The sequence below is a fragment of the Eleutherodactylus coqui genome, chromosome 2, assembly GCF_035609145.1.
Source record: "Eleutherodactylus coqui strain aEleCoq1 chromosome 2, aEleCoq1.hap1, whole genome shotgun sequence".
In the NCBI taxonomy this organism is placed as follows: domain Eukaryota; kingdom Metazoa; phylum Chordata; class Amphibia; order Anura; family Eleutherodactylidae; genus Eleutherodactylus; species Eleutherodactylus coqui.
This window is the reverse complement of record NC_089838.1, coordinates 23,366,540-23,438,628: the sequence shown is the minus strand read 5'-3', so window position 1 is coordinate 23,438,628 and position 72,089 is coordinate 23,366,540. Positions and strand designations below refer to the sequence as shown.

The 72,089-nt window shown below is 44.9% G+C and overlaps 1 protein-coding gene across 2 annotated transcripts; it reads right to left on the bottom strand.

The window, feature by feature from the left end:
• Positions 1 to 26,982: 26,982 nt before the first annotated feature.
• Positions 26,983 to 43,453, bottom strand: IL12B (interleukin 12B). Of its 2 annotated transcripts, none has more exons than XM_066589528.1 (8): positions 43,383 to 43,453; positions 43,081 to 43,165; positions 41,519 to 41,788; positions 37,803 to 37,917; positions 36,050 to 36,243; positions 34,474 to 34,628; positions 29,838 to 29,963; positions 26,983 to 28,211 (listed from the first exon to the last, which is right to left on the bottom strand). In XM_066589528.1, exons 2-7 carry the CDS (start codon positions 43,163 to 43,165, stop codon positions 29,838 to 29,840), a joined length of 945 nt encoding a protein of 314 aa, XP_066445625.1. In that variant the 5' UTR covers positions 43,383 to 43,453; the 3' UTR covers positions 26,983 to 28,211. The 2 variants fall into 2 exon arrangements, with proteins under 2 accessions (XP_066445625.1, XP_066445624.1); XM_066589527.1 differs by having other exon boundaries at positions 29,842 to 29,963.
• Between the last annotated feature and the right edge of the window lie 28,636 nt (positions 43,454 to 72,089).

Sequence of the window (72,089 nt, the reverse complement as noted above, 5' to 3'; positions counted from 1 at the left end):
CCGGGAACTTTCGAATGGTTGGGCATCAGTGACTATAAACTCCTCTGGTGGGAGAGGAACCGCTGCTGCCCAATCTAAGCAGGGGCCCGAGAACAGTTCCTGGGAGTGTTCCCGCTCCTGAGCAGGTGTCATTGTAGTGGAGTGAGGAGGCTGGGAGGAAGGAGGAGCAACAGACAGAGGATTCGGATTTGCAGCAGTGGACGGCGCAGAACTGCGTGTTGACGATAGGTTGCTCGAAGCACTTTCTGCCATCCAGGACAGGACCTGCTCACACTGCTCATTTTCTAATAACCGTCTCCCGCGTGGACCCATTAATTGGGCGATGAATGTGGGGACGCCAGAAACGTGCCTCTCTCCTAATCGCGCAGCAGTCGGCTGCGACACACCGGGATCAGGAGCTCGGCCTGTGCCCACACCCTGACTTGGCCCTCCGCGTCCTCGGCCGCGTCCACGTCCTCTAGGCCTACCCCTACCCCTCAGCATGCTGTATTACCAGTGATTTGATTTCACAGGCAGGAAATAAATTGGCGCAAGACTGCAGGCCAAATATAATTTTTTCCCTTTTTGGAAAACGAAAGGCCCCACTGCCTCTAGTGAATGAATAATCTAAGTTTAATAACTGTGCTGTGTCCCTGCTAATGTGTCACAGAACGTGAGGGTAGCAGAGTTATTATAACTCTGGCAGAGCAGGTATTTTTTTCCCAATTAAGGAAAGCAAATGGCGAAGCCAGGAGTAAAACGTAGCTGGGTGCGTCTGATTTTTCAACGTTGTTCACGCAGCTCACACGTGTCCACAGCCCTTAGGACGGACAGAGGCTGGACAAATAGATTTGTTTTCAGTTTTTTTCCACCAAAAGGCAGCACTGCGTATATTCAATGAACATGAGAAGTTTAATAACTGTGCTGTGTCCCTGCTAATGTGTCACAGAACGTGAGGGTAGCAGAGTTATTATAACTCTGGCAGAGCAGGTATTTTTTTCCCAATTAAGGAAAGCAAATGGCGAAGCCAGCAGTAAAGCGTAGCTGGGTGCGTCTGATTTTTTAACGTTGTTCACGCAGCTCACACGTGTCCACAGCCCTTAGGACGGACAGAGGCTGGACAAATAGATTTGTTTTCAGTTTTTTTCCACCAAAAGGCAGCACTGCGTATATTCAATGAATAATAACTGTGTTGTGGCCCTGCCTATACAATTCTTTCCCTGCAGTATCAATGGAGGGTGCAATGCTCTGCAGAGGCGATTTTGAGAAGAAAAAAAATATGCAGCACAGCTAACAGCAGCCAGCACAGTACTGCACACGGTTAAATATGGCCCTAGAAAGGACCGTTGAGGTTCTTGAAGGCTACACTCACTCCTAACACTCTCCCTGCCTATGCAACACTTCTGTCCCTAATGCCGGGTGCAACGCTCTGCAGAGGCGATTTTGAGAAAAAAAAATAATTGCCACTGCTAACAGCAGCCAACACACAGCTATCAGTGGCCCTAATAAGGACCTTTGGGGGTCTTGAAGCCTACACTAACTACCAATTCTTTCCCTACAGCAGCTCCGGTACAAACAGCACTGTCCCTCATCTAACTCACCCGGCATCTGAGGCGAGCCGCGGGAGGGGCCGACTTTTATATTAGGCGAACACCTGATCTTCCCAGCCACTCACAGCAGGGGGGTGGTATAGGGCTTGAACGTCACAGGGGGAAGTTGTAATGCCTTCCCTGTCTTTCAATTGGCCAGAAAAGCGCGCAAACGTCTCAGGGAAGGAAGTGAAAGTAACCAGAACACCGCATGGTGTTCGTTACGAATAACGAACATCCCGAACACCCTAATATTCGCACGAATATCAAGCTCGGACGAACGCGTTCGCTCATCTCTATTCTTCTTCTTTACAAGTCACTGGTCAGACCACACATGGAATATTGTGGACAGTTTTGGGCACCAGTACTCAAGAAGGACATACCTTGTTTCCCTGAAAATAAGACACTGTCTTAAATTAATTCTTGCCCCAAAAGAGGCACAGTGTCTTATTTTCGGCGGGAAGGGGCCCTTATACTCACCAGGTCCGCAGCATCCCGATGCCTCGCAATGCTCTCCGGCGACGCTGCGGCAAACTGCAGTGTCCTCCCCGTCTGCCATCTTAGCTTCTTCTGGTGACGGGGCTTTGAATACCCTGCCTCTAGCAAATATATCAGGGAGAGGCGGAGCTTGCAGATGTCCGGATAGGAAGCACGGCGGCTGAGCTCCTGCAGCTCCTATCAGGAAACCCCTGCATAAAGCACCACAAACGGCTCCAAATGATCCCCTGAGCAGCTATGGTGAAGCGAAGAGGAACAGGCAAAGCGCAGGAGACAGCGGAGGATGAATCGCTGAATATCCAGTGGTACCACGTGCGCCGGGCTCCCACTATAAAGCGGCAGCGGAGAGGTGCGGCGGGCAGCGGAGGACTCTGGAACCCCTGTCAGTGAGGAACCAGATAAGTGCAACAGCATATGCACCCACAGTGAGCACACACAGCAGAGTAGAAGTGGTGGTCCTTCTCCCCAGGCTGCCTCTGACCACGCTGCAGCCCTGTCCACAACCCAGGAAGCACACTTAAGTGCACCAGCCAGCCCCTATGACCTAAAAAGCACCACACAGACACAGGCGTCTGGAGGTGATGTGGCAGGGAGCCAGGCTCCTCTAGCTTTGAGACTATCAAAAAGCTGGACAGCCACACAGGAGGAGAGGAATAGTAGTCCCCCACAAAGACACCAGAGGAGGGAGGAGGCAGCAGCAGCTACCACATCAGCCTGTTCTCCATCTTCATATGACCCTTCTTCTGATGAGGAATGGGATTGGAAGGAACATTTGAGAGCTCTCCTGACAAAAAGGTATTTTCAGTGGCTGGAAGCCTCTCATATATAACAAGAACTTAAGCATGTAGGGAACCGCTTGAATGTGGTGGAAGAGTCCCAGGATAAGGTTCTTACTACACTTGATGGTCCACAACCAAGTTATTAACGCGCAAGCCTTAGAATTGTCGGACATTTTATTGCACCTCAATGACCTTGAAAATCGCCATAGGCGCAACAACCTGCGATTACACGGGTTATCTAAAGAAGTGACACCCCCTCAGCTGAAGGACTGGGCTCGCAATTTTTTCAGCTCCTTGCTGTGGCAAGGTCCGGAGCAACCAATCAAAATAAATCGCATTCATAGAACCCTAGGGCCCAAGCCAGATGACCCAGGTAGGCCACGAGATGTACTATGCCATATCCATTTTTTCAAGGATAAAGAGGCAGATATAGTTTTTTTTAAGTTGGAGCTAGGACGTCATATAATTACAGTGGCTAACATTTATTCTCCCAATACTGGTCAGGCCTCGTTTGGACACCGCATATTAGGAGAACTGGCACAGTTCGCTTCCGGCACCAACGTCATCCTTGAAGAGGATTTCAATCTCTGTCTACAGCCAAGCCTGGACTTGTCCTTGGGTAAGTCCAGCTCTTCCCCAGTGGCCCTACATAGGTTGCGGTTGACCTCTGGAGGACTTTACATCAAGGGTCAAGGATTACAGCCATCATTCCCTCTCACATAGTAGTTATGGGAGGCTGGATTACATCTTTATAAAGAACAATTGTAGAATGAAAAGTATAAGTGAAGCAATCCTATATGCATGAAGGTCAAGGCCATAGTGAGGCCATACAATTGGGTCAATAGGCTGGTACTATTGTACCTTGTCACCACCGGAAGCTAGGGGTTTGACATGCTTACTGGTGGTGGGCATGGAATCATACAAGGACAGAAGGTGTGAGAAAATATCAGCCTTCCAAGTGAGAACATCTAAACAAGAAGTGAAGGATCAAATCTTCTTAATGAAATGGTAAAAGTAATAATCCAGCATAAAACGTGTCTCAAGGCGGAAAGCTCCTTCTTCCTCAGTCATGTTGTGGTAAGGGCTTGCAATTAAAAAGGAATAGGGAAGGGATTACAGAAAGGAAGGATATAAGAAATAAAAACAGAAAATTAAGTTACAGGAAATACACATAGTACAAAAGAAGCTTGTGGGGATATGCAAAAACACGCAGACAATTAAATGAAGAAGTTGGCAATGCAGTGTCAGTGTATTTCGGTGTATTTGCACATGCTGCTTTTGTACTATGAGTATTTCCTGTAACCTAATTTTTCTTGTCTAAGCATTCTCACTTGAATAGTTGCTCTGTTGGCCGGATATTTTCTCACACCTCTTGTCTCCCTATTAAAAATGAATGAGAAGTATTTTTGTATGGGGTTTTGACATTTGCTCTTTGAATTTGGACCTCTGTTCACATAGTTATTAAAGGGCCACTCCAGTGATTTTTTTTTTTCTTATTCACTATATAGCTATTCCCCCAGTATATATAAGCAAGCTACTGTTACCTGGATTAGTTATTCCTTTCTATCTAAAACCCCTGGTCTCTTTCTCCTCAGCTGGTCATGTGATCTCAGTTCTGACCATCTACTTGGGTTTATGCTTTCTGAAACTAGTCAATTTCTCAGTCTGTGTGATGCTGTTACATAAATTCTACCACAGAAACTGCCTGCAGGGGGACACAGGCACTTCTATCACAGTTACAGATGATGATCACTCAGCTCCTGTCACATAGTTATAATAGAGGAGATCATAGCTCAGCCTCCTGACTGTATACTTATGGTCTATAGCTTATTTAGGTGAATATAGAAGGTATTGATAATTAAACTATAACACCCAACAGGGGGAAATGCTACAGCCTCTAGGTAATACTGTGCTGATGCATCATGGGATAGATGTGAAAGTGAAGGTAAAAAAAATCTTACTATCAAGATGGTACCTGATAAGCGTAAGACAGGGGGCTGCACTGCATTGAAGTGACTGCAATACACAGAAGAGGCCTCCAGTGTGTGACAGGCAGGGAAGGCTTTTTAAGGTTTTGTACTGCATTAAATTGGATTGTGTATATTGATTTTATTGTTCTGTTTAATTGGTCTTCATACATGCCTTCCAAAGAGGGGATAACAGCTTGATTCTCATTTACCCCTTAATGCCACAGGGTGCAAGCGCACACCCTGGCTTAACAGTAATGCAACAGGGCGTACACTTACGTCCTGTTGATAGCGCAAGAGTAGGAGAGATCCTGTGCTATGTGGCAATAGCAGCCGGCTGTTACTGACAGCCAGCCTCCCACTGCAACAGCGGGATTGCATCGGGACAGTGACCTCCACTGCTAACCCCTTCACTGCCGCAATCTACATAGATCGCTGCATGTAAAGGGTTCATAGTGGGAGCGAGCTCTCTATGTGACATCATCAGACCCCCGCTATGTAATCACAGAGGGCTGATGGGTTGCCATGGCAACAGGGCGCCAGATACAGGCATCCTGCTTTGCCATTGCCTATAATCACTATTACAAGCACTAAGGCATTGCAGGACTACTGTGCTGCAATTCTTTATCATAACAATCATGGGTGCTAAAAATAGTGTAAAAATAAACCTTTTTTGTGCTTTTTTCCCATATTACTATAAAAAAATAAAAAATCACACATATTTGGTATTGTTGTATCCATAACGACTCTTACAACAATATGAACACACATTTTATTCTGCACGGCAAAAAGCGTAAAAAAAACTCCTAAGAAACTGAGGCAAAATGCTTATTTTTTTCATTTTGCCCCCCCCCCCCCAGAAAACCAATAAAACTGATCAAAATAGCTGTATGTACGCCAAAATAATACCCATAAAAACTACAGCTAATCACGCAAAAAACAAGCCCTCACAGAGTTTCATCCATGGGAAAATAAAAAAAGTTATAGGACTTTGAATGCAGCGATTTAGAAAAACTAAAAATTTCCAAAAAATGTTTTTTTATTGTGGAAAAACCTTAAAAAAAATTAACAATTTTAATATCGTTGCAATCATCCGACTCGGACAAAAAATGTATTATGTCATTTATGCTGCATAATTAACAATGTAAAAAAACCCAAATACAATGGCAGAATTGATGTGTTTTCTGCACCCTTGATGTGAATTTTGACTGGAAATCAGCCGCATATCCACAGATGATTTAATAGTATGCGGTTCCCAGTGGCCTGGTCAGGTGCTTCGCTGCTAGTCAGGTTATGCTGGTCAGGTGAGCCCACTACAGCCCGCTTGGAACCAGAAGCCGGGGGGCACAGACTGCAGGAAGACTTCGGAAGAGGTGAGGGGGAGCGCCGCATAGTATGACAATACCTGGCTGATATGTGGTTGATTTCCAGTAAAATCCACACCAATGGTACGGATTTTAATTGTTTTTTGGATGCAGAAATGCTGCAGAATTTGCCATGGAAATTTCCACTGCTGACATTCTGCAGCATTTCTGCCACGTGTAAACATACCCCAAGTCAGCTTGAGTGTGCAGAATGGCCCCATTAGTAATGGTGACACCCTCAGTGGCCTCAGTAGTAATAGTGTTCCTTATATCTGCCTCAGTAGTAATAGTGCTCCCTATATCGACCCCAGTAGTAACAGTGCCCCCACAGTAGCCTCAGTAGTAACAGTGTCCCCTATATCTGCCCCAGTAGTAATAGTGACACCCTCAGTGGCCTCAGTAGTAATAGTGTCCCATATATCTGCCTCAGTAGTAATAGTGCCCCCTATATCAGCTCAAGTAGTAATAGGGTCCCCTATATCGGCCCCAGTAGTAACAGTGCCCCCACAATAGCCTCAGTAGTAATAGTGTCCCCTATATCTGCCCCAGTAGTAATAGTGACACCCTCAGTGGCCCCAGTAGTAATAGTGTCCCATATATCTGTCTCAGTAGTAATAGTGTCCGTTATATCTGCCTCAGTAGTAATAATGTCCCATTTATCTGCCTCAGTAGTAATAGTGCCCCCTATATCAGCTTGAGTAGTAATAGTGTCCCCTATATCTGCCCCAGTAGTAATAGTGACACCCTCAGTGGCCTCAGTAGTAATAGTGTCCCATATATCTGCCTCAGTAGTAATAGTGCCCCCTATATCAGCTCGAGTAGTAATAGTGTCCCCTATATCGGCCCCAGGAGTAACAGTGCCCCCAAAGTGGCCTCAGTAGTAATAGTGTCACCTATATCTGTCTCAATAGTTATAGTGACCCATATAGTAGCCCAAGTAGTAATAGTGACCCCCACATTGGGCTTAATAGTAATAGTGCCCCCTATATTGGTGCCAGTCGTGATAATGACCCCAACAGTGGCCTCAGTAGTAATAGTGCCCCCTATATCGGCCCCAGTAGTAATATTGACCCTCACAGTAGCCCCAGTAGTAATTTAACCCCCATGAAACTGATATACTTACCTCCTCCTGGTCTTCAGAGCGCTACTACTCCTTTGCCTGACAATGGCTGCGGGTGGACATGTGCATGCCCAGACGCCTCCTCCGATGAAGAGATTTCAGGGGACAAGGATCCCGGGTGCACACATTGCCGTCATTGTGTGCATTCTGCAGCAGTGCCGCAGAGTGATTACTAAGCGGGAAGCCACGGCACCTGAGATGGTAATCACTGCCATGGTGACCCCACTTCCCGAAAGCAGGACAGACTTCCTGAAAGCGGGACAAAAGGCTGTCCCACATAGGGACCCTGGGGAAAGCGGGACACAGGGTCCCAGAGTGGGACTGTCCCACCTAAATGAGGACGTTTGGTCACCTTATCTTAGGGGTGTAGCTATAAGGGATGCAGAGGTAGCAGTTGCGCTTGGCCCTGCTGCCTGAAATGGGAACCTCTGATGCATATGGAGACTTTTATAAATGGCACACGGCGGCAGGAGTCTGTTACAGAATCTGCATTGGGGCTCATGAACTTCAGGTGTGCCTTTGTCAGGAATCTTAGTGACCTTGCATGGGAAAACTATATATTGTATCTCTACAGTTTCTGCTTACTCTTTTCCTCTGCAGGAATACAGTGCAGACACTTCTCACTGTCTTGCAGGTGCAAAAGTGCATCAAGTACAACATTCCTCCTGACATATGGAGAGAATTAAAGGATTATTGTGGCATTTGGATTTATGTAATAGGTTACAGCGCTTCTTACTGTCATATGAATCATAAAAGACGGTTTTGATTCCTTATACATATAGTGAAACGTCTTACTTGTCTTGGAAAAAAGAACAAAAATGCTGAGTTTTCCTTTCAGTGTGTTCTACTGCCAACTCCCCTTCTCGTCCCTGTGCGATGCAGGTTCAAGATGGCGCAGCCGCGGACAGAGGGAGGCCAGTTTGCGTTTCACTCCATAGAGGGGTAACGGTACTTTAAGGCCACCGTCACACCGGGCGGATTCCCGACAGAAATGTCACGGTTTGGTCGCAGCGAAAAACCGCGACATTTCCGCCGGGAGAACCGCCGTGGCGGTTTTGAAGCAGCCCGGCTGCTCACTCTTCCACTGCGGCCGGCACTCCCATAGAGGAGAGCGCGGCCGCAGCGGGAAAAAAAAAATAGACATGCTGCGGTCGGCAAATCCGCGCCGCAGCAGCAGCTTCTGCCAGCTTAGCCGCAGCGGATTTGCCATCCCGTGTGGACGAGATTTCTGAGAAATCTCGTCCACTTGGCTGGCTAATCCCGGGATTAGCGGCCGCATGCGGATTTGCCGCGGTGAAATTGCGCACGGAATTTCCGCGGCAAATCCGCCCTGTGTGAACTCAGCCTAAGCATTACATAAACTTAACCGGACTTTATCATTACAATATGTCTCAAGATATCGGAATGGCAAGGAGCTTCAAACTATCACGGATCTGTCCGTCTTCATCCGTAGTTCTTCATACTTTATTTCTGGAGGTCCACTGCACATAGTAACATCACGACCTAAATGCACCTTAGATGCCAATGTTGGCATATACAGGCTGTAAGTCTAATGTCATTCCAGAACTTTGCGTACTCGCAGACTCATCGCACCAAAGGTGAAGAAGGTACATCAACTAACACCACACTAAATGTGGTACATCACTTAATTTCTCTATGGCACATAACGCCTCCGTGAAGCGCCCTACCAAAACTGTATATCACACACAGGGCATCATTAACGTCATATACCCAGTACACCATATTAACCTCTTATACTCCAAATTACCAGCCAGTTAACCTCCCATGTAACCAAAATACATATCAACTAGCATCGTACAAGATGGCAGTGGTTCACAGTGACTCTACTATCTCCTTTCCCCAAAGACTAAAGTATAGCCCAGCTCAGTCACTAGCAAGGAAGATAAGATTTTAGCAGGCTTGATAACTGCAGTTCAGTCCTGCATTATTGTCGTGACGCCAGTGTCCCTAAATAAGTCATAAGTTACCTGCGATAAGTAAATGAGTTCACAGGCAAAAAATGCTCTTCAAAAATGGGGACACAGTTTTTTTTTTACTCACATTCCAACTTTGATTTTCCAACACAGGCAAATTACTTGTACTTCTGAACATGAAGTTACAGGCTTTGGAACAGATTTCTGAGCTCTACCTTTCTAAACACATTTGACAATAGAAGGCTCTTCTCCCAAAACAAACACATCCTCAGTCGCTATTATCTGAAGGACATTTTCTAGTGCTACATGGTCTCTCAAATCACACTCACTTTAGCTATTAGCTGTAACTTGGCTTTTGCGCTTCCCCTCCAGATGCAGTTCAGCGGGGGCACATGCAACACTTGCATTCCCAAACCAACTCTTAAAGGGGTTGTCTCGCGAAAGCAAGTGGGGTTATACACTTCTGTATGGCCATATTAATGCACTTTGTAATGTACATCGTGCATTAAATATGAGCCTTACAGAAGTTATTCACTTACCTGCTCCGTTGCTAGTGTCCCCGTCGCCATGGATCCGTCTAATTCTGATGTCTTCTTGCTTTTTTAGACGCGCTGTGCGGTCTTCTTCCTGGTGAATGGGGCCGCTCGTGCCGGAGAGCTGGTCCTCGTAGCTCCGCCCCGTCACGTGTGCGGATTCCAGCCAATCAGAGTTGATCAGGGGCTGATAGGACCCTGCAGCTCTGCTGTAACAGGGGGCAACCAGCGGTCATGTGATCGCCGGGTCACACGGTGGAAGTAACACTTCCACTTTCACTCTTTAGTACATAGCGCTCATTGAGTGCTACATAGCCTGGGAAGGAAAAGGAAGAAGCTGTAAAAAACGCTTTTCCTTTCTCCTCTGGTTCCTTGGCTGTGTCTGATAGCCGAAGACCCGACCTGCTTCTGCCTGATTGCAGGAGCAGAAGCTTTAATCCCGTGCCATATTTTTGCTATTGGCTGGGATTAAAAACCAGGACCAAGCGCTGTATATTTACTGCACATGGTCCATAAGGGGTTAAGCCTGCCTATTGATTTACAGTGTCAGTTAATTTGGTACCATACAGAAAAAGCAAGCTAAATAGCTATCAAAAGGTGATATTTTTGCATATTTTTGCCCCATAGAAATATAGGAAAATTAAAAAGGAAATGTTTGTATATTCCCTAGGAGGGAGTGAAGAGATTCGAAGCAGCTGGGACAATATTGTCTTCATGTGTGGTGCTTATGGCATGCAAGCCTGCTGTATCCGGGAGGACCTGTTCGGCTACATGTGTCCCTCTGTTCTCCAGTCCGTGGACACAATACAATTTTAATGACGCAGAGCTGGGGTTTCCAGCTTCTTTAATGTCTATGGAAGTTTAATTGATCATGGTTTTATGCTACAGATACAACAGATAACATAACAATATATGTTATTTGTCTTACTATCACATTGTTCCACATCTGTCATTTAAGGAAGTAAAGGGATATGATTTTAGTATGGAAATATTTCACAATTTTCCACTTCCTGTTTTCGGCTCCAGCTATATTTCATTCATAATTGTGTAATCCGAGCTCCTATGTTCTGTTCCACGTGTGAAACCTATGGGAGAACATTGGCTTATATCCAAGAAAATCACTAAGAACATTCCCATAGACGTCATCTATCTAAACCTCTGCATAAAGGTGGCCATGGACTTGAGAAGTTATCAGAAACAAGGGGTGATGACTACTGTTTCATTATCAGTATGCACAGAATCCTGAAATATTTGATTCTTCACATTGGCCACTAGAGCACAAACAATAGGCTGACATTAACCTGTTTACTGCAGCTCATCTATCATCTTTACTGTGTAGACTGGAACACAGTCCGCAGAGTCATCTTACTAGCGTTAAAGGGTGAGGAATTTAAAAGTGTTTTTAAAACATTATCTTCAACAGCTCAGCATGGCATAAAATAACAAAGGAGGCAATAATCACATATCTTCAGACTCCCCAGGAAACAGCTCGGTGGCTCCCAAGCTCCCAGTATGTACGTCTCGGTGGAAGTCATGTAACCACTACAGCCAACCAGAGTCCACAGAATGATCAACGCCTGGTATCGTGGCACCCAGGACGTGAACACTGATGCCAGGAGGACAGGCAGTGACTCTACTGCCTCTGGTTGGCTGCAGCAGTCACCTGACTTCCACTGGAGTACATACTGGGAACCGAAGCCGCTCAGCTATTTCCTGGAGAAGGGTGGGGGGGTTGAGGAGATAGAAATATTGCCTGTTTTCTTATTTTATGGCATGCCTAGTTGTTAAAAATTAGTTTTTAAAGTGAGTGAGTCCTATATAAGGCAGGATAGTGATATTCTACACATGGGCACAGCCATAAGAGTAACTTGAAGCTCCTAGTCCCCAATGCAAAACCTATAATAGGGCCCCCAACGATAATGCTTTATTCATAGTACTGGGCTCCCTATATGGAGAAGAGAGGCCTTATGGGTCCCCTAAGGCTCCTGGGCCCGGGTGCAACCGCATCCCCTGCACCCTCTATAGTTAAGCCAGTAGGCGCAGCTCCTTATGCAGTTTCCCTGGTACTTTCCAGTCTCTGGGGGTGGGGAGAGCTGTGCCTCATCTTTTCAGCTATCCTATTACCCCTACACTAAATTATTAACCCTACACTATTTGCACTAAATTATTCTGATTGCTGCAAAATTTAACTTCACTTGTATATACATGTGTCTCCTTGTCCTTTCCTTTTGATGTTATTTGTTAGTCTCTTTTCAACTCTTTGATCCTCACTAGATTTTATGATACACACAGGCCTAAAAGTTTGTTTGAATTTCCTGTGTCTACTATTTATAACGGAAGTGCTGATTGCTTAATTAGTTCAATTAGCCCTATATCGAAGCTCCTAGCCTCTATAAATGTAGTTATATTCCTGGAGTGGCACAAGTGTTGTGGGGTGCGGTGTGATGCGGTGGACGGCACAAGTCATTTCTAGCTAAGCGTCCTGCAGATAAACAGCACAAGATACAGGTATGATACATATGCTACTTTAGCAAATTGCATTTCAGCAGCATTCATGTTAACCCTTTCCAATCCACTGTCTGACGTCTAAAGACATTATGATTTAAGGCTGTACAGCTCCAATGTTGGAAGACTTCCGTCGGGGTTCTCTTACGGTATATTGCCAGCCTCTCTGCTGTTGGAGCCTATCCAACGTATCACCTCATGCAGTACTGGTGTTAGCCAGCATATAGCGCCGTTGTATAACAGCAGAAAAGGAGTAAGCCCCCTAGGAAAAACGAGGATACAAATTGGATTGGAAAGGGTTAACTCTCTGCTTCACAACCAATATCTACCTTCAGTGCACTCCATCCACATCAGCCCCTCTCTCCTTCCCTCACCCATGCATAGGTCACACACACTTTTCACTTTCATAAACCAAACAGTCTGACTCCATTGTGAAACATTAAAGCTCTTACCGCAAATCTCTCAACCACCAGCTCACTCTTTCTTTCATCCTACTACTAGCTGGGGGTACATCTCTCCTAACACTAACTTTAACCCTTTCCAATCCAATTTGTATCCTGGTTTTCCTAGGGGGCTTACTCTTTTTCTGCCGTTATACAACGACGCTATCTGCTGGCTAAAGCCAGTACTGCATGAGGTGACACGCTGGATAGGCTCCGACAGCAGAGAGGTTGGCAATATACAGTAAGAGAACCCAGACGGACGTCTTCCAACATCGGAGCTGTACAGCCTTAAATCATAATGTATTCAGAAGTCAGACAGTGGATGGGAAAGGGTTAAGAGGCAGGTGGTGGAGGCAGTTTGTGTGCAGTTTGTCCCCAATTAGCACACTGAAAGACAACGATGAGCGACGGGATAACGAAAACTGCAAGATGCAAGTGCATTTACACATAACGATAAGACGGCTTTTGAGCGAATTTTAAGCGATAATCGTTGTGTCTAAATGGGCCTTTACAGTCTGGTTTTCACTCTCTACATTCTACAGCAGGGGTGTCAAACTCATTTTCACCGAGGGCCACATCAGGCTTAGGGTGCATTCACACGAATGTATATCGGCTCGGTTTTCACGCCGAGCCGATATACGTTGTCCTCATGTGCAGGGGGGGAGGCTGGAAGAGCCCAGGAGCAGGAACTGAGCCCCCCCCCTCTCTGCCCCCTCTCCGCCCCTCTGCACTATTTGCAATGAGAGGAGGCGGAACGGGGGTGGGGCTAAGTTTCGGGAATTAGCCCCGCCCCCGTTCCGCCTCTCCCCATTGCAAATAGTGCAGAGGGGTGGAGAGGAGGCAGGGAGGGGGCGGGAGCTGAGTTTCTGCTCCTGGGCTCTTCCAGCCTCCCCCCCCCCCCCCCTGCAGATGAGGACAACGTATATCGGCTCGGCGTGAAAACCGAGCCGATATACGTTCGTGTGAACGCACCCTTATGGTGACCTTCAAAGGGCCGATTGTAAGGTCGCCTGCAGACAGCTGGGTCGGATCGCAGCTGGACCTGACCTGAGCCCCTGCAGGAACCAGTGTGGCACTCACCTGCTCCCGCGGCTCCGGCTCTGTGATGTGCCCGTTGCCCCGCACAGTAATAGAGCATGCCGGGATTTTTTTTCCGTGCAAGATTTCGCGCAGACAAATCGCAGCCGTCTGCATAGGATTGCATTTTCTAGCGCAATCCAATGGCAGCTTCCACGGGTGGAAATTCTGCGGGAAATCCCGCTGCAGAATTTCCGCCCGTGTGCAGGGGCCTAAGGCAGTACAGTAAGGGCTCGTTCACACAAGCGTATTTGCGTACATAATATGCAGTGAATAGAAGCCATTGATTTCAATGAGTTCATTCACGTGATGTATATTTTCACACAGCAGGACCTATTTTGTTGCGTACTGCGCACCCCGATCGGCCATTGAAGTGAATGGGCTGCGCAAATACGTGGTGAATGTGCAGGAAACCTATGTACTTACTGCATATTTGTGCACCATTTCAGTGGGCCCATCTGCGTTCCTTTTTGCGTACACAAATATACAGGCATAAGCGATTTTCGATTGCGCAAATACGCAGCGTATTTGTGCGACTGAAATACATTACACCCGTATGAACGAGCCCTAATACTGACCCCTATAGTGGCCCCAGTAAAAATAATGACTCCCAAAGTGGCCCAATTAGTAATATTGAGCCCCATAGCAACGTTATAATTATAAGCCCACCCCCCCAGTAATAAGCCCCCCTCAGTAATAATAATAAGCCCCCTCAGTAATAAGCCCCCACCTCAGTAATAATAATAAGCAGCCCCCTCCCCAGTAATAAGCAGCCACCCCCAGTAATAAGCAGCCGCCCCCCAGTAATAAGCAGCCCCCCACGCAATAACACCCCCTCCCCAGTAATAAGCAGCCCCCCCACAGTAATAAGCAGCCGCCCCCAGTGGTAATAAGCCGCCCCCACAGTGATAAGCAGCCCCCTCCAGTAATAAGCAGCCCCCCACCTAATAATACCCCCGCCCCCCAGTAATAAGCAGCCGCCCCCCAGTAATAAGCAGCCCCCCACCCAATAATATCCCCTCCCTAGTAATAAGCAGCCCCCCACAGTAATAAGCAGCCACCCCCCAGTAATAAGAACCCCCCCCACAGTAATAAGCAGCCCCCCACCCAATAATACCCCCTCCCCAGTAATAAACAGCCCCCCCGTAATAAGCAGTCCCCCACCCAATAATACCCCCTCCCTAGTAATAAGTAGCCCCCCCAGTAATAAGCAGACCCCCACCCAATAATACCCCCTCCCCAGTAATAAGCAGCCCCCCCGTAATAAGCAGCCCCCCCACCCAATAATACCCCCCCAGTAATAAGCAGCCCCCCACCCAATAATACCCCCTCCCCAGTAATAAGCAGCCCCCCACCCAATAATACCCCCTCCCTAGTAATAAGCAGCCCCCCCAGTAATAAGCAGCCCCCCTCCCCAGTAATAAGCAGCCCCCTCCCACGTAATAAGCAGCCCCCACCCCCATAATAAGCAGCCACCCCCCCAACCCATATACTTACCTCTTCCTTCCTGTCAGCGCCGCTCCCCCTCTTCTCACGCTGATCCCCGGGTGCACACTGACATCAGTGTGTAGCCCGGCACGCTTCCTCCCCGAGTCCTCTCCTGCGGAACTGAAGAGCAGGGGACTCAGGGGAGGAGCATCCTGGTTGCACACTGACATCAGTGTGCGCCGGGATCAGCGCTAGCAGCATGATTACCAGCGGGGAGCTGCGGCAACCCAGCTGGTAATTGCCTCAGTGGTGAGCGGCGTCGGCACGCCGCGGGCCACATAACACAAGGCAGTGGGCCAGATTCGGCCCGCGGGCCTTGTGTTTGCCACGTGTGTTCTACAGAAACCACCCTTGCTAAAGTATCAAATAATCTTCCGATGGCTAAATCAAATAGTGACCATTCTCTACTGATTCTTCTGGATCTCTCTGCGGCATTCAGCACTGTAGATCCCATGGTTTTCATCCTACCTCCCTCACTGCTCCTTCACCGTATCATTCACCGGCTCTACTTCTTCTCCACTTCTCCTTGCTGTTGGAGTTTCTCAGGATTCAGTCCTTGGTCTTATCCATCTACACAGTCCCTACTGGGCAAACTATCAGTATATTTGGGTTTCAATAACAGCTCTATGCTGATAACACCCAATCAAAATTTCGCAACTACAAAACTCCAGGGATTGCCTGTCCGCTGCCTCTAAAACTATGTCATCTTTCTAAAACTGAATGTCTCTAAAACTAAACTTCTTGTGTTTCCGCCATCTACTAGCTGACCTAAACCTCATATCTCCATCTCAGGGTGCATTCACACGAACGTATATCGGCTCGGTTTTCATGCCGAGCTGATATACATTGTCCTCGTGTGCAGAGGGGGGAGGATGGAAGAGCCAGGGCCAGGAACTGTGCTCCCGCCCCCTCTCTGCCTCCTCTCCGCCCCTCTGCACTATTTGCAATGGGGAGAGGCGGGACGTGGGTGGGGCTAATTCCCAGACCTTAGCCCCGCCCCCGTCCTGCCTCCTCTCATTGCAAATAGTGCAGAGGGGCAAGGATGAGGCAGAGAGGGGGCGGGAGCCTCAGTTCCTGCTTCTGGCTACTCCATCCTCCCCCCCCCCCCCCTGCACACGAGGACAACGTATATCGGCTCGGCGTGAAAACCAAGCCGATATACGTTCATGTGAATGCACCCTCAGTCTATGGTGCTACCACCTCAGCAGCATACCCGCTGTCTTGGGGTCATATTTAATTCCTTTCATTCACTCCTTATTCAGTCACTTGTTCTTTCATGTCCCTTACACCTCAAAAACATCTCCTGAGTACGCCGTTTCCTCACTGTCGGGACATCAAAAACTTTTATTGTCGGACTTATCCAATCTCTGCTTGATTACTCCAACTTGTTACTGATCGGTCCTAACGCTATAATCACTGTATCGGAAACAGCAGAACATACACTTGAACTCAATATACGGTTTAGAACTCTCGACTGATTCTGTTTTCAGGGCTCCTGCACACCGGCGATCGCGATATCGCTGCGGTTTTGTTAACGCAAATGTCAATAGGATTTTCTAGCGTTAAAAACGTATTGCACAAAAATCACAAGTTTGTGCTTTGCGATTTTTGTGTAATGCGTTTTTAATTTTAGAGAGCCCTATTGACATTCGCGTTAAAAAAAAATGCAGCGATATTGCAATCGCCGGTGTGAAGGAGGCCTTACACTCTTTATAACTAACGTTATCCAGTCTTCTTGCAATATACGCTGTCTCTTAAAGAGATTCTGTCATCTGATTATCGATAAGAAGCCATAGTGCTCAGTACATAAGCATATCTTTGGAGAAAGGACAGGATTCATTCTAAGGCCTTAGTCACACAGGCGTTTTTCCCCGCGGATCGCATGACGAATGCGCATCCGCAAATCGCGTGACCGGGGCCGAAAAATCGCCCGAAAAAACTGCTCCTAGCCACGTTTCATTAGAAATGGGCCGGAGCTGTCCAGCGCATTGAATTCAATGGAGCCGGCAATACAGCCGGCTCCATTGAAAGCAATGCGCTGCGGGCGATCTCACGATGAATTTTCGGGAAGGGCTTAAATATATAAGCCCTTCCCTGCAATTCATCCAGAAATGTGTAAAAATAAAAAAATTATATATACTCACCTGGTCCCGGCAGACGGAGTTCAGCTGCGGCCAGCTGGCAGTTCTCCTGAACTGCTCTCTGTAGTATTCAGCAGCCGGGGATTTAAAATCCCCGCCTGCTGAATGAGCTGCCTCTGATTGGTCACAGCCTGACCAATCAGAGGCAGCTCTCACTCACACCCATTCATGAATTCATGAATGGGTGAGTGAGTGCTGCCTCTGATTGGCTCAGCGCAGGGACCAATCAGGGGCATCTCTCAGCTGTCATTCAGCTTGTTTTTACACATTTCTGGATGACTTGCAGGGAAGGGCTTATATTTTTAAGCCCTTCCCGAAAATTCATCCCACGCTCGCCGGCAGCCCATTGCTTTCAATGGAGCCGGCTGTATTGCCGGCTCCATTGAATTCAATGGGCAAACATCGTTCTTCTCTGCCACAGCTGTTACAGCTGTGGCAGAGAAGAATGATTTGTCTTCTATATGTTCTCAATGGGGTCGGCGCTGCTGCCGCCGGCCCCATTGAGCGCATATAGAGAAGAGAACAGGAATCGCAGATCGCAGATAGGTGCGATCTGCGATTTCTGTTCTATAATTTATCGGACGAGCGCATAAAAAGCGCTCGTGTCCGATACCATTGCAAAGCAATGGTTTTATAAAATCGCCGGACGCATGCGCATGCGCAAATCGCACGAAAAAACGCCCGTCTGACTGAGCCCTCAGTGCAAAAACTCACTTTTAAACTTTGTCACTGTGCATGCAAATCGACACACCTCGAGTTGCACTGTCCGGCCCCCTCCTTTGCTCACCTTGTAGCTGACGTCAGCACAAGGAGCTATGAAATCGTGTGCTTGCACTGTGCAGCTCTCTGCTCCAGCCTGAATCGGACATGTGCACTGAAGTCAAGGTAGACACCTATTCAGAGGCGTAACTTGAAGCTCCTGGGCCCCAATGCAAAACCTGGAACGGGGCCCCCAACTATAATGCTTTATTCATAGTACTGGGCTCCCTATATGGAGAAGAGAGGCCTTGTGGGCCCCCCAAGGCTCCTGGGCCCGGGTGCAACCGCATCCCCTGCATCCTCTATAGTTACGCCCCTGCACCTATTCTACCTAGTACTCACTAGTCTTTATAATACTCTTTGGATATGAAGTGACCCAGATTTGTCAGGACATGAAGAAAGTTCATAGTTTATTTAAATATTTAGGTTTACTTTAATACTATATATATTTTATTAATATGTGTATGTCACTTTAATTATGCAGGAGCTAGAATGGATTTGGTGATTGGCGGGCCAACAAGTTCCTATTAGAGGATAGACTAGGCCCCTAGAAGGACCTAGAACCAGTGGCGTAGCAAGGTCAGGTGGTACCCGGTGCAGACATTTTTTTCGTCACCACCCCCCTCCCTCCAATATTGAATTAATTGAAAGAAGGAAGAAATGGAAACCAGCTCATAGACCTTATTGTTTTCGCAAGCAATGGATGCCTAAGCCTGCATGCATATTCACTGTGTGTTTACGGTACGTTCACAAGGCAGTATTCATCATGGCTAGTTCAGTCTCTAAAAAGTGCATCAAAGTCAGCGTTCTGCATGAATTTTGCCTTGGCTTTCAGGGCTTCTACAGACGAGCGTATGCGCATATGCATTCGCAATAGCGTGAAAAAATAGCTCTCACCGCCTATCCGTGTGTATCCGCGCATTCTACTGTACTTATCTGCACTGTCGTGATCGAACCGGTTAAGCAGTAATAATACAGACCGAAATAGGACGCACTGTGATTTTTTTTTTAACCCCTTAGTGACCAGCCCATAGTGTTTTTACGTCCTGCAGCTCCAATGGCTGTTTATTACAGCTGAAACCCAGAGGCAACAGCTCCAATAAGCTGTGCGGCTTATCGGAGCTGTTAACCCTTTGAATGCTGCTGTCAATTCTGACAGCGGCATGTAAATCCTCCCAAACAATGAGATCGCAGGAAGCAGTGCGGGTGTCATGGCAGCCAAGGGCCTTCTGAAAGACCCAAGGCTACCATTGCAGAGTGCCTATCAAGCTGTTCCCGTGGGGTGGCTTGATAGAATGCCTGTCAGATCACAGTATGAAGTAATTGCTGTGCTATTACATAATACTGCAGGGGCGATCGCAAGTTCTTGTCTTCTCTGGGGATTTAAAAAAAAGTAAAAATAAGATCAATAACATTTTAGGAATTATTAATAAAAAAGTAATAAAAGTCTGAAAAAAAAGCCTTTTGCCATATTTATACTAAAAGAATCTAAATAATAAAACCTTTTACATGTTTTATATCACTACTTCCTTAAACGTGCAATCTATCAAAGTAATGCATTATTTACTGTGCACAGTGAATGTCAGAGGAAAAAATAAAGAACTCCAGAAATGCGCTTTTTTAGTCACCCCATCTCTAAGAAAAAATGCAATAAAAAGTGATCAAAAAGTTGTATGTACTCCAAAAGGAGACCAAAGGAAACTACAGGGTGTTCTGCAAAAAATGAGCCCTCGCACAACTAAGTCAATGGAAAAATAAAAAAGTTATTGCGCACAGAAGATGGCGGCAGAAAATAATTTAAAAAAATGTTATATCTTTGAAAAAAAATAAAAGTAGTGCAGCAAAAATAAAAAAACAATATAAGTTTGGTATCGTAGTAATCGTACTGACCCACAGAATAAAGTTACCAGTCATTTTTGTTGCAGTTTGTGCGCCGTAGAAACTAGATGCACCGAAAGAATTCCGTCTTTTTCTAATTTTACTCCACTTAGAATTTTTTATAATTTTTTCAGTATATTATATGATACCATTAAAAAATAAACAACTCATCCCACAAAAAACAAGCCCTCATACAGCGACGCCGATGGATAAATAAAGGTGTTACGATTTTTTTTAGAGGGGGGAGGAAAAAACGAAAATGGAAAAAGGGCTGTGTCATTCAGGGCTTAATGGGCATGGAAACTGCGAGTCTGCCCACTGCACAGCGTGTCAGCGGGGTGTAAACTCTCTGTATTACGCGCAAAATACAGAGCACAAATCCGCTGCTGTGAACGAGGCGCTACTGGCACACATCAGCTTCTGATTACACACACAATGATAAATACAAGGATGTATGGAAGGGCTGAAGTGCCACTACATCTGGACCCCGAGGTGCCACCACCAAGGAGGATGGGTGTGAGGCGAGGCCCTGGGGACAAGATGGGGGTCACTGCATGACTGCTACCAGGTTGGACACTGGTGGCCCGCAGGTTACAGCTGCGGAGGGGCAATGCCCACAATCTGCGACCGCCATCATAGTACCTGCTCGGTGCCGGCCTCCTTGGGCTGCACAACAACTTCACCACAAGACAGAGAACTGTGGCTCACTGACATCCGGAGAGGAGGAAGCACCGGCCGAGGCAGAGATCCCAGAGCAGCGCCCCCTGATGACGGCTATGTGGCAGGATGCAGTGGGAGATGAAGGGAAGCGTCAGGTGGAGGAGAAGCGGCGGTGACTAAGGGGAGATGAGACTGGGTGGGCAGGATCACAGCTGAGCTGTCACCCCCTTCAGTGATGGCACCCAGGGCGTGCCGCACCTGCCGCACCCGGCTTCCTACACCACTGCCTAGAACCTATTAATAGCCCCACCCAAGTTCTAGAAAGATCAGAGAAGAATAGTTAGAGTAGGAGTAAACAAGTCAGTTAGAAGCAAGGACAGAGTTAGGCCTCTTTCATACGGGCGTTATTTTAACGTTCATATAGCCGCACTAAAAAATCTGACTGTCTGAGCATAAAATCGCATGAACAAAGAATAGCCGCGACCAAGTTCCTGCTATTATTTGCCATTTTTCATGGCTGGCTGCGACATCTTACAGTGAGCTGGCGCTGTAGCCCCGAAATCTCTCACTCGCCAAACTACTTTATTCACTTTAAATAAGCCCTTAGTGTGCTTTCACATGTGTGCTAGTGATTCTGCTTTCCTTTGTTTGGGGAACAGGAAAAGGGAATCCCCATGGCCAAAAGGTTTCAGCCAGAGACATCACTAGATGGACCCTATTAGCTATAATGGGGTCTACCCACTTTCCGCCAAGCGGCCAGGCTTTTGAACTAAGAAAGAAGCGCTGCATGCAGAACTTTCTCTTCGGTATTTTCAGTCGCATCTAAGACTAAACCTCCAGCTGGAGGTTCCAATGCAAATGTGAAACTGGCCTTAGAAAGTTTAGTTGATAGTGCAGCGAAAAGGAAAGGTATAAAAGAGCACAAGAGAAGATTAGTGTAGTGGCCCAGCACATCATCCTGGTCCCCTTCATAAATGTCATACGTTTGTTCTATGTGGATGCACTGTGCAAGCCTGTCTTGTTATTCCCAGTGCGGCGTTTTAGAGGTTAACTTTATTAAAATCATTGCCTGCATGTAGATGTATCAGTATGTCATGTCATGTGGTATGAGAGAAGGTATAAATAGGATTGACTGGGAGTGGGAAAGGGTCTTCATCTTCAATCTGTGTTCAGAGGAGTTCTATCTTGCCTGATACCTAACACAGAGCCACATGGAAGCACCTTCAGCTTCCTTGTGGTGAAGAAGGAAGTGGAGGAGAGATTTCCCGTGATGATTGAATTCTGGATGTGAGTGGAGTGAGCCCCAAAAAGAGAGTGAACAATTGTAAGTAATTCTCCAGACAAGGCCAGGGCAGAGGTACTAATCAATCTTCAAGTTTTCCTACGCGGCTGTCCAGAGCGAGGATCAGCGTGTAGTACTCCCTTTAATAATCTCACCCATGCTTCTCCAAGGCTGAGTGAGAATACTTTAAGTTAAAGGGGTTGTCCCGCGAAACAAAGTGGGGGTATACACTTCTGTATGGCCATATTAATGCACTTTGTAATGTACATCGTGCATTAATTATGAGCCAAACAGAAGTTATTCACTTACCTGTTCCGTTGCTAGCGTCCCCGTCTCCATGGTGCCGTCTAATCTTCAGCGTCTAATCGCTCGATTAGACGCACTTGCGCAGTCCGGTCTTCTCCGTTTTGAATGGGGCTGCTCGTGCTGGAGAGCTGCCCTCGTAGCTCCGCCCCGTCACGTGTGCCGATTCCAGCCAATCAGGAGGCTGGAATCGGCAATGGACCGCACAGAAGACCTGCGGTCCACCGAGGGTGAAGATCCCGGCGGCCATCTTCACAAGGTAAGTCAGAAGTCGCCGGAGCGCCGGGATTCGGGTAAGTACTGGACGGTTTGTTTTTTTTATGCCTGCATCGGGTTTGTCTCGCGCCGAACGGGGGGGCTATTGAAAAAAAAAAAACCCGTTTCGGCGCGGGACAACCCCTTTAATAATTGCTGAGAGAGTGTCTGTGTAGTGACCCTACCCCTTTCCTCCTCCAAAGTGTTCCCCTTCCAGGAACAGTTCCTGGCAGATAGCGTAGACTGCAAAACCAGTGTCATCCTGAGTTTCCTCCTTGACCTCAAATCTCTTGTCTTGTCTGCACTGTACAGACTTTAATGAAACTGCCTTGTAATAATTGTTTTTCAAGTTTGCTAAAGTAAAGTATATGCTGGGCCCTAACCGTTCCTAGGGACCCTTGATACTCAAAGACAGCCTGTTTCTGTAATTATTCTCCACCAAGGATCATTCCGGTGTGTAGAAACGGTGGCATCACCAGTGACAACTACTGCCCCCACTTTTCTGTTTATTGGCATTCCCTATCCTAGAGTGTCTTGGTGGCCTGCAGTTATAGCCTTGGCTGCGTGTTTATCCCTCAGGGAAAGACGTCTGGTAAGTGCCACCGTGACAAGCCATCACTTAACCCTCCCAGCTCCCCACATAGGTCAGGTGTCCGGGGTCCCCTTATGGGACGTTGCAGGACCCCGATTTCTGGCATCACTCTGAACAGGATCAGAGCTGTTGCGCCATTTATGTTCAATGGACTGTTTAATGGACTGTTACTTAATTTTTGGTTGGGCTACCCAAGATGGTGCCCAATCCTCAGTGCTTCTCTCTGGCTCACTCCCGCCAAGCTCTTTGCACCAAAAGGACTACGCCCTGGCCTGGCCCAAAGTAGGGGGGACCACCCCTTCTAAATGGACTTGTTGGAGCCCAGAGGGGGAGGAGTTACCTGCTGATGCTAACTCCTGGGCTAAGAACACTGTTTGCCGGGCTAAAGATATAAGGGACTCCACGCATAGACATCAGAGACTATGCTCAGTCCCAGTAGCTACAGTGGAACCATTTCTGAGGAGGCAAATCCTGTACTTGGAGAAGGATTCACAGCTAATCTGGTTGCATACCAACCCAGCGCCGATGGACGGACAGTAAGAGATGGACACCCAGAGGACAGCAGGGTCTTCACAGCGTCTGTACTTTTTCCGGAGGAATTGCATGACTGCACAAGCAAAACAGCCGCCGTGGATAGCAATCCACCGATGCAACGGGGATGTCAAAGACTTTATCCTGGACTTACTTCGAACCTTCGTCCTGGAATACAGAGACTCCAATTTCTCCTTTCACTTCATGGGAGAGCGACAAACCCCATCTGGACTACCCCCGCGGACACCCCTGAGGAGACCTGTTGCGTCCCCTTCAACTGTCATGGACACTGCATCAACTTCTCTCTCCACCAGCAACATGAGACTGGAAGATGATGAGGAGCTGTTGGTGAGTGACAGTGCTTCAGCAGCTATGGCGGGCGCAGATAATAGGGAACGTCAGTGGATGGAAACTGGGAGACTGCTGTCGCCGCAAAACAATTTCCATTTCTCAGAATAAACACTAAGTTTGAAAAAGACTCCAACGTACCAGAGACATTGAGCTGTGTTTTTCCCCCGTTAAGCCCTTAACCCTTTCCAATCCAATTTGTATCCTGGTTTTCCTAGGGGGCTTACTCTTTTTCTGCCGTTAGACAACAGTGCTATCTGATGGCTAAAGCCAGTACTGCATGAGGTGACACGGTGGATAGGCTCTGGCAGCAGGGAGGCTGGCAATATACAGTAAGAGAACCCTGACAGATGTCTTCCAGCATCGGAGGTCTAAAGCCTTAAATCATAATGTCTTCAGAGGTCAGACAGTGGATTGGAAAGGGTTAAAGCAAAAAATACTTTAAAGTTATTTCCTCCATTATCATATTGAAAAGTTTATTACAGTTTGCGACGTTTACAATGTTCAAGAAATGTGCAGGAGGAGAAGTAAAGGAGTGTTCATGTTTACATCTTATTTGCTCATGCTCTCTGAAGTAATTTCTAGCTGCAGTCATTTATATTTCCATGCATATATGTCTAGTTTAAATATAATTAAATAATGCTAATTAATGCTAATTTAGAAATGCCAGCTTAGTAATGTGATCGTATGCATAAGGCTGTGTGCATGGTATGAGTTCTTTGTCTGTGTATGACTGGAGGTTTTCTTGTGTCCCCCTACATCCTTTCTTAGTGTTAGCAGCCCGTTCCAGCCTGTCTCAGGGGGCGGGGCTTCCATTCACCTCTTCACAAATCCCAGACAGCGGTATTGATGTAAGCGACTGACTGCTCCACTGATATTTTTGCTATTTTTTATCCTGCCAGTCACCATTTCATATTTGTATGGAGTGTTGAATGTCACTTGCCATTGGCTGCAGAAGTCAGGTGGGAGATCTGCAGGACTCCAGATCATAGAGAGCTGCAATCAGGAGAGCAATCTCGGTGGTACTGAGCCTTAAAGGGGTTTTCCAGGGAGAATGCTATTGATCACCTATCCTCAGGATAGGTGATCAATACTTGATCGTCTGGGTCCGACGCTCAGTTTGACAAAGACCCCAAGTGGGTTGAAACGTTACTGCTTTTATCTATCGCAGAGGAATAAAGAAATTTGGATATTGCACTGCACCAAAGCCTGCTGCCCTCACTTTTCTATACTGGACTTTGCCAGGATTGGTGGTTCACTTTCCTTTGGGCTTTGCATGTCTGCCTTGCTGATTTCATCTTAAAAGGTCTGTGCGGCTGATCACTTGTTGGGTATACATTAGAGATGAGCGAGTATACTCGCTAAAGGCAATTGCTCGAGTGAGCATTGCCTTTAGCGAGTATCTCCCCGCTCGAGACCGAAGGTTCGGGTGCCGGCAGCGGGCAGGGAGCTGCGGGGGAGGAACGGAGGGGAGATCTCCCTCTCCCTCTCCCCCCCACCCCACCCCCCCGCCCCCTCCTGCTGACTGCCGCTACTCACCGCTCCCTCGCTCCGGCACCCGAACCTTCCATCTCGAGTGGGGAGATACTCGCTAAAGGCAATGCTCGCTCGAGCAATTGCCTTTAGCGAGTATACTCACTCATCTCTAGTATACATCATATCACACTCGTATATTTATATATCACGCTTACGTGTATGAACACATTTCTAAATGATCACCAAACAAAAGTGGCTTCGTTGTACATTTTATTGAAACAACATTAACAACAACAACTTTATAGCAGGAAACGTTTTCACAAATATTGTGTATAAATAGTCATTATAATCTTTACAAAAATATGCTGTATTTCCTTATAAATTATAGAGCGCAGCTCAGTTATGGATGTTTTCGACAATAAATAAAAATATCTTTCACCAGGAAATCTCATGTGAAACATTAAGAGTAACACAAGGTATAATAAATAATAGCTCTACTACCTTATATAAGAATTTAAGTTTCAGGAGGATGGAAAACAAGGGTACATGCAATAGGGGGTGCAGAGGGCCTTGGTGCATGAGGAGGCCCAAAGGCCCCACTGCCACATAAGAAGACACGAGTACGTGGAGGGTCCCTGTTACAGATTTTGCGTTGTGTCCCACACCATAGAGTCCCACCATATATCTGTTTCTTTGCAAATGGCATCGCAACACAATGCAAGAAAAATAATATTCTTCCCACTAAAAAAAATGTTGTATTTTATTTTTTTACCTGTCTGATGTTGATGTACGGCCACAGTGCAATGCTATCTGGTGTTACAGGAACAAAGTGAGCTGGTGCATGGGTTACTTCTCAACTGTCAAGCTATTGTATGAGCCAGGGGCTTAACTATAGAGGGTGCAGGGAATGCAGTTGCACCTGAGCCCAGGAGCCTTAGGGGCCCATAAGACCTCTCTTCTCCATATAGGGAGCCCAGTACTATGAATAAAGCATTATAGTTGGGGGCCCTGTTACAGGTTTTGCATGGGGCCCAGAAGCTTCAAGTTATGTCTCTGTGCAGCATGGTTTAGGTATGGGTACGGGTACAGAAACAGATAGAGGGGGGGCCCCGCTCACCTTTTGCATCAGGGCCCCTGAGCCTTTAGTTACGCCGCTGGTATTATCCCGACATATGTATATCCATTGACCCCCCATATATGTGGTGTTCCGAAATGCTGAGGCCTTTCAGAATAAGTACACTTTGAAGTTTGACTAGGATCGGAGTTCTGAGTCAAAGAAGTGGGCCGCCCCAGCCTCTCCCCGCCCCCAGCATGTTGACTGACAGCTGTCTTCCTTTACACAAAAGGGGAGAGAGCCGTTGGTCAACATGTTGCGGACAGCCCACTTCTTTGACTTGGAGCTCTGTTCCAAGTTAAACTTCAAAGTGTGCTTACTCTGAAAGGCATCAGAATAACACACACCTGGGGACAATGGGCATAAAAATCCCAGTTTCATATTGACAGGTTCCCTTTAAAATGGAATTTGTCGCAATATATTTTTGGAAATTACTTGATGGCTTGTAATGTATATAGTTCTACCCCCTCTTTATTAACTCTCCATGGCCTTACTACTTGGTGAGCCAGTGGTGCACATGGGCTTGTATACAGCAGTCACTCTGAACACGCTGAGCGAAGGGCATAACCATAGAGGATGCAATAGTTGCACCCAGCCCCTGGAGCCAGAGTGCGCCCAAAAGACCCCTTTACCCCATATAGGCAGATAATAAATTATGTGTGATAGCTTAGAGGGTTTAGTATGGATTTTGCATTAAGTTAAAGGAGTTGTGAGATTGCATCCCCTGTTCATTTTCCCTGTTAATGTGCATGAATGTTATATAGCGGGGTCCCTCACTTGGAACCCCCCTTCTATGTCCCAGAACGGAGAGCTGCACAGTAACGTCCTGTTTTTACCAGATGGCCATTCTCCTTTTGCTCTGATATGGTAATTACTTACTTATATCAACATTACAATCACATTGAGAAAGTTACATTTGATTCCAACAACTTCTTCTAGGGATTGTTTGTAACAATGAGTACATTTTGGGCTATATTGGACCATTTACCTCTGCATGAATGAAGCCTGTAGGTAAAAAGCTGACATTTGTAAACTGTAGATGAAACTTCATGTAGAAAAAAAAATTAAATGATGGCATGAAAATATATTAAGACTCTATTAATTAGACAAAATCCATGTGACAATGCGATGGCCCGCTCAGTATTGTCACAGCTGTGTAAAAACATGATGAGGTCTAGGTTATATATTAACCCTTTCCAATCCAATTTGTATCCTGGTTTTCCTAGGGGGCTTACTCTTTTTCTGCCATTATACAATGGCGCCATCTGCTGGCTAAAGCCAGTACTGCATGAGGTGACACGTTGGATAGGCTCCGACAGCAGAGAGGCTGGCAATATACAGTAAGAGAACCCCGACGGACGTCTTCCAACATCGGAGCTGTACAGCCTTAAATCATAATGTCTTCAGAAGTCAGACAGTGGGTGGGAAAGGGTTAAGAGGCAGTTTGGGTGCAATTCATTTTCTGTGTATCCCAGTTTATGATATTATACTCTGTTATTGTTGTTATGTTACGTCAATGTTTTTCTTTTTTTCTTCTTGCCCTTTTTCTTCTTCTTGACCTTTTCCTCTTTGTGCTCTTTTCTCTTTTGGTTCTCACTATGAATTAAGGTAGAATATATGAAGTAGTCTAAATTAAACAGAAAATATAAAGGCACATCTATAATTGTAAATACAGATACATTGCTCTATCCTTCAGCTCCCAATAGGATATGTAAAGCATGGGCATACTGCAAATGCAACCTGAGTGTAAGGATGCCTACTTATTGAAGGGTTTCTCACACTAGGGCAACCCCCTGCCTATATGGTCTACTTGGGCTTATAGATATCAGAGATTAAGATACCCCACTAGGGAATCCCCTTTATGAGACAGCGGCAAGATCTGCTAACAAACACTGACTTTTTTTCTGGTGCAGAGGCATAACTTGAAGCTGTTGGGCCCGAATGCAAGTCTGTAACAGGTCCCCACCAACTATAGTGCATCATTTATAGTGCTAGTCTCTTTATACAGAAAAGAGATTCATTTGCCCCCTCCCCCCCCCCCCCCCCCAAAAAAAAAAAACCCCACTAGAGCCTGGGAATGACTGCCCCCTCTGCACACACTATAGCTACGCCACTGCTCTGGAGGACTAAAGTGGTCCATGCTGTTACATTTTCATTCATCCAAATAGCAATCAATTACTGTTACATTTAAAGGAGTTTCCACTTTTGAACTATTGATGGTGAATCCTTGGGATAAGGGTTCACCGATCGAAAGCCCTGCTGATCAGCTGTTCGCTGTGCTCGCGTATTGATCTGATTTCTACAGACAACTCTGTTCCCTCCACAGTGGCGCAGTTTGGTATTAAAGTCAAGTTCCTAATTATTTCAACGACTGCAATACCAGATCTACAGTGAGAATAGAACACCGGCTTTTTGCAGAAATGCGCTTGATGCACGAGCGCACCGGCCTGACGAACAGTAGATCAGTGGGGTCCCGAGCAGAAGATCTCTGCTAAGCTACTATTGATGACCTATCCTGCCGATGGGCTATTAATCGTTTGCAGCAGGACAACCCCTTTAAGAAGGAGCCGTGGATTCCTTTAGAGACCTGAATGAAGAACTAAAAAGAACATGCTGATAAAAGGTGAAGGTTCACTTTATTGGGGTATTCTTGGCATTTACTATCATCAATAGTTGATCTGCAGGGTCCACTGCTTGGCATCCCTGCAAACAACTGATTGTCCGACTCACTATCAGGTTCGGAGTTATAAGTGTAGCAATGGGAACAAGGTTGCCTATTACACTTCTGGCTCCAACCCTGGACAATGTCCAGCGCCGCTGATTTGGCTCCAACCCTAGTGAGGAGCCAGAAGTGTAATTGGCAGCTTTGCTCCCATTGATTTCAATGGGAGTGCATCCGCCTATTACACTTCCAACCCCAATGTGGACATCCAGCCCTGCTGCATTGACAGAGGGTCGGAGAATCAGCTAATTAGCAGGGATCCTGAGCAGCGGGCCCCCGCTATTTATGACCTTTTCTGAGGATAGATCATCAATAGCAAATGATCAGAAAACCCCTTTAAAGTTGCGCGTCTGCAAAATTTAGTACCTTCTGGCCACAGGAAAAGATGGCGGAAAAGAAAAATGTACCAGCTGAAAAAATGATTTTGGAATTGCATATCAAGCTATAATAACCAAGCAAATATTGACAAGTCACAGACACGGACTCCAAAGACCTCTTACCTACTTGGCACATGACCAGTTGCTCCAGCAAGAGTTAACATGGTACATGTCTCGGGCTTGAACACAGAACTGTGTTATGTCATCGTAGTCCACAGACAGGGATGTCTTCTCAATACCCACGTAGTTCTAAAAGATCAATGAAAATACAATGTGCTTTAGTCATTCATCCAAAACTGAAAATGAGTGACGGCGCCTAAAGAAGCTTGTTCTGTCTAATGTAAATGTAGCTTGAAGGGGTGCTCTCAGGAGAGACATCGATAACATATTGGTAGGCTATGCCATTAATGTCTGATTGCTGAAGATCTGACTGCTGTGATCCATTCCCATTTCAAGAATTAAAGGGGATGTCCAGTCGTATACTATTGATGGCCTAGTAATACATTATAGATTGGCGGGAGATTCGTCAGCAGGGACCCCGGCCAATCAGCTGTTCACTGTTGCTGTGCATTTGTGCACTGAGCTAATTTCTGAAGAAAGCAGACAGCTCCAATCCCACTATAGTGGAGAGGCTCGGGATTGCAGGTCAAGTTTCTATTCATTTCAATGGGAATTTTGGCTGTAATATCAAGCCTGGTCGCTGCAGTGTGAACGCAGCTGTCTACTTTGTGCAAAAATCAGCTCCGTGCATGAGCACACTGGGCAGAGAACAGCTGATTGGTGGGTGGCCCGGGTGATCGACCCCCAGTGATTTACTATTGCTGGTCTGCCCTAAGGATAGGCCAGCAATAGTTTACAACTGGACAACCTCTTTAAGCAGCATTTGAGTCTTTTGTTGGCCCCATGGCTGGCCTCTGATTCTATGATAGGCCAATCATTTTATTTCTGTTATCAGGCCCCTTTTCTCTGTATGAGGATACCTCATTGATTTATATTTACTGATCTTGATGGTGAAGCTCTATAAAGCATAGCGCATGACATATTATTACACATCTGCCACTTCTAGGCTGAATACAAAGGGTCAAACGCCAGATGAGTCACATTCATTCAATTAATGTAACAGGACACATGGACTATAATAGATGATCCGAGTCAGTACATTGTACTCTAAAGAGATCATGCACTAACAGGCCCTCAGCCGATAAATACTTATAATTACTCTGCCGATTTTGCAGACATACGTAAATATATAAATCGTGCTCCTGGAATGCAGGCATGTAGCTGAATGGAAGAAACTACTTATGCAGTACCTACTAATCTCAATGATTTCTTTGACTGTATGACACAAGTGGTGGATAAAGGTGGTGCAGTGGATATTGCCTATAGAGATTTATGTAAAGCCTCTGATACAGTTCTACATAAAGAGCTCATAGATACGAGTAAAGTTATTGAAAATGGTAAGTTTAAAAATTGGTAAGTAGAGATGAGCGAGCGTACTCGCTAAGGCAAACTACTCGAGCGAGTGGTGCCTTATGAGAGTACCTGCCCGCTCGTCTCAAAAGATTCGGGTGCTGGCGGGGGAGAGCGGGGAGTTGCGGAAGTGAGCAGGAGGGAGCTGGGGGGAGAGAGTGAGAGCTCTCCCCCGCCGCTCTCCGCCCCCTGCCGGCATCCGAATCTTTTGAGACGAGCGGGCAGGTACTCGCATAATGCACTACTCGCTCGAGTAGTTTGCCTTAGTGAGTACGCTCGCTCATCTCTATTGGTAAGTTATTCACTTACCAATTTCCTAACTTGTAAGTTATTAAAAATTACACTCAATGCTTTAATAGTCCAGTGGATTTACAGTTGGTTAAAAGACAGATATCAGATAATGAAGTGTATTGTGAACAGGGATGAGTTACAAATCGTGACCACAAGGATCTCTCCTGCGTCCTATTATTGTTAATCTGTTGTAAAGGGACATAGAAGGTGTAACAGGTAAGGTCTGTCTGATTGCTGATGACACAAAAGTGTTCAATAGGGTTGATAAGGGGCGTAACTATAGAGGATGCAAGGAATGTGGTTGCACCCGGGCCCAGGAGCCATGGGGGCCCATAAGGCCTCCCTTCTCCATATAGGGAGCCCAGTACTATGAATAAAGCATTATAGTTGGGGGCCCTATTACAGGTTTTGCATTGGGGCCCAGGAGCTTCAAGTTATGCCTCTGGGGTTGATATACCTAATGGTGTCCTGAATACAGAGAATGATTTAGTCTCACTGGATAAATGGTCAAAACTATGGAAACTGCAGTTTGAAGTTTCCACATGTGAAATAATGCACAGGAGGGAGAAGGAATCCTCGGCTGAGTATTGAACCGGATGTTTTGGGTTATCCACGACTTCAGAAGAGAAGGATTCAGGGGTTCTGTTATCTGACAGCCTCAAAACGAGTCCAAAGTGCCGTCAGGGAGCAAAGAAAGTAACTAGGATGCTCGGCTGCAGAGCTAGGGGTATAACCAGTAGAAAGAGAGAGATTGTGATCCCGCTGTATAGAGCTCTGGTGAGACCACATTTGGAATACTGTGGTCAGTTGTGGAGACCTCATCTACAGAAGGACATTGATAAAGTAGAACGAGTCTAAAGACAGGCTACAAAAATGGAGGAAAATCTCAAGAACAAAAGTTATCAGGAAAGACTTAAAGAAGTTAATTTGTATAGCCTGGAGGAGAGAAGGGAGAAGGGGCATGATCAAAACTTTTATATATGTTAACCCTTTGCAATCCAATTTTGGATTCAGGGTTTCCTAGGGGGCTTTCTCTTTCTGCCATTATACAATGGCGCCATCTGCTGGCTAAAGCAAGTACTGCAGTATGGGACATGCTGGAGAGGCCCCCAACAACAGAGCGGCCAGTAATATACAGTAAGAATACCCTGACGGACATCTTTTGACATCGGAGCGGTACAGCCTTCAATCAGAATGTCTTCAGACGTCAGACAGTGGATTGGAAAGGGTTAAAGGTAGAAATAAAGTTCAAGAGGGAAGTGTTTAATAGGAAGCTAAACACTAGAACAAGGGGACACAATCTGAGAAATGTTGGGGGAAAATCAAAAGCAATGCCAGGAAATATTATTTTCGTGAAAGATTAATAGTTGCTCGGCACAAACTTCCAGCAGATGGTGGAAAATCAACAAGAAATGAATTCAAGCTGCCCTGGGATAAGCATAGATCTGGTCTAAGAGAGAGATAAGATAAGGGCGGACTCAGGGGCGTAACTAAAGGCTCAGGGGCCCTGATGCAAAACGCGAGCTGGGCCCCCCCCCCCCCCTCTATCTGTATCTGTACCCGTACCCATACCTAAACCATGCTGCACAGAGAAATAACTTAAAGCTTCTGGACCCCCATGCAAAACCTGTAACAGGGCCCCCAACTATAATGCTTTATTCATAGTACTGGGCTCCCTATATGGAGAAGAGAGGCCTTATGGGCCCCCTAAGACTCCTGGGCCCGGGTGCAACCGCATTCCCTGCACCCTCTATAGTTACACCCCTGGGCGGACTAGATGGATCATGTGGTCTTTTCTGCCATCAATTTTCTATGTTTCTATTTTCAAAAAATTGTAAAAAAATATATGATTTAAACATTTTCCCTACAGCTAGGGCTTATTCAAAGCAAGCAACTCATTTAGGACTTATTCACATGAGCATGCCCATATTGTATATGTCTAAAACAGACACCAAACAATGGACTGCACACAAACACCCTCTTTTTTGCTTTCCATATTACACAAATCTGTCGACTTTGAATGGACAAGTCTCGTCCGAACGCGGCCAGAATTGCGCACGATGCGGCTTATTTTTTCAAACACTGGTGTGACCAATAGTGCGACTAGTTCCACTGACTATGTGACACAATCCGCACACAGACATAATACCGCACACTTGAATGAGTAAGGGCGTATTCAGACAATGTATGTGTAAATAAGCTTGCGTCAGTGAAACGTATTTGCGCAGTGAACTGTGAATTACGCGCATGTGTAAAAAAAAAACCTGCTTTGATTTGAAAGGCTATTTAGCCTAATGAGGTCCAGATGTATTTTGTTTTTCACGGAACTGTGCAGCGTATTGTGCATTTGCCCTCCTCCCATAGACTTCTATGGGGGTCTTTGCAGAACACTTTTTCATGAGAAGAAACCCATTGACATCAATGGGTTGCCCAGGATTAGAAAACATGGCAGCTTTGTTCCAAAAACTGTGTCTAAGGCTGGCTTCACACGCACAAATCTCACACAAGTATGAACCCCTATCATCTGAATGGGGTCATATACATGACCTATGTTTTCCCGCATGGCGGTCCGGAAAACAAATCACAGCACGCTCCGTTCTGCCACGGTTCCCGCAGGGACGGCTTCCATTGAAGTCAATGGAAGCCGTCCGATCTGCGGCACATGCGGAACAGTCACTCCGGGTGTGCTGCAGGTCCCGCGGGAAAGCAGGTGATTAAAAAAAAACAAAAAACTCCACTGTGCATGCGCGGGGGGTGTGCCAGCCGGCGGGCCCACCCACACGCATGAAGGAGGTGACGGACACGCATCCTGACTGGTAAGTAATGTCCTCCTGCCGCGGGCAGGGTGGGATCCCACGGCAGGGCTTCCGCCCACGGTAACCCGACCCGCCCGTGGACATGAGGCCTAATTCTGAATCGGTGGAATCTGGGAATTCTGTTTTCCCTTTGTTCTAACTCTAGATTATGCCTTTTATTACCTTGCAGTAAACTGTCTTACCTCTTCCCCATTTGGACTCTTTCTTTCTACTTTGACATTAAAAATGAGCTGGTAGAATAAATGTGCGTTGCACCAAGTTTTTGGATACTTCCAACGTAAGGAGAGCTTCTCGTCTTTCTTATGTATGTGAAGATCTTGTGGAGAATCAGGTTTTACTGTAAGGCAAAGAAAAAAGGGTTAAATGTGATTTATGCTAAGTGCGAGGGGGCACCAGCATTAAGTGCATATGCCCTGGTTGTCCCCTTTACCTACGCCCCGTAATAGGGTGCTCCCTTGCTGGAATTGTTAATGTGGTCCTCTCTGGCTTGTAGTATTAATGAGAGCACTCTAAGGGGTTATTAACACTAACGAGATTATCACACAAGTTTTATGTGAGTCGGAAAGGGTATCATCTCTCCTTAAGGAGAGCACCTAGGAGTGAGTGAGGAGACTTGCAAGGCCATGCAAGCTCTTCTGGGAGATATATGCAAATAAGGAGGGAGGAACAATACCTCTTCAGCACCACCTATTGGATGGAAGCATTCCTGCAAATCTATGTCAGACCCTTTATACAATTCTTTATGACAATAATTGGTCAATTGGCTTTTGGTCAATTCCCAATCATTGCTATAAAGACTTGTATAAATGGTCTGACATTGATTTGCAGGAATGCTTACATCCAATAGGTGGCGCTGAAGAGGTATTGTCCCAGCTTCCTTACTTGCATTAGTTTTATGTGATGCACACAAAACTTGCACGAATATGAGATCCATTCTTTTGAATGGGTTTATTCACATGAGCGTGTGAAGATCCCAATTTCACACAAGCGGCGGTTTCACACGGGCGAGAAAATCACGCGATTTCATCTGATGCGATAGTCAGTAAAAAAGCAGATTATGAAACCAATAATTTTCAATGGTTTCTTTCCTTTTTGCGATGTTTTACTGAGAGATTTGGAGATTTGCTACGGATTTTGGTGTGGTTTTTGCCCTCTATTGAAATGCATGGCAGAAAATGACAACGTTTCTGCACCACTGCTATAATTGACATGCTGCGGATTTAAATCCCACCCCACGGGTCAATTTCCGCACCGTTTTAATGCAGTTTTTTTCCGCAATGTGTGAATGAGATTTTCAAAGTTTCATCCATATTGCTACTGCTGTAAATGACGGAAAAACTGCGGCACATCCACTCCGTATGAACACGGCCTACCAGCTCTCCCCCCCCCCCCCCACTCCCCTCTGCAACCCCCGCTCACCCCCGGCGCCCCCCGAATCTTTTCGCCCGAGTAGTCAGTTACTCAGAAAAAGCGGTGCTTGGGTGCAAAAACGCCCGAAACGAGTACGCTCGCTCATCTCTAGTCGGATGAGATTAGAAAAAAGGGTATTTCTTGGAAACGGCATAAGCCTTGCACCGGAAATTGCAACTCAATCCCATTCAAGCCTTTTCATTTAAAGGGCAGAAATGACCCACGGACAAGAATGGCGCTGTTTATAAAAAAAATACATAAATGGCCGTTTTTTTCTATTCTCAGACCACCCATAACACTTGAGTCACAATGGGTCAGTCAAGTTATTGATTAGCTGAATGTACTTACTGATGTTTCTTAATGTGAAGGACTTTTCGTGACGCTCATATCTGTTTTTGGCGATGACATGGAGCTCAACATGAATACTTGGATCTTCTGAGTAATGACATATCTGACTGTCATAACAGTTCACTGTATAGCCAGGGATCACATTGCCTTCTGTTGTATGTTTCTCAATGCCATCACAGAGGAGTGTGCTGTTACTGTTATTAGAGGGAACAGCAATAAAATGTAATTAAACATATTCAAATGTTTCAATAATGCTGAATTGTTGTGATCATTGAACTGTATAGAGAGCAGAGCAGAGGGGAGTAGAGAGGACAGAAGGATAAACTCACATAGATGCTGCCTGCACCTAAGAGTAAGTCACTGTTTACAGTATTTTAGCTACAGAAATCACACCGCCACTGCTCAGTCTTGCTGTACCCTATATTACAACGTGATTTTATTTCTGTTTGTCTTACAGACATTCAGAGACCACAATTTGCAGTTCTCTGCATAATCCATAGAACACAACACAGCAGCAAGGCTCCTCCCAGCAATCCTAAGAGGATTAAGTATTAGATATGCACCCTACAGAGAGGAAAAATAGGGAAAAATATAGGATGCAAGTCATATAATGGCTAGAAATGTGTTATAATAGTGGTGGTTTGGGCAACCATCTGGGGCTTGAGGCTTCCGGGTGGCCCATGGATACCCAAACCACCCTACCATCTTTCCAGGCTATCGATCACTCATGCAGGAGAAGCTGTATTCCATATGTTGCAGCCTCATCATAGCATGTCCCATACACAGCCCGCTCCTCGTCTTCTCCTGCTCTCACTACAGTATGTGGACTGTGGGATGTGTATGGACCACGTGATGAATCTACAGTGCCTGGAATAAAGCTTCTTGCTTCTCCTGTGTGAGTTACTCTATCACTTTGTGGGACCATGGAGGGGGCTCTATTACTCTGTAGGGGTATGGAGGGGGCTCTATTACTCTGTGGGGCCATGGAGGGGGCTCTATTACTCTGTGGGGGTATGGAGGGGGCCCTTTTCCTTTGTGGAATAGAGTAGGCTCTATTACTTATCTAAGACACAAAATGGACATTACAACCTTGTGAGAGGGGCACAGGGAATTTTTACTGTATGGGGGCACAAAAAGGGCACTATTACTGTGTGGTCGCATAATAGAGGGAGCTATTACAGTGGAACACAAGGAAGGCTTTATTTCTTGTTGTGGGCACTATGGGAGAATTATTACCCTGTGGCAGCTCTATTTCTTTATAAGGCACCAGTACTCTTCTGGGAACAAAGGGGGGCTCTATTAGTATGGGGACACAGTGAGAGGAGTACTGGGGGTTTCAGTGGGATGAGGAGAGTATACAGATACGAGCAGGGAGAACTGGAGCAGCAGTGCTGGGCACAGAAAAATGGTGCTGCTAACTACTATTTCAGTGGGGGTAGGGGGGAAATTATGTGAAAAATCTGGGGACTATGATCTATTTAATCTGCCACTGGTCACATGGTACTCTGTATGTCATCACTGAGTGTTCTTCATGCAGCCTTCTTGGTGTCCTTATCATACAAATTGCCTAGTTGGGCAACTAAGAGTATAGTCACAGGTAGCAGATTTGTTGCTGAAGTGTCTGCAAAAAAAATCCATCTCATAGCTCTGAATGGGGTTTGGCTTGGCAAAAGTTGCAGGAGGAGGGCAGGTAAAACTTTTTACCTATTCAAAAAAACTTTCATCAGTAATTTTACTGCTATGATGAACTTACTTGTTAAAGGCCTCGAAGAAGAACTCAGGGTTAGGATTGTCTTTGGTCCCATTCCATGAACAGGTGAAATAACCACTATAGTTTTTCGTCATACAGTTTATGGGATTTTGTACATCTATGTGAAAAAGTTGAAAACAAACATCAAAAAAGTCTTTGCGTGATAGTTTGGGAAGTACTGTTGGTGCAAATGAGCCCCCAAGCCTTCTATTCAATGTAAGGGGCATCTCACCAAACCTTATGTGGGTCCATCCTTATAACCCATGGGATGACGTTTTGAAGTAACATCAGTGTGGATGAGATTAGATTCATCATAGATGCATTCACAAGAACTAGACACATTGAGGTGACTCAATTGATTATGCTTATATTGATTATATGTTGTGCTGTTTCATCCAACTCTGCAAGTCTTATGGTTCATGCATATGGCACAGCTATGTGCACAGACCCTGCATGGTAACACCTGGAGCCTCTATTGGTTCATAGGCACTTTGGTGCTATATGGTGCCACCATGAGTTTTGGACGTATACTTGCCAGAAGCAATACTTGCAAATTCTTGTGCAATCCATAAGAATAAAAAGGTTTTGGTACTGTGTTAGCTAGTAGAGCAAAAGGTGATTGTTCCCAGCAAGAGAAAGCAAGTAATCTTCTAGAGATGAGCGAGTATACTCGGTAAGGCACATTACTCGAGCGAGTAGTGCCTTAGCCGAGTATCTCCCCGCTTGTCTCTAAAGATTCGGGGCCCGGCGCGGGTGACAGGTGAGTTGCGGCAGGGAGCGGGGGGAGAGGGAGAGAGAGATCTCCCCTCCGTCCCTACCCGCTCTCCCCCGCCCCCCGCCGGCCCCCCGAATAGATTACTAAAATATTACTTGATTTCTCTTACTGAGAATGATCACATTTTTATCCATAACAGTAAAATCTCTGCGGGACGAGTTGTATTTTTCAGTGGTACTAATTTAAAAAAATGTTTACAAATTTCTAAGTGTAGCGAAATGAAAAAAGAATGCTACTTAGACACGTTGGTTCGATCTTTGATTTTATAGTGCACATACTTGGGCCAAATTGACATCATAATAACTTTATTTTGTGGGTCAATAGGATTATGACGTTACCACATATATATAGCTCTTTTGCTGCACTACTTTAAAAAAAAAAAAAAAACTTTGAAAAATTAATATTTTCTGTCGCCATCTTCTGACCGCCATAACTTTGATGAGGTTATTTGAGGGCTCGTTTTTTTCTGGGACAACCTATGGTTTATACTGGAGTGCAAACAATCTTTTGTTCGCTTTTTATTACATTTTTTCTTGATGACGGGAATGGGCAAAAAAGTGCAATTCTGTTGAGTTATTTTGATAGATCAGACTTTTATGCACGGGGCAATACAAAATGTTTAGGGTTTTTTGTTTAGATTTTTTTATATTAACCCTTTCCCGCTCCAGGATGTACATTTACGTATTGGAGCGTCGGGGTATGTATGCAGAGAGGTCGCGGGGTGACCTCTCTGCATACAGCGCGGGCAGCAGCTGTGTACTACAGCTGACACCCGCGGGCATTAGCCGCGATCGGCCGAACGGCCGATCGCACCTATTAACCCTTTACATCCAGCTGTCAATCCTGACAGTGGCATTTAAAGTCCCCGAATGCTGTTCGGGGGTCCCATACGGCCCCCCCGCGGTGAGATCGGGGGAGCCGTGCAGGTGTCATGGCTGCCGGGGGCCTTCTGAAAGCCCCCAAGGCTGCCTTGAGAGACTGCCTATCAAGCGATCCCCGTGGGGTGGCTTGATAGGCTGCCTGTCAGAATGCAGTATGACGTAATGCTATGGCCTTACATCATACTGCAAGAGCAAGCAAAGTATCACATATTGTAGTCCCCCAGGGGGACTTAAAAGTAAAGTGAAAAAAAGAGCAATAAAGTTTTTTTAATTGTAAAAAAAAAGTAATAAAAGTTTAAATCACCCCCCTTTTGCCATATCTGTAATTTAAAAGTCTAAATATTAAAATAAAAATACATATTTGGTATCGCTGCGTCTGAAAAAGTCCGATCTATCAAAGTAGGGCATTATTTATCCCACAGGGTGAACGTCATCCGAAAAAAAAATAAAGAACGCCAGAAATGCACTTTTTCAGTCACCCTGTATCCCAGAAAAAACGCAATAAAAAGCGATCAAAAAGTCGTATGTATTCCGAATTAGTACTAATGCAAACAACAGGACATCCCGCAAAAAATTAACTATCGCTGAACTACGTCGACGGAAAAATAAAAAAGTTATTGCGCGCACAAGATGACCGCAGAAAATAATTGAAAAAAATTAAATGTCTTTGAAAAAAAAAAAGAGTAGTATAGTAAAAAAAACCTATACAAGTTTGGTATCGTAGTAATCGTTCCGACCCATAGAATAAAGTTATCATGTCGTTTTTGTTGCCATTTGTGTGCCGTAGAAACAAGACGCACTGAAACATGACGGAATGTCGTTTTTTTTTTTCATTTTACTCCACTGGTACTTTAAATAGCACCATTGAAAAAATAAAACTCGTCTCGCAAAAAACAAGTCCTCCTGCAGCGACGTCGATGGATAAATTAAGGAGTTATGATTTTTTTAAGGGGGGGGGAGGAAAAAACGAAAATGTAAAAAAAAAAGGGGCCGCATCATGAAGGGGTTAAATAAAACAAAAGAGATTTTTTTAAAAACTCTTAATATCCTATATTTTTAACAATAATAAACTTTTTTTCTTACTTTTTCTTTAGTCCCCATAGGGGTTTTTAAACTTTCGATTGTTTGATTGCTTATACCATATACTGCAATACTTCAGTATTGCAGTATGTGATATTTCTGCAAGCATTGTATTAAGACAGGCTACATGCATATCTACATAGGCAGAAATACACAGCACACCTGGGGGTCTTTAGAAGGCCTCAGGCTGTCATGACACCTGAAGGGCACCACATGATCTCATCAGGACCACCGAACATCAATCAATGCCACTTTCAGAATTGACAGCAGCATTTAAAACGTTAACTGCAATTGGCATGAACACTAATCGCAGCTGTCATGACAGCTTCTGTATACAGGATGCTCGGCTCCTGACCCTGCTCCATAGTAACCCCTCACACCCAGGACGTACATATACGTCTTGGAGCGCTAACGAGTTCATAGGGAATTAAGATGGTGAGCCCCTTAGGGAACAGCGGTGACAAAAAAAATGTGTACAGTGCTACAGAATATGTTGGTGCCATAAAAGTAAGAGAAATACATAAAGTACGGTCACAGCAAGCTATGAACGCTGCGGACAAGGAGTGGTAATAGCAGCCCTCTGACTAGCAGCTGTCTCATCTAGGCTATGCAATCTGATTGCATCAGTTTTTCTTTTGTAGCAATGTAAACTCTGCAATCCATCATATACCGTGTTTCCCCAAAAATAAGACAGTGTCTTATATTAATTTTTGATCAAAAAGGTTTAACTTTTTTACATGTATAGCTGCCTGGACACTATTTAAATTGACTTTTCAAATTAACTGTTAGCAGGGCTTAATTTTGGAGTAGGGCTTATATTTTAAGCATCCTCAAAAAGCCTGAAAAATCATTTTGCATCCTCAAAAATTCTGAAAAATCATGCTATGTCTTATTTTCAGGGTATGTCTTATTTATAGGGGAAACAGGGTATTTATGTAAAATGGTAATGTAATAACTGCTTTATAAAATGCTTTCATACTTACTGAGAATCCTATGGTAAAACGGCAGGCTTGCTTTATGCAACACAATGTGAGTATAGTCGACTATCCCAATATTGTCCAGTTTACACGTATAGTTCCTTGCATCCGGCAATTCGCTTACTTTTAGAGTGAGGGTTTTGCCTATATGGCCTCTTTTGCTCCACTGTATATTTTTGCTGTCAGTGGCAGCATCAGGATAAGCAGAGGTATCACAGTTGATAGTCACAGTTTCCACAGTTTTTCCATTTGTGTAATCGACCTCTACAATCAAAGCTGAGAAAGAAAGTAGTGAGTAACAGTAGCTGGATGCTTCTACTATCTGCTGCATTGGAACCACTGGCATAACTAAAGGGAACGCGGTTGCCCCAGGTCCAGAAGCCTTAGGCCTCTCTTCTCCATATAGGGAGCCTAGTACTATAAATAAAGCATTATAGTTAGGGGCCCTATTACAGGTTTTGCATTGGGGCCCAGAAGCTTCACGTTACGCCTCTGATTGGAACCCAACGCAAAATCTATATAGCATCCACTCTTACACAACTTTCATCTACCATTGACTTCTGTCCTCTTATGTTGACCTTTAGGTTCCCTTAAACTGATGGCTCTTCATAAGGTGCACCTCCCACCCCCATATGAAACAGGTGGATGGTATGTGATGGTGGGACTCAAACAGAGCCACTATCAGAGCAGCTCAGCCTTGACTGCTCCCTTCACCCTCCTTACATGACCACCTTCTTTTTCAGTTGCCATCCTTGGCAACTCAACAGCATCCATATAGTCACCAGCGGTGTTTTCGCTGTTGTAGCCCTCCACTTGCTACCAGTTGCGCCATCTTGCCGACTACGCCAAAATAAAACAGGTGGATGGTATGCGATGACACAGCCAGAATGGAGCCATAAGTGTGTGGAGGGAGAATGCAGTGCTTTCTTCACCCTTCTTACAATCATGTACTACTTGGCACTCAACTACCAATGACTTCTGTAACTTTAGGTCCCTTTAGCCAGAAAGCCTCAGTGTATCTGCACCTTCCAAACACCATCTGTATGAACATCATCTTATTTTTTGTAGGAAACCAACCAAATGCACTGACACTTAGATCAAGGGCATATGCATCATAGAAGCAAACTATAAAGCTGCTATGGTTCCCATAAGCTGAGGGGGCCCAGTTTAGCTATGTATTATGGACCAGCATAGGGCTCCACAAATGCCACAGTTATGCTACCCTTCTTTCTCTTATGAGAAGGGGGTTTAAGGCAACAACCTCAGAGCCCTCATTTCCTGGCATGTCGGGAATAATAGCTTGAGTCAGTACTACTTTAGTTTTTCCTACATGGTCCTCATGTATTAGCTAAAGAGCATCTACACAGACTGTCGATTACTCTGGAGGACCCAGTACGCTCAGGCATTACAAAGGCAACTCCAATGAAAATTGCAATGCTTCATTTTCCCTGTGGAGGCACTGCAGGGGAATTGACTACTTTATCTAAAATTCTCCTACAGGTCTCCTTTACTGTCTGCTTCAATATAATGCCCAGAAATACAAATTAAATATCTTGAAATATACTTACTTTTTTCCTTCAAGTGAAAATTCGTAGAGGCATGTAGAAGATCTGTGCATATGAGCAAAATGAGTGTCGGCAAAAGGTGCCCCATCTGAAACAAGAATGATACCACGTATATAAAGTTCTAACTGGAGTACAATCATTAAGCATGCACTTTAGATAAAATGATAATAAGCACTATACAGAATAGGTTCTGATGTAGCAGAGCTGAGTTTGGATGAGGTAGTACATAGTGTATGGCATTTCCTGGTGCAATGCTTCCTGCATAAGGCATGCACATGTAATGTATAGGATGATTGGCATCTTACTTCTTTCTCTATGAGTAGCCCGCAGCAGTTCTTCTAATTACAGAGCGTGTGTGATTCCTGGTTTTTCTTTGTGAGGACTTGCTGCTTTTGACAGTGAAGTATTCTGGTTTATATAGTACAAAAGTGACGTCACAGTGCATTCCCTGTCCAAGAGGAAGTTTTTTTTATTTATTTCCTCTTTCATAGTATCGCCCTGTCTAGAGAAGCTGGCCACAGACATGAAGTACTTATCTGCAAATATTTGGAAGATCCTGCAGATCTTAATAGCATGTCCTGTTAAGGCCTTGTTCACATGAGCGGTTTTTATTTTGCATGCGCGTATGTGCGCAAAAAACAGTGCTGCACGGATGTACAAAAAAATGCATGAACAAAGCTCCATATGCATTGTTTCAATGGGGCCGTCGCTGCTGCCGGCTGCCCCAAATGGCATGCCAGCAACCCCTGCAGTGATTTTGGGGGAAGGGCTTTAAATATAAGCCTTTCCCTGAAAAACATCCCTAGCTTGTGTAAAAAATAAAACAAATATATACTCACCTCTCTACCGCTGCGGGGCTCGGCGCATCTTGCAGCTTGGCTCCCCAACACTGTACTGAAGCTCTTTCAGCAGCTTAGCTCCTGAAAGGGCTGTGTCTGATTGGCTGAGCGCTCAGCCAATCACAGGCAGTGCTCAGAAATTCATTGAATGACAGCTGAGCGCTGCCTTTAATTGGTCAAGTATTGATGTATTCTTAGATTCTGGTACAAAGTTAAAGAACCACTCCGGTGAAATTTTTCTTTTCATTCACTATGTATCTATCCCTAAGTGAACTACATTGGTTAGTTATTCTTTTCTATCTGAAACTTTCTCCTCAGATGGTCATGTGATCTCAGTTCTGACTAGCTGAGATCTACTTGGGTTTATGTATAAAGTTTCTAGTCAATATCTCAGTATGTGTGATGCTATTACATGAACCCTACCACAGAAACTGCCTAGAGAGGGACACATGCACTCCTATTACAGATACTGATGATCACACAGCACTTATCATACAGTTATAATACAGGAGATCACAGCTCATACTCCTGACTGTATACTTAAAGGGGTTGTCCCGCGAAAGCAAGTGGGGTTAAGCACTTCTGTATGGCCATATAAATGCACTTTGTAATATACATCGTGCATTAAATATTGTCCATACAGAAGTTATATACTTACCCCCTCCGGTGTTGGCGTCCCCGTCTCCATGGCGCCGACCGAAGCCTTCTTCTGCCTGGATTAGACACACTTGCGCTGTCTGCTTCTTCTGTCCCGCTGAAGGGGCCGCTCCGGCGTGCTCGCGCCGCACAGGTCTTCTGCGCATGCGCAGAAGACCTCTGCGGCGCGAGCACGCCGGAGCGGGACAGAAGAGGGCAGACAGCACAAGCGCATCTAATCCAGGCAGAAGAAGGCTTCGGTCGGCGCCATGGAGACGGGGACGCCAACACCGGAGGGGGTAAGTATATAACTTCTGTATGGCCAATATTTAATGCACGATGTATATTACAAAGTGCATTTATATGGCCATACAGAAGTGCTTAACCCCACTTGCTTTCGCGGGACAACCTCTTTAAGGTCTGTAGCTTATTTGGGTGAATATAGAAGGTAATCATAAATAAACTGTCCACCCAACAGGCAGAAATGGTACAACCTCTAGGAAATGCTGCACTGATACATCATGGGATATACGTAAAGAGAAAGCAAAATTTTCACCATCAAGATGATGCTTAATAAGATGATGGAAGTAGTGCAAAACACAGAGGCGACCTCCAGAGCATGGCAGGCAATCAGATGTGGGGGGTAGAGATGAAAAAAAAAGTTTTTGCCAGAATGGCCCTTTAATCGATATCTGGTTAAACACTGGCAGCACAATAAGGTCATACTTGTTGGCAAGTATATGCTATTTCACTTAGGAATAGTCTCTATCTTTAAGCTGACATGTGATCACAATACCTTAGGCTAAGAATTGTCCTTTATTGGTCACCCCTTGTCTAAGAGGTTGGAGGTGCTGAAGTGCAACATTACTCAAGAACATGCATCACAGAGGCACTTTTCCAGGTGCTCACTTGGAGGGTTACTTCGGTCTCCACCATGATCATCACACTTGAATCGGTCCTGGATGCCGGTCTCTGGTGTGCGTTGCTTGCAGATTCACTTGTGGCCCATACATAGTTCACCTTTCTTCTGCACCATCAGCCCACATTAGGTCATGTCTCTGCAGCTCAGTTCGGAGTTGCAGTGTTAATCACCGGAGGTTCTCTCTTGGGTACTCACAAAGTCTAGCTCCTGGTCTCTCTTTTTTTCTTTCTCTCAACAAAGTCATGTGACAGTTCTCAGAAGGTCCTAGCTACAATACATAAGAGGTACAACAGTAATATATACATAATGCCATTAACCTCTTACACATTTATCACCTGTCTTGTAGTATTGCAGCTAACTTCATTTAAGTAAATGAGGCCATGCTGCAATACAATTCAAAGACCGTGAACAAGAGTAGAGATTTATCTATCTATTTATCTATCTATTTATCTATCTATCTATGTCATATCTATCGATCTATCCAATATCTATCTATCTATCTATCTAATATCTATCTATCTATCTCATATCTATCTCTCTTTCTCACACATCTATCTATCTGTCTTCTATCTATCTCATATCTATCTATCTATCTATCTATCTATCTCATATCTATCTATTTATCTATCTATCTCTCTCTCACACACATCTATCTATCACACATCTATCTATTTCATATCTATCTATCTATCTATCTATCTATCTATCTATCTATCTATCTATCTATCTATCTATCTATCATCTATCATCTATCTATCTATCTCATATCTATCTATCATCTATCTCTCTCTCTCAATCTCTCACACATTTATCTACTATCTATATATCTCATATCTATCTCATAGCTATTTATCTATCTATCTATCTATCTATCTATCTATCTATCTATCTATCTCTCTTTCTCACATATCTATCTCATAGCTATCTATCTATCTATCTATCTATCTATCTATCTATCTATCTATCTATCTATCTATCTATCTATCTATCTATCTATCTATCTCCTATCTATCTCATATCTATCTATCTATCTATCTATCTCATATCTATCTCATATCTATCTATCTATCTATCTATCTATCTATCTATCTATCTATCTATCTATCTATCTATCTATCTCATATCTATCTATCTATCTATCTATCTTTCTATCTATCTATTCTGTTACTTTGATACATATAATATATATGTCATTTTCCCTTATTTCCCTAAAATTTCGCCAAGCTCCCTCAGATTTATGGGGAATAATGCATACGCATCTAAACACTGGACAAAAGATTGATGCCCGGAGTCTATAGGTTAAGTCTTGTTAATGCTAATTTGTTTTAAATGTGTTTTTAGAGCAGAGTCACACGCCCAGTGTGTAAATTTCCACATTCCCTATGTAAGAATTTTTTTCTCCTAATCACTATTAATGAATCAGTGCTGATATCCTGTATGAATGGTTTGGTTCAGAGACAAGTCATGTTCTGGCCACCCACATGCGGCTGACATTCCAAGGTGCTTTCTGCAGCATTCCTGAAATGAAACTGGTCAATGGTAAATAAAATGTCCAAACCAAATGATAACTGATTTCCTCCTAAACCTGTGTGATTTTCCATGTTAAAGGTTTGTAGAGCATTAGCAGAAAACAGCCTTACAGGGGAAGCGCTGCTTCAGGATAAAAATCAGGCGCTTTTTTAAAAATCCTGTACAACCCCTTTAAATACCTTGTTTCCCCAAAAATAAGACAGTGTCCTATATTAATTTTTGTTCAAAAAGGTTTAACTTTTTTACATGTATAGCTGCCTGGACACTATTTAAATTGCCTTTTTAAATTAACTGTTAGCAGGGCCTAATTTTGGAGTAGGGCTTATATTTCAAGCATCCTCAAAAAGCCTGAAAAATCATTTTGCATCCTCAAAAATTCTGGAAAATCATGCTATGTCTTATTTTCAGGGAAACAGGGTAAGACTATCATCTGGGTAATTTCTTTAAACGGATTGTCCAGTTGTAAAGTATTGAGGACCTATCCATCTGGCCCTTAATACTTTTCCGGCCCACGTAAAAGCGGCCGGCCAGAATGCATTCTGTATGCGCTATAGTTTCCGAACGGGCGATTTTACGCAATGGTAAATCGCCCATCTGAACAGATGCATTGGAGTCCAATGCATCAGATGGTCGCGATTTTCGGACAGCGTTTCATTGCGGCAAAATTTCCACGATAAAGCGCTTGTGTGAAGGCAGCCTTCTCTAGTGAGACATTCTCCATAACCACATGAAACTACAATAGTTATCCATTGACTTTGCAAACAGGAAATACCGAAGACTATAGGAGACATCAGTACAATCACGTGTGCGAAATCACAGCAAAACAATTGCATCTGCAATGTCTGCACACGGGTGACATAATACTGTAGCTCTTTTGTGTAGAGCGAGGAGCTGGAGGTATGCAGTCACTCCTGCCAACAGAGCAATTAGTTCCTATTGTGTAATTGCTGCTAGTGGTTTTCCAGAGGTGGGGCACTTTTTTGATCTTTATTCTTGTGCAACTATTTTTGAAATGCAGGATGAATAATGATCCTCAAGATCCAAGACTTCCACTGATATCATAATAGCGTAAAGTGGAATATTACCAAGGTATCATTGTCATTTCTGAAGAAGGCTATCACTGAACTGACAAATAAGCCAGTAATGATCAACGTGAGTAATTATGTCCAAACAGTCAGTTCACCTGCTGGCATCAAACGCTGTCCAAGCACAGCGCACGGAATAAGGGGGCTTTTATATCGGCCAACTATCAGCTGCAAAGTTTTTGACTGATCGTTGCCCCGTGTAAAAGTGACACCCAACTGGGTACTGAGCAAGAAGTCGCTTAGTTTTAGCTCACTTAGACATAGTGAGTAATGAGCGACTTCCCACTCTGTGTTAACAGGTAGGAGTTCACCATTGACCGACTGCCTGTTCGCAGTCAATGGAGGCAGGTGGCTGGTGGAGATCTATGGCGGGCTCCACCACCATTCACAAAACAACTGTCGCTCCTGTGTGAAAGCACAAAGTGATAATTACTGAGACAGCTGTCAGGCATTTAACCATGTAGAAGCACCCTAAGTCCTGAGTTCACAGAATCCGCAATGTAAGCTTGAAAAAAGAAAAATCAGGGCTGCAGGACAAGAAAAACTTCTGCGTCATTGAAAAATAAGTTAAAAGTACCTTGTCAATATCAGAGCAGAAAAAAACTTACAATCTATGAGGAAATAGGGGTGAGGGTCCTGCTCAGAAGGGCTTACAATGTATGAGGAAAGAGGGGTGAGGTTCCTGCTCAGAAGGGCTTACAATGTATGAGGAAAGAGGGGTGAGGTTCCTGCTCAGAAGGGCTTACAATGTATGAGGAAAGAGGGGTGAGGGTCCTGCTCACAAGAGCTTACAATCTATGAAGAAATAGGGGTGAGGGCCCTGCTCACAAAGGCTTACAATCTATGAGAAAATAGGGGTGAAGCTCCTGCTCACAAGAGCTTACAATCTGTGAGGAAATAGGGGTAAGGGTCCTGCTCACAAGGGCTTACTATCTATGAGAAAAGAGGGGGTGAAGCTCCTGCTCACAAGAGCTTACAATCTATGAGGAAATAGAAATGAGGGCCCTGCTCACAAGAGCTTACAATCCTTGATGAAATGGGGGTGAGGGTCCTGCTCACAATCTATGAGGAAGTAGGGGTGAAGGTCCTGCTAACCAGATCATACAATCTATGAGGAAATAGGGGTGTGGGTTCTGCTCACAAGAGTTTAAAAACTATGAGGAAATAGAGGTCAGGGTCCTGTTAACCTGATCATACAATCTATGATGTTATACGGGTGAGGGTCCTGCTCACAAGAGCTTACAATCTGTGAGGAAATAGGGGTAAGGGTCCTGCTCACAAGGGCTTACAATCTATGAGAAAATAGGGGTGTGGGTCTCCTGCTCACAAGAGCTTACAATCTATGAGGAAATAGAAATGAGGGCCCTGCTCACAAGAGCTTACAATCCTTGATGAAATGGGGGTGAGGGTCCTGCTCACAAGAGCTTAAAATCTTTGAAGAAATAGGGGTGAAGGTCCTGCTAACCAGATCATACAATCTATGATGAAATACGGTTGAGAGTCGTGCTCACAAGAGCTTACAATCTATGAGGAAATAGGGTTGAGGGTCCTGCTCACCAGAGCTTACAATCTATGAGAAAATAGGGGGTGAGGCTCCTGCTCACAAGAGCTTACAATCTATGAGGAAATAGGGTTGAGGGTCCTGCTCACCAGAGCTTACAATCTATGAGGAAACAGGAATGACACAAGACATAAAACAGCTTGTTCTGTGTAATGGTCCGGACATCATTTATATAAATAGGGCAGTGTACATAAAGCTCTATGAGGAAATAGGGGTGAGGGTCCTGCTCACAAAGACTTACAATCTATGAGAAAATAGAGGTGAGGGTCCGGCTTACAAGGGCTTACATTCAATGCAAAAATAGAGGTGAGGGTCCTGCTCACAAGGGCTTACAATCCATGAGAAAATAGGGGTGAGGGTCCTGCTTACAAGGGCTTAAAGTCTGAGGAAATATGAGTGAGGGTCCTGCTCACAAAAGCTTACAATCTATGAAGAAATAGGAGTGAGGGTCCTGCTCACAAGGGTTTACAATCTAGGATGAAATAGGGGTTAGGGTCCTGCTTACAAGGGCTTACAATCTATGAGAAAATAGGGGTGAGGGCCCTGCTCACAAGGGCTTACAATCTATGAGAAAATAGGTGTGAGGGTCCTGCTTACAAGGGCTTACAATTCTTGAGAAAATAGGTGTGAGGGTCCTGCTTACAAGGGCTTACAATCTATGAGAAAATAGGGGCTAGGGTCCTGATCACCAGAGCTTACAGTCTGAAGAAATATGGCTATGGGTCCTGCTCACAAGGGCTTACAATCTATGAGGAAATAGGGATGAGGGTCCTGTTCACAAGGGCTTACAATCTATGAGGAAATGCGGGTGAGAGTCCTTCTCGCCAGAGCTTACAATCTATGAGGACATAGGGCTGAATGTCCTGCTCACCAGAGCTTTCAATCTATGAGGAAATAGGGGTGAGGGTCCTGCTCACAAGGGCTTACATTCTATAAGGAAATATGAGTTGCATAAGAGGTAGAAGTACTTGCTCTGTGTAATGGTTCAGCCTTTTTTTAGTAGTATATATAAAGTTGTACGAGCCAGGCCCGGCATCTGTGTATGTATAGGTATGAAGTGCATTACGGTGTATGGGATCCTGTGGGATGAAGGGGTCTGGTTCTGAGGATGAATGTAGTATGGCAAACAGAAGAGCGTTAGATTAGATGATTCGAAAGATCCAGAAAGAATGCATGAGAAATGACCTCGGCTAGGTAAGATAAAAGCTCTCCAAAACTGTAACTAACCTGAATACCAAAAATATTACCGTCATCCTCAGTAACCCAGAGCTGGAATCTCATAAGAAGAAGATGACAGGTAGGTCAGCCAACCTAACGGTACCACTTCACATGTGGAGTTGTTCCTCCTACTGTGTCAGATGCAAAATGCCGCTGCGCATGCGCTGGTAGGTGCGTCACGTGGTCCAGCGCAGACACCATGATGTCATTCTAGACCTGCACCTTTAGCGCCATGGCAATTACAAGTCAACGCTACTACTAATAACTCATCCAGTGTACGTTCTATAGGCAAATTCTCTGGACAATGTTTTAATGGTACAAATTGAATCATGAAGGTCATCGGAAGGAAATTTTTAAAGAAGATTTTCAAAAAATTACCCCAAATTTGAGCGTATTTATTCCTATGCTCAACATCAGTCATCTTATTCACCAGGGCTGCTTTACTTATACATTTATGTTGAGGAGAGGAAGAAGTTGAAGATGATGATGTGACAAGGTCTGTCGTTCCATGTATGAATAATATGGAGTAATCATGATTTCATAAAGGGGATATCTGTGTGCCAAAGAAGAAGCAAGAAAGCCAAGGCGTGGTATTGTACTGTGTTGGGAAACTAAAACTGAGAATGGTAACAGAGAGCAGATGACATGGATGTCCAAGAGGGAATAGAAACTTCGCATCGCTGACCTACAACACTAGGGGATTTGCTTCCACAGAAGTAGCAAAAAATGTACATATTCTTTCATTAGAAGACATTACATTCCGCCTTGGACTTTCCATTTAAAAGGTTTGCCCATTTTTTTTTTTTTTTTACAAAACTTTGGCTTGATTGATTATGGGGATGCCCCATGCAGGGATTCACCTTACTGAAAATAGTCACAGCAGCAGAGCTGTCCCGTCTAATGTTATCAGACTTTTTCTAGTATAGCATAGAGTTGTTCTATTTAAAAGCACCAGTCATGCAGAAATTGTGGTAAAGTTATAGGTACACTTTCCTGCCCTGGACCACTGAAATTAACCCCTTCACCACCTGACCCCATTTCATAATAAACTGTATTATTATATAATATTAATTTGACCCTCTGGCTTGGCGACATAATTTTGTCCCAGGATTGGAAGGGAATGGGGGGTTATATCACTTGGTGCCCTCCTTTATTACCACACACCTATCAATCCACTGGTTCATGTTGCCCAACTCTGGTGATCCAAGATGGCTATGCCACTTTCTAGATTATCAGAAGTGCACTGCATCAGTCATCTGCCATTACATTGGATGCTGTTTTCTGATTGCCCAGGGCTACTGACACAGGTCTCGAGAGGCATAGCTAAAGGCTTGTGGGCCCTGGTGCAAAATTTCAGCTTTGTCCTTCTTCACACATCCTGCTCTTCCACCCAGAGCTTTCCACAGCATTGTCAAGTCTCTTAAGAGGCCCGTTGATACAACAGTTGCAACCAGAAAAGTTGCTAAAGTCTAAAAAGATTATGAGCACAAGCTCGAAGCACATATATCAACTCCCACCTAGTTACAAAAATGAATAACTAAAACAATATATAATCTCATAGACAACATATCTATAAGGCAGCTTTTAGAACACAACGGGCTCAGATACAGCAGCCGAGCTTCAGAATGCCTTTAAATAATGCAGTCACCATATAAAAATATAACCACCTTGGACACTTTCAACAGAGGCCTACATTTTTCAAGAGGATTCATGCGTAACTGGGAAGTCTGAGAAATCTATAGCACAGTTAACACGCTGGCCTGGTGACCCCCTAACACTAATTCAGAGACCATAAAACTTTCACATCCTTATCAGTGGACTAATTAAGTATTTATTCCACTACTCATCCTGTTCTGGTATTTTTTTAAGTGCAAATTAATCACACCATGTCTGTGCCTAGTCATATGTATAAAAAAACGCATGTTTTTTCAGATCTAGTCCATAAGCCTGAAGAAGAACCCTAAGAAGGTTGGAAAGCTCAATATAATATCACATCTTTTAAAGGCCATTAAAAGGTATCATATCTACAAGATTACTTGGTTTCTCTTACTAAGAACAATCACATTTTGCTCTGCTGGCTACACAGTACCTAACTTTTTTAATATAATGAGATACCAGTTGTAGACAGTGATAGTGATTATAGTGCAGTTACCTCAGGTGGTGTCTCATCTGACTAGTGAAATCTTTGTTTTTTTCTTCTCTATTTCTTCTAAGACCTTAATGGAGACTTCATTTAGTCATGACTTGTCTCTTTACACTTTCCCCATCCTGCCACTATCTTTAATACCTCCTATGCCTGACACACGCAGTGGCCACTTTTGTGTCCCAACACACAAATACATACATAGTGGCCCCCTCTGCAGCCCAACACACACAGACACTTACATAGTAGCCCTTTATATGTTCCAACACACACATAATGGCCCCTTCTATGCATACATATACACAAAGTGGCCCCTTCTACATACACATATACACACACATCAAAATTATTATATGCCTGGCCCCAGCACTTAGGCGATTTACCTGGACTCACTTCATTGCATTTATTACATCCTCTCTGTATCACTGTCTGATGTAGCTGAGTACCCAACTCCCTTCCCGGCTGCTGTTCTCAATGTAGGGTGAGCCAGGGAGAGAGTCGGGTGCTCAGCACAGCAACAGTAAGAGACAGTGAAGCACGTAAGATGTAATGAATGTAATGAGTTCACATAATCATCGAAGTTGCAGGGCAGGGCCCAGGCACTAGGGAGGGGTTGTCTTCTGGATGTTCTGGTACACCGGCAAGGGAAGCCTCTTGGGTCCTGCTATCTTAGGGGACCGGTCACAACTGTGACCCTTGCGTCCCTTATAGCTACACCACTGCAGGTCGCATTAAGTGTTTATCACTAAATCACCTAGTATCTCCAGATAAAATAAAGATTAACTATTAACCCCCATAGACCATCAGGGATAATGGATATGAACATTACCCCTTCATCATCGTAGACCACCAGAGATATTCAATATACTGCACTTACTGCTAAGCCACTCTAGACCTGCCAGTAGTTCACTGTCCTGACTTCCTTGCCCATACTTCCCAAGCTGTATTGCACTGTATCTCATGCAGTCTGGAGGGAGAGAATATTTGAATGCCCATTCCTCTTATTTCCTAGGATGATTTAGGCATTTAGAGACATTTCGGCCAGATGGTTAGTATACCCACTATAATGTCAGTGTGTGTAATTGGTGCGCACACACACCCGCACACCCACACACTGTAATAGCAGGAGAGGCAGAGACCGTGGAGGTCGTTATCACAGTTTCTGCAGATCTGTCGGCCTCCGGCACACAGTAAGCACGCACCCGACATTAAACAGATCTGCATGAAAAACCTCAGTAGTGTGTTGCACCATGATAATATGGGTCTGTATTATGTATATGTGTAGATTGTTTTTTTAATGGACTACACAGGATTAACTCTTTCCAATCCAATTTGTATCCTGGTTTTCCTAGGGGGCTTACTCTTTTTCTGCCGTTATACAACAGTGCTATATGCTGGCTAAAGCCAGTACTGCATGAGGTGACACGTTGGATAGGCTCCGACGGCAGAGAGGCTGGCAATATACAGTAAGAGAACCCCGGTGGACGTCTTCCAACATCAGAGCTGTACAGCCTTAAATCATGATGTCTTCAGAGGTTAGACAGTGGATTGGAAAGGGTTAAAAAAACGCTGGAGGCCTCATACTGTAGTTCTTTTCGCCGAGGGAACTGATTTCTAGATTCCTTTCTAAAAAGATTGCACTAACTAGCCAGATTTGCAGTTCAGCGATTGCTTGCATAGTCCGCAGCTTCCTCATTGACAGAATTGATGGAGTTTTCAGGATGTGTGAAGTGAAATTTACCAAAATATGATAGAATTTAGTCAGTAAGCGTTTCTATTCAGAAAGCAAAGCTGTTACTAGCGCTATTAGCCATTAACAGATCCCCGTCTGCGGCCAAATATGATACATGATGGCGCTGGATGTTTCTGGGATGGGCCGAGCGTATATTTATGTGAACTTTAATTGGTTTCTATTGACTTCCGCATGAATTGCATTCATCTCCTCTACGACTTAGAGCGGCTTCATACGAACATTTGTGTTATTGCGCATGTTTCAGTGCAACGTATTTGTGCTGTAAATGAGGTAGATTCGTGTGCATATTGTCGCATAGAACTATATTTTTTGCGCACATAGGGCTTGTTCACACGTGCGTGCAACACCCCGACCTGTAGTACTTACGCACCTCCCATAGACTTCTATGGGACCTTTGCTGCACAACTCGCAGAAAAATAGAGCAGGACCTCTTTTTTGCACATGCTTTTGACTCCGCACGTAAAAAAGCGTTTAAAAAAACGCTAAAAACTGAGGCAAAATGCTCATTTTTAGCGTTTTGCCTCCCTAAAAACGCAATAAAAGTAATCAAAAAAGCCGTATGTACCACACAATGGTACCAATAAAAACTACAGCTCGTCTCACAAAAAATAAGCCCTCACAGAGCTCGGTACATAGAAAAATAAAAAAGTTACAGGACTTTGAATGCAGCGATTTAGAAAAAAAAAAAAGATTTCCAAAAAAAGGGTTTTTATTGCAGAAAAGTAGAAAAACCTTAAAAAAGGATTTTGGTATCGTTGTAACCGTACCGACCTGCAGAAAAAAAGGATTGTGTCATTTATGCTGCATGATTAACGCTGTAAAAAAAAACACAAAAAATCTATGGCAGAATTGATGCGTTTTCTCTCCCTGTTATCATAAAAAAAATAATAAAAGTTTTACAATATAGTCTATGTACCCAAAAGTGGCACCGATAAAAACTACAGCTCGCCACGCAAAAAACAAGCCCTCATATGGCCACGTCGATGGGAAAGTAAAAAAGTTATGACTTTTGAAAAATGGAGATGAAAATCCGCCAAAAATCATTGCGTCCTCAAGCCCAAAATAGGCCGTGTCCTTAAGGGGTTAATGGTAGGCATATCTCATATATGGGGACTCTTCTACACAGGCACTGTGATTTTCGGCTGCCCGAATTGCGGACAAAAATCACATGAATGAGAGGCAGCCATGACCAAGTCTACATCCACTGAACAACTATCACTCCCATATGAAAGCCAATGATCGATAGTTGCTGGGATGGCTGTCGGATACTTATCCCATGTAAAAGCACCCTTAACCTACTTCTTGTTGCTTATCATTCAGCTCTCCTATATCTGCATATCAAGATTTAGAGCTAAATAAATATTTGGGGCATATGTTTCATGATGGGGAATAAAATCATTACCTTTGTCTGTTAAGAGGACTTTTACCTTTTCTTTGCAGACATTTATGATCCAGGCTCGAAACTAAATAGATTCCTATTAAAGCCTAAGTAGGAAGAAAAACTACAGTTACAAAAAATATAACACAACTGTTACGTGTGCTGCTGACACATGTTGTACTACTGTGCTTCCAGCAGCACAGCCCTCACAGGGTTAATTGATTGAGCTGGCTGGGTGTGGTTCTTCCTGCTAGCCAATCCCCTGGGTCTGTGCTCACATATAAACCCAGCTCCTGGTCAGTCTGAAGCTGGTCTTGTACTGTTTGGATTATCCTGTTACTTGTTCTCTGTTCTGTTGCAGCTTGCTGTGTGATCTGTGCTTTGCTGTTCATGTCCGTTTGCACGTTTATTTTGTGTCAGTTTGGTCTGCTGAGTTTGTTTTCTACGTCTGCGCTAGGTTGGGCCCAAGGGCCCTCTAGTAGATGTGTCTTGCTAGTGTAGGGACTGCAAGACACGAGGGGCCTTGCCGGGGCTTGCAGCTTAAGTTCATTGGCCAATGTACGAACTAACACCTCGCATTTATATTCAGCTTATCATCTGTTACTAGTGGTTGCATTGTGGCTGCTGTATGCTGTGTATTCTGGCTCTGTGTGTCCTGTGGTTCAGTCCCTGTCATGTGGCATGTGAATGCGTCCTGTTCTGGTGCGTGGCTCTTAGGATCAGCTAGGGCCGAGATCCAAAGACCGCTGGGCTGCCCTTATTGGGGCAATGTCCATGCTTAGGTAGGGCCAGGTCAACCTCCCGGTAGCACAGGGTCAGTTTGCCAGAAACCCATGTGCGTACCTAGTTCTCACTTTGGTCACGATCGTTTGGGCTCCGTACCTAGTTTGCCCACACGATCGTAACAAGAACACTATGCTTGGAGGAAAGAGAACCCGAAAACCTCATCCCAACTGTGAAGTCTGGGGGAGGGAACATTATGGTTTGCGGCTTATTTGCTACATCAGAGCCTAGACACCTTGTGATCATTGAGATAACAATGAATTCCATGACCTCAAGGTGAAGAGATGTTGGATGATGCAAAAAGACAAAGACCCAAAGCACACAAGGAAATCAACTAAAGAAAACTGAAAAAAAAATGTTTTGGAATGTACATGTAAGATTATTGATCTTAACTCTATGTAAATGCTGTGGCATGATCTGAAGAAAACTATACATGCAAGGCATCCCAGAAATAATTATGAAACTGAAACACACCTGTAGGGAGGAGTAGTGCAAAATTCCTTCACAACTTTGTACTAATCTTATTTAAAGCTACAGGAAACAATTGGTGAAGGAGATCGCTGCTAAACAGATTATTAGATTCCAGGGTTCACTTTTTCTCCCTGCGCTGTGGATTTTTAGTTCATGTGCTCGATAAAAGACATGAACAGTCCAACTATTTGTGTGCTGTTATTTAGTTTGTCGTTGTTTTTATTTGTGACTTAGATAACAATCAGACCACATTTTACGAGGGGCTGCTGATAAGTCTTTGGCTTTACCCAGAAAGAAACGAGATAGGAAGATGAAACTTTACATTTATTGCACATACTCTCCACTGATGTCAGCACACTTCTTACATCGGTATTCCAAGGTCTGTAAGCCTTGCAAAAAGAAGGATTTCGGTTGTGCCTCAAACCAGTCATCCGTAGCAGCAATGGCATCAGAAATGGTATGAAATTTGGTCCCCTCGAGGTGTTTCTTCAGGTTTGGAAACAGATGATAATCGGAGGGAGCTAGATCTGGTGAATAAGGTGGGTGGTCAACCAGCTGGAAGCCTAGCTCCACCAGTTTTGCCGTGGTCGCTTGTGCAGTGTGAGTGGAGGCGTTGTCTTGCAGGAGCAAGATTCCTTTGGACAGCTTGCCGCGCCTTTTGGCCTTCAGAGCTGCCTTCACTTGGTCCAAAAGTTCAATGTAATACCTTGGATTGATGGTGGAACCATTTTGAAGGTAGTCCACTGGCAGCACGCCCTCCTTATCCCAGAATACAGACACCATCACCTTAGTGGCTCATTTTTGCCCTCTGAACTTCTTTGGGCGAGGAGAACCACTGTGCCTCCACTCTTTTGACTGCTCCTTGGTTTCAGGGTCATACAAATAAATCCAGGTCTCATCCATAGTGACCCATCGATCCAGGAAGTTCTTATCAGTCCGGAAACACTGACAAATGCACCAGGAAGTTTTCACTCGCATGCTTTTCTGATCTGTCGTCAAACATTTGGGGACCCACTCTGCAGATAGCTTCTTCATGTTCAAATGTTCATGTATAATGACACAAACACGTTCACCAGAAATCCCCATGATGTCTGGTATTCCATTAGCTGAAATTCGCCGATTCTCCAGTATGAGGTTGTGCGCAGCATCGACAATCTCCGGAACAACCTCTCTCGGTCGTCCAGGACGGTCCTCATCATTGGAGCTGAAGTGGCCCATTTTAAATTTGGCAGCCCAGTTCTTAACTGTAGAATATGAAGGGCATTGATCCCCCAATGTCTGCGACATATCACCATGAATATCCCCCAATGCCTGCGACATATCACCATGAATATCCTTTGCGGACTTTCCTTGCAGAATCAAGAATTGTATCACTCCTCTGCTCTCATTTGCTGTGAACATCGCCTTAGACTCCGCCATTGTGTTTTTCCGCGTGCCTAGATCACTGTTGCCATAGGCTACAAACACAAAATTTTGAAAACCTATATTAGACACATAAGGCTTTCATGTGATGTAACATTCGTTACCATAGAAACAAAGAAAAAGAACACAAAGCCAAAGACTTATCAGCAGCCCTCGTATTAGTAATCCATGCAGAAATCCTGGTAATTCCAAAAAGGTTCACTTAGTTTTCCTTGCAACTGTATGCAGTTGTAAGGAAAACTAAGTACCCTGCAAGAATTATTAAGTCAAGTTGAAAAAAAAAGGAAAAAAAAACATCTCAAATAAAGAGCGTGTGTATTGAATACTCTAACGTCACATGGTCACATGGTGCAACGTTCATATGACATAGAACTATTTCAGTCATAGCCGCAAGAGAACCGAAAAGGAATTGTGTGATGTCACTTCCCCTCTTTGCTTTGCGTTTGCAAAACCTTGACAGTTGATTGAAGTCACAGTATCAACCTGAAAGGGGAACAGAAAAAAAGAACCTGTCTCCATCAATCCACCGCAACACAATGATGAAACGTATCAGGTGAGTATTTGTATTTGATCAGTAGGGCGAGGACGGATTTTTTCTATTTTTGGATCATGAAAGCAGATTTTTCATACTTTTTTTTCTGTAGTAGAAATAACAACAACAGCAACATTTTCACGCACTTTCCTGTAATGGGGTTGTGCCGAGCTGCGCAAAACTTTTGAGGATTGGGGAAATCAGTTGACCTAAGTAATGCTTGTTCTCGGAACCCTTGGAAAATAGCTAGTTTTGCCAGCCTGACATTTCCACTGCAAGGAAATATGTAGTATTACAAGAGGACCATATGTCTGTCCTGTAATTACAGGGAGACAGAACGTCTACCCGCATGGAGCCGCACTTCCTAAGCTGCTCTCTGTTCTGGAATATAGAAAGGGTTCAGAGGACTCTGGGAGTAAAGCGCTGAGTATACAGAGGACTATAGGAGTAAGGCTCTGAGTATACAGAGGACTATGGGAGCAAAGTACTGAGTATACAGAGGACTATGGGAGTAAGGCTCTGAGTATACAGAGGACTCTGGGAGTAAGGCTCTGAGTATACAGAGGACTATGGGAGTAAGGTACTGAGTATACAGAAGACTATGGGAGTAAGGCTCTGAGTATACAGAAGACTCTGGGAGTAAGGCTCTGAGTATACAGAGGACTCTGGGAGTAAGGCTCTGAGTATACAGAGGACTCTGGGAGTAAGGCTCTGAGTATACAGAGGACTATGGGAGCAAAGTACTGAGTATACAGAGGACTCTGGGAGTAAGGCTCTGAGTATACAGAGGACTCTGGGAGTAAGGTACTGAGTATACAGAGGACTCTGGGAGTAAGGTACTGAGTATACAGAGGACTCTGGGAGTAAGGTACTGAGTATACAGAGGACTCTGGGAGTAAGGTACTGAGTATACAGAGGACTCTGGGAGTAAGGCCTCATGTCCACGGGGAAAAGAAGAATTAAAATCCTCAGCGGATTTTAACTCTTCTCCCGCACGTGGATCCGCACCCTATACGGATGCATTGACCACCACGGGTAGATAAATACCCGCGGATGGTCAATAAAAGGGAATTAAAAAAAATATGGAGCATGAAAAAAGATGGACATGCTCCATTTAGGTGCGGGTCTCCAGCGGGGACGGCTCCCGCAGGCTTCTATTGAAGCCTATGGAAGCCGTCCGGATGCGCGGGAGACCTAAAATAAGAATAACTTACCCGCAGCGGACCGGGCAGATCTTCTCTTCCTCACGGCCGGATCTTCTTTCTTCGGCCCGGCGGATGTGCCCAGCGCATGCACGCGGCATGCCGCCTGCGTGCCTAGCACATCCGCCGGCCAAAGAAAGAAGATCCGGCCGCGAAGAAGAGAAGATCTGCCCGGTCCACTGCGGGTAAGTTTATTCTTATTTATTCTTATTTTTAGCCCTCATGTCCACGGGACAGGAGGGACCCGCTACGGATTCTACATGGAGAATCCGTAGCGGGCCTGATTTTCCCCGTGGACATGAGGCCTAAGGCTCTGAGTATACAGAGGACTCTGGGAGTAAGGCTCTGAGTATACAGAGGACTCTGAGAGTAAGGTACTGAGTATACAGAGGACTATGGGAGTAAGGTACTGAGTATACAGAGGACTATGGAAGTAAAGCTCTGAGTATACAGAGGACTATGGGACTAAGGTGCTGAGTATATAGAGGACTATGGGAGCAAGGTGCTGTGCAGGGGAGTAACTATAGAGGATGCAGGGGATGCGGTTGCACCCGGGCCCAGGAGCCTTAGGGGGCCCATAAGGCCTCTCATCTCCATATAGGGAACCCTGTACTATGAATAAAGCATTATAATTGGGGGCCCTGTTACAGGTTTTGCATTGGGGCCCGGGAGCTTCAAGTTATGCCTCTGAAAGGGTCCCTGACAGCGTGACCAGCCTGAGGATAGGTCATTATTTGTTTAGTGCTAGAAAACCCCTTTAATATATATTTATAGGGATCAATGCTCTGTTGTTCTTAGGCCTCGTTAATACAAGCGTTGTTTTGCTTCCATGCTGCGCAAAACGCAGCGCTGCACAGGTGTGCAGAAAAACGCGTTAACGAAGCTCCGTGCCAATTGCTTTCAATGGGGCGCCCCTGCTGCGCTCAGCTCAGCCAATCACAGGCAACACTCAGCCATTCATTGAATGACAACTGAGCGCTGCCTGCGATTAGCTAAGTAGTCAGCCAATCAGACACAGCTCTTTCAGAGCAGTGCAGTGGGACCCGACAGCGATGGAGAGGTTAGTATATATGTTTTTTTACACATGCTAGGGATGATTTTTAGGGAAGGGCTTATGTTTAATGCCCTTCCCCGAAAATCACTGCAGGGGTTGCCAACAGCCCATTGCTTTCAATGGGGCCTTCGGCAGCAGCGGCGGCCCCATTAAAAGCAACGGGAGAACATTGCTGTCCTCTGCCACAGCTGTGGCAGGGGATTCTTTACTCCCCACAGGGAGTACCATCTAACTGAACACTGTGACAGTGCTGTGCGGTTTTGTGCGCGCGATTGTACGCACATAAACACGCTCGTCTGAATGAGCCCTTATACTGGCTTCCGAATTTCCCGCATGGACCTGGAATTAAAGGCGGATTAGGAGCCAGCTGGGGGATCGGGTGAGGTGAAAATGGCGTATGTTTTTCCACCACTCTGAGCAGGGTTAAACATTTTCAAGTCACAATTCTGGTTGCCCGCAGCCAGCAGAGCGGAGAGTTCAAAACTTTCCTGAAATCTCATCCACATTGCTGCTTTTGTAAAACGATGCAAACTTTTCCCAGGCAATTCCATTATGGAAAATACACTTCGTTAATATGACATAACAGCATACAGTGGTTTCACACTCAGTGCTGCACAGAAAAAAACACCACAGGACAATTTCCCAGGAGTTTTTTGCTGCAAAAACATCCACTGCAACCAGAAACTTTTTTTTGGGGGGGGGGGGGGGGCGGGGGTCAGTGGCTTGCATTTGTAATTGCAGTAGGCTGTGGGTTTGGCATTTTTTCTGATGTTTTACATGGGTTTCTGTATAGGAAAAAAAAAACACCAGTAAAATAGCATGTAAGCAATGTGTGAACACAAGAAAGCTACCCAGAAACTCTACTAAAAAGGCATGTACCAGTTAAAAAATTGTTGGCTTATTTGAGCAAGAATCAAAAGTGGAATTTAATTTCACCCTCATGACACTGGATACTCTCCATCGTTTGCTTTCTACTAACATCTGATACACTTCAGCTCGTATTTCCCTCCATTCATCCTGCAAATGTCTGGCAAGTTCTCTCAAAGAAGATGGGTGCTGTTGTTCATATTTCCAGAACTGATGTTCCAGTTCATCCCAAAGGTGATCAGTAGGGTTCATGTCAGGACTCTGTGTAGCCAGTCTAATCATGGAACATCCATGTGATCAAACCAACATAAAACAGTGTTGGATTTGTGAAGTATGGCCGACCATTCCCAGAGTATTACCACATTGTAGGCGCCACATTATTGACTAGAATGTCAGTGTACACCTCCATATGAATGGTTCTTGTCACTACAACCAGTGAACCGAGGCTATGTCACGTAACACACCCTCAGACCATAATGGAATCTCCACCATACTGAACTGTTGGCACAACACACTCAGATAAAAGGTGTTCCTTAGCGTCCTCCACACCCAGGTATGTCCATCTGATTTGAAGATTGAGTATTAGAATTTGTCATTCCATAGAACATTCTTCCATTGCTCAGCTGTCCAATGACGGCGCTCTGTGCACCACTGTAGAAGGGCCGATGCATCTCGTTTGGCCAACAGCTATTGACGGCGTGTGGGCACAGTATCAGCCTTTGCTATAGTGACCAGTGTAAAAACTGGAACATTTCATGGTTTTTTAGTAGAAGAAAATTAAATATAAAAATATGTTTATAGTACAAACCTGATTTAAAGGGGATGCACAGGAATTGAACAAAACGCCCACCATCCCTGTAGCCTGTGAGAAGCCTATCCTTGCATGTAACTAGGACAGCTGGAATACATGTCTAAATCAGAGGAGGAATGTGGTGGGAGGTAAAACCTAATGCCACACTGCTGTCCGTGTCGGGCTTTCCATTCACCCTAGCAGGAACGTACAATGTGGCATTAGGCTCCGCTGCCAACTCTCCCCCCTCTGTACTAGAGATGCATTGAACCCATCCTAGCTACATTCTAGGATGGATTTTTCACAGGCACGATGGGCACTTTGTTCAATTCTCGTATGTCCCCTTTAAATAATGCGTCTTTCTCTGACAATATATTACTTTCAACTTTTCTTACTTGAGACTCTAAAGTTTGGTATTACTACAGCAGTAGAATATCACCAACCAACTGTAGTCTGCTTTATCACATGTTAATGGATTTCCCTTTCTCTACATGCAATGTCTCGATAGAGTGTGGTAATGAACGTCTGACCGCAGTATGAAACCACAAGTCATTGCAAATTTGTAAATTGGGCTATAGATGGTGGTTCCTTATTCTGCAATGATGGTTGTTAAATACTCATCAGTGGACTTTTACCATGATTAGTTATGCTTATAATATCTTTGTAGTTGACAGCATAGTTTCGGAGTTGTTGCTCCTCATCATTACTCTGGTTGGCTGCGTGGAATGCCATGTGTTCTACTGATTCTCCTACCCCAGTGATAACAATTGAACCCGACCAGCTAATCTTCAAAGCATCTCCTTTGTGATTTGGAGACGTCTAAGCCATACAACTACAGTCGGGTTTTGTGACCAGGACAATGGATATATATATATGTACATCTTAGGCCTCCTTCACACGGGCGACAAAGTCACGCGATTTTGTAGCGTTGCTACAATGTCACAGATCGCATGTATGAGAACCCCATGCTTTCGTATGGGTTCCTTCACACATGAGATGTTTTGTAGCATGCTACAAAACGACACACAAACCTCGCCGGTCCGGCGATATGCCCGCGACACGGGAGGTTTTGTAGACCATGTTTCCCTATGAAGCCTTCCTCTCTGTTGCATCGCATCGTACGAAAACGCATTTGCTACTGTCAAAGCTATAATCTAAGCCCTAACTACCGGGGAAAAAAACAAAAAAACACATACATCACCTCTCCCACGCTGTCAGCCTGCCCGCATCTTCTTCCCGGGTCCCAGCACTGATCTTCTTCTTCTCTTTTGGCCGGGGATTCAAAAATCCCCGCCTCCTGGAAGCGCTGGCTGTGATTGGCTGACACTTAGCCAATCACAGCAAGTGCTCGATGAATGGCAGTGATTGAACCAATCACAGCCAAGGGAATGAGACAACGAATGGACCTTCACATTGGTTTGCTCTGAGTATTTTGTATATTGGAAATAGTTGATGTCTTTGCATTATAATGTCTATTCCTAATTCCACTGAATATTTTTCCTGACCATGAGAATTTATATATATAGTATGTAATATTGTGGCAAAGGGTTTTCCTGCCTGTGGATTGCCGACCTCAACGTCAGGAAAATGGGCACCATGAATGTAGAAAAGGCTCCAGGAGGTTTCACTTGTCTTTCAATCTAGCACCTGCCAGTTTTATTGCACATCACAGCATACAATACAGCACATCACAGTCTAGGGTATCTAGTCCTCCTCCGTCAAACGCATAACAGTTCCCAAACTGTTCTCCACCGGACCTCCCTGGTCTCAAATAAACCTCAGGCTAGCAGCCTTTTTAGCTCCACTGAGCTGTCACTGCCTCTCCATTTGAGTCTGACAGGAACTGTCTCTTTTAACTGTAGTTTCTGCCACACCCACAGCTGTTAACAGTACCAGAATGCCTGTCTGCAGCCCTCTGCAGGCCATCCTGTGTACCACACTCCCACTATATATATATATTGCAGTTGCCATCCTGGGATGGACTCTCTGCTAGTAAATTATAGGATGACCAAAATTAAACAGGTTGCAGCTCTCAGCTTATCTCTCCTGGCGGCCATGACACTCATCCTGTTCCTCTCTTCAGCAGACATCCTGCTCTGGCATCTGCCCAGTTACTGACAGTAACCAAGATGGCATGCTACACTTCCAACCCTTTGCAATCCAATTTTGGTTTCAGGGTTTCCTAGGGGGCTTTCTCTTTCTGCCATCTGCTGGCTAGAGCCAGTACTGCAGTATGTGACATGCCGGAGAGGCCCCGACAACAAAGTGGCCGGCAATATATAGTAAGAGTACCCTGCTGGACATCTTCTGACATCAGAGCTGCACAGGCTTCAATCAGAGTGTAGGAAGGTGTCAGATAGTGGATTGGAAAGGGTCAAAGGGCTATTGCACACCTCATAAATTCCTCCCCTGCCAATTATCTGGTACGCTTGGCTATATAAGGCATTTCGCCCTGTGGAGGCTGCCATATTTGGTGGTCTTTTGGTCCTGCTTAAGGTCCTATTTAAGTATGCTCTAATTCTCCACTTCCTATGTTCCTGTCTCCGCTCCTAACCCTGGCTAGTTATACTGACCATGCTTCTGTCTGGTCTCTGATATGACCACTGACCTGTTATACCCTGCTGTGTGTCCTTACCCCCTGCTTATTTATCGTTCCGAAGTGGTGCTGCCTGCCCCGACATGGATTATCAGACTGTGCTCTTGTTTACACCCGCAGGTATGGCACCTTGGTCTATAGTAGTGTTAGTTGCCACAGTACTAGGACCCCGCCACTAAGTCCACATCTCAATTGGTGTGGGTCAAAGGTGAAGACTTAGGTACCTCAGGTGTTGCCTCTGGATTCTGCCCTAAGCTAAACCAGTGTGTGGCACAGTGGATGTGCAGAGTCCGAGGAGCGGGCCTACAGCCGAGGAGATAGCGGGGTAGACAAGGCCTTGTCACAGGGCTCTAGCATTTCCTCTCCTAGCGGTAGCACGGGAACCGGCCAAGTTACTGCTGAGGAATCTTCACAGGGAGAACCCAATTCACAGTTTACCTTGCAGTTCTTGTCACGGATGACGCCACCGTTTTGTCCTCGGCAGTCAATCCCAAAGTTGTAATAAACAGTCCACACACAGGGATAACTTTCTGACCAAAACCGGGAAAGGTCGGTAGAGCTTGTTTACTTGAGTAAAACGTTAACAGTCCATGAACACTACATCAGCCAGCAAAACACTGGTGCCAAACAGAATAGTGGTGTGACAGGGAGGATTCCCAGAATGGCAGAAGAAGCCACAGTCCCAGTTATCTGTGGGGTTCTGCTCCCGGCGACTCTCTTCACTCTCTCTCCAGCTCTCTACCAGTACACACTCACATTTGAAGTTGCACTCAGCATTGCGTTGCAGCTCCTCTCACTCTCTCTTTCTCTCTCAGCACTCCATATTAGCACCGAGGGGGCCTGGGTGCATTGGGCCCAGGGCAGACATCAGGCCATCTCTCAGCCTCTTCCATCTTGGGGGTCCACTTAAGATGAGGCACCGTTTCTCCTACTCACTAAAAGTTCCTCCCCCCTCAAGACAGGTTCAACTACTTTCACTCTTACAGACTTGCATAGACTTCACTGTACTCTACTCTCCTTCACTCTTTCTCCTCTCAGAATCCCTCTTGAAAACACACATATATATACATACATATATATATATATATATATATATATATAAAACCTAGACATTAACCCATTCAGTGCTGCAGAGATTCAATACACATCAAATGCATACAAGATAGAAGACGCTGACAATACAAAGGGACGAGGCAAACGCTTAACATTATGGAGGGGCCCCTGTTAATTCTGGGCCACTACAGATGTACGTCCGCTGATGCTGACAGAAACTTTCAGAACACTTTCCCAATTGTATCCTTGTTATAAGATTTGACAAAAGTTCACATGATGTGAACTAGTAAACTTATATTAACCCTGTGTAGATATTTTCCCACTTCTTCTTTTTCTGTCTGGAGTTGACAATGTGACATTTAATGCTCATGGATATCAGACAGATTTCCATTCATACATTTTCAAAAGAAAACTGGAATTAACCTTAAATTCTGTTCTCTCAGTTTAATGGGGAAAACTCCTGTAGGTCGTCAGTAGACATGATGAGATGATGAGGTGGCGACATCACTAGATTAACTTTTTACCTACTTCCATTGAAGATTTCTCAGTTTATAGGAAATGTTCACATTAAATTAATCATTTCCAGTTCTGGCAAAACCATATCTGGTGATCTGACAATCTGTGATAAATTGCGGGGGGGGGGGGGGCTTTCATTCTTTCCTGCATTCCAAATTTCTATTGGTCATTGAAAATTAATCATAATCACTGGGAAGCTTTAATTTTACTTCCTTCTAGAGAATGAAGGTGAAAACAATGGCCAGAAATGTATCAAGCCACTTGTAACAGTTTCCTGGCATAAAAAAAGTTGCTAATTTTGAAAAACAGTATATTTACACAAAAATTGCTATTTTTTTATTTAAAAAAGTGAGTAAAGCCTAGCGTCACATAGACAGGCAGATTTACTATCATTTATGCCAGTATCTGGTGTAAATCGTAGCAAAAATCTTTTTCATTTGAATTTCTGGTAGACAAATGAGCGAATAAATTCAATAAAGGTGGCGTCATCTCTAATAAATTTGGTATATCCTACCCTGACAGATTTAGGATTAAGATTGGTGTAGCATCATAGAATGGTAGAGTTGGACGGAACCTCCAGGATCATCGGGTCCAGCTCAATGCAGGATACACTAAATCATCCCAGACAGATACTTGTCCAGCCTCTGTTTGAAGACTTCCATTGAAGGAGAGCTCACCACCTCCCGTGGCAACGTGTTCCACTCATTGCTCCCCCTCACTGTCTAATATCTAATCTGTGTCTCCTCCCTTTCGGTTTCATCCCATTGCTACTTGTCTTTCCTTGTGCCAATGATAATAGGGCTGATCCCTCTGTACTGAGCTGTGATGCTGGACGCCACCCATGGACAAGATTGGCGTTGTGGCTGGGAAAGCAAACCATCTTTCTTCCTCAAGCAACACTTTTAACCCAGCCACTATTGCATATAGATGAAGTGGAAAGCTTGACTGTTTACTTAAGGTAGGCCTGCACAACATGTGGCCGGCGGATCTGGCGGCCCGCAGACTGTGACATGACTATGATGTCAAGAGGCAAGCTACGGTATTATAGTCGTGTCACAGTCTGCAGCATGGTCATGTCACACTAGCAGCTAGCAGCTAGCATGACTAGGCTAAAGGACCTTCGCTAAATCACAGCAATGTGACTGGCCTCGCAGCAAGTGAGGGGATAGCAGGTGTCAACTGTGTAACTTGAACCTGGCATTGAACACACAACTGATGCTTGCTATCTTCTCCCTCGCTGGGCAGCCAGTCACATATGTGTGATGTTGGGGAAGGTCCTCTAGGAGCAGCGGTGCAACTAACAGCAGTGCAGGAGAGGAAAGCGGTATAGAAATTTTGCCCCTACCTACTGCCAAGTTGCGCAGACGGTTTTAGGGTTGTTCATATGGGGCAATCTGATGCTGATTTTTCCAGATAGATTCTGCCTCTAAAAACTGCAGTAGATCTATACCCACAGATCCGCGCAAAGATTAAGCTCTTTTCATAGGGCAAATCCACATGTAGAACTCCCAATGTGGATTCGGCATGAACATGGCGCAGAATTCGCATCAAAACGCGATGTCACTCCTTTTTTTTTCAGTACGCGGAAAAAATCCGCGACATATAGGCAACAGTGTAGACTCCCATGGAAAGTAGTGAGATGTAGATTTGCCCTGGAATCAATATGGATTCCATGTTGATTCTACTGCAAAATCCCGTCATGTGAACATAGCCTTAAGTGAAACCAAGTTACCGGCAAGAACTCCAAGCAAAGTCCCTTTGTTGAAAAAGACATGCTGAGTAGGTTAAACTTTGCAACGGAACATATTGACTGAACTTATACTGCAGAACTGTCGAATGTAGAACCATCTTCCTGGACTGGACTACCTGCTCCGAGGTGCCAGAAGTTGGTGAACTCCATACAACATAGATGTCAGGCAGCTTTCAGAAACAATGGTTGTGCCACTAAATATTAGTTCAGTCATTCAAAGTAAGGTGGAATCTTGAACATTTTTCCAGTTTATACATTTTTGAGTTTTTATATAAAAATCCTCACACTGCTATTTTTTTGGAACAGCCAAAAATTTCTTTTTCTTTACTTTCTGTAAAGCGTTAACACAAACTAGATAAATGTTATAACTGTTTTGATCTAAAATTGAATGTGTAGCATTTCCAGTGCATTACTCCAGTCCTGATGTTGCCTGCTTCCCCACTGCTCTTCACTCCCTGCTGCAGCAGCAATGACATCCCGACACAAGATCACATGACTGCTGCAGCAAATCATTGTCCGAAGACAGTCAGTGAATAGCTGTAGTCGTCACATGTCCATGGCGTTGGTGACTTCACCACTGCTGGAAGACGTGAAGAGTTGCAAGGGACAAAGCACCATGGGAACCGGAGTGGTGGAGGATCAGCTTAAGGGGTTTAGTATGACTTTTTCATGTTTTGCCACAACCTTAAGCAGGCTTTAAAAAAAAAAAGTGGGTGGCTGGGTAACCATTTTAATAACTATAAAGGAGTAAGGTCGCTCGGCCAGGAGCTCCGCTGCCGCTGAACTTGCAGAAGACCTTACCCCAGCAATTGAGAGCCTTCTCCAGCGATGACCAGAGGAGCGCTGACAGAGAGAGGCAGGCGGGCAACATGGCACTGGGACGCCACATGGAGCCGCTCTCCCTTTGCTCAGGATAGCAGCCACTGCTGCTGGCACGGCACACCATTCAGCCGCCGAGTCAGGTGAGCGAGGGGAGCGGGAAGCCACCAGAGGAGGACCCCCCAAGCATTCCCACCACCATCCAGGTGCCCCAGCAGGAAGAAAGGGCTATGTATAAAGCCCTGGGGACAGAACATACTCTCACCAAGAAGGCACACAGACTGCGCCATGAGGCTCCTCCATACTCTCCAGCACAACAGGGGATAGAGATAAGGAGTACTACTCCCATCATCCCCACAGCAGCACCCCTTGCGAATGGCAGAAGCTATGACACAACCAGCCCTGGATCTAGTAAGGTGCCATCAGCTGCTCCTGCCGCCTGTAGTGACCCATCAGAACCACCCTTAAACAACACTGATACTCTACAGGCGTTGTGGGTCATGATGGTGCTTTACCCACTAAAGTGGACCTGGAGATGCAGCTGAGGCGAATTGAGATGAAAAATGAGGCAGCCATTGATGCGGTACACCATTCTGTGCAGTCACTTGCAGAGCGTGTCACTACTTTGGAACAGACCACAGGCGCTCCCTCTATGGACTTCCAACAGCTTGCCGTCACGGTAGAGAAGCAGCAAAAGCAGCTCAGAGATCTGACACTATATTTAGGTGACATTGAAAATCGTAGCCGCCGCAATAACCTAAAACTCAGGGGCCTCCCAGAGGACTTACCACCAGAAGCTCTACTTGACTGTGTTACGGCAGTGTTTAACAAGTTACTACATCGCCCGGAAGACAGAGCAATTGAATTGGACTGCGTCCACCGCCTGTTCGGTGGAAGAACCCGGAATACAAATTTACCAAAAGACGTGATTTGTCGTGTTCACGTCTATAGGCAGAAGGAAGAGATACTTCGCCAGGCGTGGGAGCGAGGCCCACTCAACTTTCATGGGAACAAAATCATCATCCTAGCCGACGTATCAAGACTGACACTAAACAGTCGAAGGGTAATCCGCCCCTTGCTAGATGCAGCACGCAGAGTGGACGCAACATACAAGTGGGGCCATCCGTTCCATTTGATACTCCGCAAGAGAGGTCATCTCTACACAGTGAAATCACCAGCTGATCTGGAAGGAGCGTTCGCTTTCCTGGAAGTCCCCCAGGTTCCGGTGCCGGACTGGACTTTGCCCATAGACACGGCACCAGCAAGCCAGAGAACAGTCAGCGCCTCTGAGGGTCCTAATCCTATGGACATAGCCTAAGTTCCGTGCTCAGGGGTCACTGTCCGGAACTACAGAGTCCTCACTGGCACAGAGAAGGACATTTACCCTCCCTTCGCTGTCAACTGAGCGGACGGAGAAGGGTGCGCAATCTGTACAGCCTACCACATACCCGGCCAGGACTGACAGGAGGCGGCTAAGCGGAGTTCCTGATTTTCACATTTGATGTGACACATTTATATTAGTGTAGGGACCCACTACAACGCAAGGAACTGTGAAGTGGTTAGTGGGCTCATGTATCTTGGCGAACATCCAACCAATGCCTTGCATTTATTATCTATCATTCACATGCAGTGTGGCATTAAGACTCCAGAGGGAGCCCAGGGTGGCAGTACCAATGTGGTTCACTGTTTGAAATGCAGGGCAACCCGCCGAATTATCATGGCGTCATTAATAGGTTGCTGGTCTGCATGGTGAACTACATATATCAGAATGGTCTGGCACCCTGTATCCATGTGTGGGAGTATACGCCAAGCATCCACCCCCCGCATTATCAGGAGGCAGTGTGAGTGGCTGTCTTATCGGTGTCCTGCACAGGTGTTATTGGCTCCTCCATTTGGTAGTCAGCTACCTGCATGGTGAGAGGAGGATGCATCTATATGCACTCCTCACCCAGTAAGTAACGGCCATTTTCTGTGATTGTTTCAAAAAAAAATTTTTCCCCTTCTGTGATCTCCAACTCAGTACCGTGGGAACACACAGAGACGCACAGTGATCCAGGGGGAAAGATACCTTTTCATCAAAGGTAAGCTCGCC

Coding starts and splice junctions, on each gene's coding strand:
- IL12B (XM_066589527.1), bottom strand. CDS start 43,165: ATGGGGCACCTTTTGCCGACACTCATTTTGCTCATATGCACAGATCTT. Junction 34,629..36,049: donor CTTCACATTAAGAAACATCA/GTAAGTACATTC, acceptor TTTGCCTTACAG/TAAAACCTGATTCTCCACAA. Junction 29,964..34,473: donor AGAGTCCAAATGGGGAAGAG/GTAAGACAGTTT, acceptor TTGATCTTTTAG/AACTACGTGGGTATTGAGAA.